The following is a 72,089-nucleotide window of genomic DNA, read 5'->3' as shown; positions in this document are numbered from 1 at the left end:
ATGAAGAAGCAACAGAAGAGCGCATGCAGCAGGTCCAGCAAACAGCATAATAGTGTGTCGCGGACTTCCACGAAGTACGGGAACAGTTGGAGGGGCTCTGTGCCAAGATCACTACACTAGCAAAGTGACTCGAGACGAGTCACGATGATTATGTTGGGGGCCTGTTGGGCATGGAATCCCCCCACAACAGGTTTTGGGGCTCAAACCCCAAGTTTTGGTCAAAGGTTCTGTAAGACTCTGCGAATTGCAGGTGCAGAGCGCGAAGTATAGGATGAGGCATAGGGTTGTCCGCGCTAAAATATTGTAACGAAATGTAAAGTCATGTCGGCCTACCCATGGTCCGCAGACCATGGGAATGTATAAATAAAGCAAAGATCTAAGTGTAAGGATAGTGATCATTGTGGGAGAAAAGAATAAGAATGGTTCGAGCTTAAAGGAAGAGTCTAAGTGTATTGGATCGGAGTGGTAGGAAGAGGCTCTGCAACTGAGTGCGCAGAGGCCTAGTAGAGTCTGCAGCTGAGTGTGCAGAGGCCTAATAAAGTCCGCAGCTAAGTGTGCAGGGCGATGTCAAGTCTGTAATTTGGATCGAAGATTAATAAAGAGAAGTTGATTCCTATTTTGGTGTATCTATTATACATTGTCATCTTTATATTTATATGGGTTTATTTTATCGTGCGCTCTGATAAGGTTGCTAAATATGTTGTAATAATCATTAATCTTATACACACAAGATAAGTAATTAGGTAATAACGGATTAACAACGAAGAACTTGGGTATTATACGGGTTGCGCCCTAGATAGGGCTGCGCGAAGGTAGCATCATAGGCGGCAAAGGCATAGCAAGCGCGCGTACCAACGTGCACGTAGGCCTAAACCGTAGACCTCCAAAAGCTCATCAGACATTCCCAGGGTGCGGAAGCATGGTTCTAGCACCCTCTCATACTACTTCGGGTGAGACCTCAGTCTGTGCTCTGCAGACTATTGTCAAAAGGGCCAGTAGTACTGGGATTTGTTTGGCTAAATCACCTCTGAACCTGGGTCAGGCCCATACAAGCCAACAATTTATAAATTATCAGTTTGAAATTCTTGTTCGCCAGTCATGTTCCCATGCTGTGGACTGGGAATTGATTGTTGCTGATTCTATCTATCATATAGACTCTTCATAATCTTTTCCTACTCCTACATTAGCCTTTCATTATCTGCCCATAACGGGCCATCTCATCCATCAATTCTTGCACAGTTTCCAAGATAGCAGTGTTGGTATTGCGCAGATATTCCCCCAACTATACCCATACCTCAAGATTGGCTTCTTGAAAGATGTCAGTCTTGTTCCTGTCACGGATCTGTGGGGTGTAATTCTAGTCCTCCTCATGCTGGTTGCTTTTCTTTCTTTCTCTCTCTCTGTGCACATCACAAATGTTGTCATTCATTTATTTTCCAGAGGTCTCAGCTTTGTAACCTTAGCGCTCTGATACTGCTTGTCACATCTTTAGACAAAATACTAGCGTTGATAATGTGAATAGTAATTTTTATTTTTATGAATGTACTAATCTACACTTAGGCAAATATATACCCATTACATTTAATGTAAATGATACACCTATCGCAATTGTATTACAGGACTGCACCAGTATGTTGGACCAAGCGTTCGACGTCCTCACATCCTTGCATGAGGACCCCAACATATAGTGCTTGGAAACGGAGGTGCGCGAACTGCAGCAACAGTATGACAATGTGAGGGGAAGGGCGCAAATAGTCATCCTCACCCAACGGCTGGCTATGATGCAGCACGCAAGCGCATTGAAGGAGTAGGTGGATGCTGCAAGACAGAAAGAGGCCCTTCTCAAAGCGTGCGTCCAGCCTTCGATTGATGAGGCCTTCACCATTACGGTCGAGATTGAGGGCAAGCTTGTGCAGATGCAAGGACTATATCCACTAAGATAGATAGCGGAGCCTCATGAAGAAGCAACAGAAGAGCACATGCAGCAGGTCCAGCAAACAGCGTAACAGTGTGTCGCGGACCTCCACGAAGTACGGCAACAGTTGGAGGGGCTTCGTGCCAAGATCACTACACTAGCAAAGTGACTCGAGACGAGTCACGATGATTATGTTGGGGGCCTGTTGGGCATGGAATCCCCCCACAACAGGTTTTGGGACTCAAACCCCAAGTTTTGGTCAAAGGTTCTGTAAGACTCTGCGAATTGCAGGCGCGGAGCGCGAAGTATAGGATGAGGCATAGGGTTGTCCGCGCTAAAATATTGTAACGAAATGTAAAGTCATGTCGGCCTACCCATGGTCCGCAGACCATGGGAATGTATAAATAAAGCGAAGATCTAAGTGTAAGGATAGTGATGATTGTGGGAGAAAAGAATAAGAATGGTTCGAGCTTAAAGGAAGAGTCTAAGTGTATTGGATCGGAGTGGTAGGAAGAGGCTCTGCAACTGAGTGCGCAGAGGCCTAGTAGAGTCTGCAGCTGAGTGTGCAGAGGCCTAATAGAGTCCGCAGCTGAGTGTGCAGGGCGGTGTCAAGTCTGTAATTTGGATCGAAGATTAATAAAGAGAAGTTGATTCCTATTTTGGTGTATCTATTGTACATTGTCATCTTTATATTTATATGGGTTTATTTTATCGTGCGCTTTGATAAGGTTGCTAAATATGCTGTAATAATCATTAATCTTATACACACAAGATATGTAATTAGGTAATAATGGATTAACAACGAAGAACTTGGGTATTATACGGGTTGCGCCCCAGATAGGGCTGCGCGAAAGTAGTGTCATAGGCGGCAAAGGCATAACAAGTGCGCGTACCAACGTGCACGTAGGCCTAAACCGTAGACCTCCAAAAGCTCATCAGACATTCCCAGGGTGAGGAAACATGGTTCTAGCACCCTCTCATACTACTTCGGGTGAGACCTCAGTCCGTGCTCTGCAGACTATTGTCGAAAGGGCCAGTAGTACTGGGATTTGTTTGGCTAAATCACCTCTGAACCTGGGTCAGGCCCATACAAGCCAACAATTTATAAATTCTCAGTTTGAAATTCTTGTTCGCTAGTCATGTTCCCATGCTGTGGACTGGGAATTGATTGTTGCTGATTCTGTCTATCATATAGACTCTTCATAATCTTTTCCTACTCCTACATTAGCCTTTCATTATCTGCCCATAACGGGCCATCTCATCCTTCAATTCTTGCACAGTTTCCAAGATAGCAGTGTTGGTATTGCGCAGATATTCCCCCAACTATACCCATACCTCAAGATTGGCTTCTTGAAAGATGTCAGTCTTGTTCCTGTCACGGATCTGTGGGGTGTAATTCTAGTCCTCCTCATGCTGGTTGCTTTTCTTTCTTTCTCTCTCTCTTTGCACATCACAAATGTTGTCATTCATTTATTTTCCAGAGGTCTCAGCTTTGTAACCTGAGCGCTCTGATATTGCTTGTCACATCTTTAGACAAAATACTAGCGTTGATAATGTGAATAGTAATTTTTATTTTTATGAATGTACTAATCTACACTTAGGCAAATATATACCCATTACATTTAATGTAAATGATACACCTATCACAATTGTATTGAAGGATTTTACACTATATATATATATATATATATATATATATATATATATATATATATATATATATATATATATATATATATATATATATATATATATATATATATATATATATATATATATTAAACTACATTGGTATATAATTTCCACTATACATTAATGCGATATTTCCTTATCCAAGTACATGGCTATTAATTTAAGTCCTAATATAGCGGACCTAGCTACCCATGAGTTGGCGGGAGCAGGGTTCTTGACTTTTCGTTTTTCTTTACAATTGTTGACTATACCTCGAGAGTATCCCCTCATCGACAATCCTCTAATACGATGCATGATCCAACGACGATGAGAGACTTACCTTTTTGGTTTGCTTGAGAGATGTTTTCTGACATTTGCATTACCTCTGGCAGAGTCTTCCAGCTTCGACCCATGGCTCAAGATTATTCACAAGTCCAACCTCATTCCTTTCTAATATGTTAGCTATTCCATTACACATTTTATCTCTACCATGATTATGTTTTCTTTTAATCTATCAGGCTCGGAGAGGAGGGTTTGATAGGTTCTGCATTGAAGGAGCAACCTTGCGGTGACAACCCTAACCAGGTACATGACTTCATATTTTAACCTTGAATTTCATAAATATATAGTTTTTTTGGCTTAAATATTACTAATCTATTCTTGTGTTTTGCTAGGTTTTGCTGGAGGCTTATTCCTGCTCGAATATGGATGCTTAAGAGCGAGGCTTCCTTCCAAACTCTAATTCTAGGGTCGCAAACATGTTCCTCTTCCAACCTCCAAGTAATGTGGAAACCGTATTTCTGAAACTCCTGGTTTATGGGTCTTTGGCCATCTCGCTATATTGCGCTACATGGGTTTAAGAGTACTTATGATAGTCGTTTTCCCCTTTTTACTGTAATAGTTTCATCAAGGCAGAATGGGGCTTCCATACCTGTCGTTTCAAATTTTGGGTGTGCGATTAAACTGAAATTTGTAAATTGTTTTTGATACAATAGTACCACACTGCTCTATTATCATTTTAAGGTTATGAATGTTTATATATGGAATCTTCCTTCTGATTTTAAGAACTCTGTCCTTAAAGATTTGTCTTCCTTCATAATTTAGAAACTCTGTTTTAAGATTTTATGCCAGGATTGATTGATATCTATCTGGTTATTTCCTCATAAGGTTGGTGCTTTTTCATAGTTCCATTTTTTTTAAATATATGCATGTTCGTTACAAGAATATAATGTTCAAATTTATAGTTTTCTTCCTGCTAACTTCTTCTTGAAAATTGAAATTCGACTTTTCCTATTCAATTGGTTTGATGTGTGTTACAGTCATTTTAGTATATTCGTCACAAGGAGAACTCAACCCTTGCCCCTAAGCTTGGTAATATTGCTTCATAACAATAACTTGCTTGTTGGGGTTTAGGACTTTTGGGTTCAGTTTTCCCTAAATTTTAGTTATCACTTGTTTTGCTTATGAGACAATTACATTCTTATTGTATTCTTAATCCCTCTCTAGTTCAAATATTTTAACGGACATGGTCGTCCCCTGAATTCAGTGTATCTTCCATTACTTGATTTTTCCTAGCAGCAAAGGGCCAAGCATAGAGTAACCTATTTGTTCGTTCAGTAATAGTTGTTGATAGTTCTGTTATACAATATTTTTCCGGATTTGTAATTCCTCGGGTTGTAGAGTCCCTAGACAGATTGGGAACAATTCTTGTTTATTTTGATTTCCCTTCTTTCTTGAGGGTTTTCCTATTATAACCCTAGAAGAAGAATTCCTCCCGAGAACTCTGTTTTCTCTAATTAACAGAACATACAAGTTATTCTTTAGGTCTTCCAGATTATGAATTCCTTTTGGTAAAGCATTTAGCCTTTACTAAACTGGTTCAATTAATCCCTTTTAATAGTATACCCATTTCTATTCCAAGATTACAATTAATTCAATAGCATAAATATTGAGTATTATAGAAATATTTTCGGAAAAATCTCATCAAATTTTATTTTTTTCGACACATTTCGAACCAATGAGTGTAGTTCATTGTCAAGACAAGTTGAAGAATCAGATCATGGCTATATGTTAAATAGGGATAGCAGATTTTCCAACAGCTAGGTTTGACTGGAAAATGACTATATTAGACTAGACTGGACAAACGGCTATAATTGACCATGAAACTGTTAGATTTGACTAATCAAATTATTTAATTATAATAATACTATTAGATAAATAGTTATTCAATGTATTAGTGTTTAATAATATATTTTATAATGTTCTGAATGTCATTAAATTCTAGAATGCTAAATACGAATATTATTTTAATACTTTTTGGTTGGTATTGTGTGTTATTTTAAGTAAAATGTTAACCATATTTTAGTTAAAAAATAAGAAATCTCGGGACTATAATAATGAGAAAAAGGTTAACATATATTAATAGATCTAGGGATTATAACTGTTAGTAATAGTATGGAATTTAATATTATTGTTAATAACTAAAATAATAATATTAAATATTATTAGATTATTATTATTATATTATAATAATAGTATTATTCTTATTATTAATGGTTTGGGTAACTTATTAATATAAATTTATTAGTTAAGCTATCTAAAGTGAACTTAAACTTACTATTTAAATCTAAATAAGTATCTTATAATAGATAATTTTAACCCATTCAATTAGTCATGACAAGGACTATCTCATAAATATAAGGAAAGGAAAATGGGGGAGATTTCCAAAGAGGACCAAAAACTCAAATACGAATTAAGGAGAAAGAAAACAGGTTAGTTAGAAGCTTCACTAATAATTAGGTGAAATTTTTTTTAAGAATACATTTATTCACCAGCATACATATTCTGTTTCAAGAATACCTTTAATCAACAACATACATACTTATGTTTCAAAAATACATTTAATCAACAACATACATACTATGTTTCAATAATACAATTAATCTTCAAGAAGTGATAAATACTTATCTAACTTTGGAAATTAATCACTATCGAATTTTTCCTCCCAACCTTGAGACTCACTTCTTGAGTCCCCCGAGCTATTGCTCACATGCAGTTAGACTAGCATTCCTTGTTACAACAATCTCGTTTTAACCAGACATAGCTTATAAACTCCGACATTTCGGTAGAGAAGTTTATTTGTATTACTTCTTTCTCTTCCTTTGTCTCAGGTACACATACTCTCTTGATCTTCCTTGAGAATATATCTCCTAAAAATTAGTTAAGAATAGGTAATAATTAGGGAAAACATTTACTTCATACACAATTAATCAAAATAATAAATATTTAAACTTAAATAATAATATCTTGTTTATTTAAGTGCATTAATTAAATATTTACAATCACTAGAGACATCACCTATTACTTTATTACTTTTAAAAATGAAACTAAATCCTATACCACATCAAATTTGAAGCCTAATTAGATGGCATGAATTAATCATGCAAAATGTGAAACTATGACATTGAAAATTATTGCACTTTGGGGTGAAATAAAAGGGAATGGATCTGGGCGAGCAAGGGCAACACATAGTAGCATGAAAATGACGCTGTGGCACGCTCCGGCATCCAAAGATCCAAAAACGGTCTCAATCCCAAAGATAGTATAAAAGTACGTGATGGGTGTTTTCACTCAAAAAGCTAAATTCCATCCCTACCTTTCTTCTCCCACAGTTTCTCTGGTGGTGGTGGATGGTCATTGCCGTCTACGCTTTAAAGAGAAAAAACGGTGAAGAGTCTTGGTCGGTACTCCCCACCTGCCAGTGTCGTTCTTTTAAAAGTCAATGGCGTGCTTCATGAAAAAAGATTGAGTTTTATTCTTATCCTTTTCATAAGATGTGAAAAATCAACATTATACAAATTAATTAATCAATCTATATAATGTATTTTTCAAGTTTACCATTGTAGGTATATATACTTTTACACGTATACATAATAAGTTTATTGAAAGGTAAATTTAATAAAATACTATATTAGTCTTAGGGCATATTAGGTATCCTATACAACCACAAATCATTAAGCAAAGAGAAGTTTAAATGATGATTGAATCAATCTTGTGTCACACAAGTACAAGACTGATCAAATTGTCAATTCATCTAGTTACAAGAAAACAATTACATTAATATATAATGTAAATCAAACTTAAGAATGTTTTTAATACAATATAACAAGACAATACAATATAACAAGACATTATCCACCTGAAGAGATCACTTTGTCATTTCATCTAGTTACAAAAAAACAATTACATTAATATATAATGTAAATCAAACTTAAGAATGTTTTTAATACAATATAACAAGACATTATCCACCTGAAGAGATCACTTTCTATCGAGTCAACCACATGAGCCTAACCCTAAGAGTGTCGAGAGAATTGAACCCATGACCTCTCAATAGGAAAAGTGCTTTAACAATGGGGACTCAACCAATTGAGCTAACCCTCAAATACAACAAACTAAGTATAAATTTCATAGTGAATACCTCACAAATTAATGTTTAAATGACTTCATGTTATAAAGAATGGAAATGTTCAAAAATAAATACATCATATTGACAATAAAAGATGTTATATTTAAATTAAATAAAAATAAAAAATATTTGAACATACATTGAATGAAGTTGAAAATATTTTACTATCATCAGATTTTTCTTTACTTGCAAGTCCAAACATCAAATTCCTACAATGTCTATAGACTAGTGTAAGTCTATATCCATGCCTTGGAAATCACATGATTAAACCAAAACATTAGATCTGTGCAATTTGTATAAATTCTTTAAAAATTGTGCACAACTTTAAATGTTTGATACATCCTTGACCTACATCTTAAACTCAACTATGAAAAATTCAGAAATAAATGCAAACAAACTTATCTATATTACATTGTTCTTCTCTTTGTTTTACCCCCCACTTGTAGAGTATGTTAACCTTGGGCACACTACGTTGTCACCTATTTTGGATTCCAAACATACATTGGAGTTTAATGCAAGAAGGAAAAATAAACAGAAATAATTTACTTTAATTTTTCAAAAATAATGCTTTAGTAACAACAAAAACTAAAGTGAATCTTTAAGTTTAAAGTGGCTTTTTATTTTGACTTGCAATGTGATAACAATTTCTATATTATTTAAAAACGATTTAAAATTATTTATGAGATTAGATCATTTCTTAATCAATTTATCAAAATTAAATTTTATAACTTTTTTACAAAAATAAAATTTAAAAAAAAGGTTAAGTTCATAGTTAGAGTGTATAGAGATTGAGTTCTACTTGACACAATGCATATTAATTGTAAGAATATGCTTAATGCTTTATAGATGTTTTTCAATATTGTATAGGTTTCAAAATATAGCATATAATTATATTGTCAGTAAATTTATAGAAAATTTACTAGCCATGGAGTAAACTCTAAAATATTTCTTAAGCTATCAAAAGGCAGAATGCAATGATTGTTTATGTGAGTACCATGGTATGCATCAACTATGTAGAGAAACTCTTAATTCCAAAATGTTATTTTTGGGGAGAGAAGAAAGTGATGTTTTTTTTTTTTTTGTAAGCTTCGGTAGGACCGACTCATATTCCACATTTACAACATTTTACAACCTCATATTCCACATTTACAACATTTTACAACCTCTCCGTAGGATTCGAACTCGGCTGGGCGGTGTGAAAGCCATCTGCCCCAGCCATTACATCATGCACGTCATGTGCGAGAAGAAAGTGATGTTAATATGTATATAGAGGAGGTACTAAGAGAGGCGATGTCTCCTATCAGTGTGAGATATAAGGAGACAGAAAGATATAAAAAAGAAAGAATATTATTTCAAAAAAAAAATTATATAAAATAAAATAATTTAACTGGAGAAATAAAGATAAAATAGATTTATTTATTTTTTGTTTATTTTTTAATTATATATTTATAATTAATTTTTTAATTCATTTTATTATATGAATTTGGAAATTCACAACTAAAATATATATTTAAAATGTTATATATATATATATATATATATATATATATATATATATATATATATATATATATATATATATAACGTATTTAAATAAAACGAGATACATAAAAAAATATACGTTGTTGCAATTAAATGAGACTATGTTTTTAGTTTGGATATTATAATATTTTTATATTGTTTTTAATTCAAAAGTTGTTGCAATTAAATGAGACTATGTTTTTAGTTTGGATATTATAATATTTTTATATTGTTTTTAATTCAAAAGTTGTTTCAATTAAATGAGACAATGTTTTTAGTTTGGATATCATAATATTTTATATTGTTTTTAATTCAGAATTTGTGCAAATAAAATATACACTAGTTGTTTCGAACTTACTTTTTAAATTATTTTTTTATTATAATTTTCATATTTTTTAAATTATTTTATTATTATATAATTTTGATATTTTTTATTTACAAAAATTAAATATAAATGAATAAATAGATATTTTTATAGTTTTGTTAATATTAAAAAACTATAAATAAAATTATTTGGATAAAAATAAATTAAAATTAGAATTTTTATATAATTTATTTTTTTATTAAAAATAAAATATTATTTTAAAAATTCTATAAAAATGTATTAAAAAACTGAACATGTGTTACACTTCTAAAGTAAAATAAATTAAATATCACAACATAAAATTACCATGCGAAGGTTAAGGGTTAAATGAATCTTTGTTTAAAATTAACGATTAACCTCGGAAATGTCTGCTAAGAATTAAATATTACTTTACGATAATAATATATAACGAAACCATGAACATCCGAGAAAACGCTTAAATATGATAATACATGACAAAATCATGGGCATATGTTGAACTGTATACAATATGTACAAGCATTACTCTTCAAATTCACCAAGGCGGATAAGAGGCCCTCGATGATATTTTATTCATGGTGTGGCAGTTAAGAGGCCTTCCGTTGTAGCATTTCTATGAAGAATGGCTTTTCCCACTTGGTCCGAACTCCGGCCAAGACAGCATTGAGAAAGAATGCAAAAGAGTACAGTAGAAGTCCCAAAGAATTCTAGCGAATTCTTCTTACTTAGAATATAACTGCCACCGGTCCATTTCACCCACAACAGTATTTGAACAGCACCATATGCCAATCTCCAATATTCATTCACATCTCCGTATAGGCACACTGACTCCAATAAGCGGGTCTGGAGGCACACTGACTCCAACATTATCACCAAAATAAATACTCTTTCCATCGAGTTGAAACATAGCCACCCAAGGGCGATACCACACAAGCCTGTTAGAAACAAGGGTATCATCACCCGGAATGCCAAAGTCACGGCCATCGAAATTAAAAATATCACAGACAGAAACATTTTATCCTTCCGGTTAGAGGATGGCCACATAATGACCAAAACAAGCAGGGCTGATACAACAGCAAAATATACAGAATCCTCGAGATTTGGAATGAATATCCAAGTAAAGAAAAAGATATAGAGTAAACGAAAAGCGATAGATGTAAGCCGAGTTAAAATAATGATAGAATCTATTCCCCAAACAATACCAACGGCTACTGTTATCGCTACGTGTACATGCTGTGAGGGGGTAATGGCAGTGACGGATACAAATAAAGTAAGAACAGCCCAAGCAATAGAGCAAATCAAGTTTACACAACAGATTATAAATGATAAGGTTTTAATGCCTAGAAGATCACCCCTAAAGGTTAGTACTTGGCAGACCAGTTGGAAATCAGACTTGACCACAGCTTTGGTTAGAAATGCATTCGCAGCGAATCCACTTCCTTTACTGTCCACCAGATAGTCTCTGACTGCCCTTCTCGCCACCAGAGAGCTAGAGAAGCCATCCACTCCGAACATAAAAGTCAGTAAAATGTTTATTACTACTTCAGTCAACCTTGGAATTATGAACGACACCATGTTGTATTCTACCATGTTGTCTTCTACGCTTTTGCTCCAAGTTGGACGTCCAGCCAAGTAGTCTTCCAAAGCTTCGGAAGCCATGACTCTGACTCCTCTGCTTTCGGCATCTTTAGACCTCAAAGATCTTACCAGTAGCTCTGTCCACTTATCACGTCGGGCATCATTCATCGGAATGCAGATGCAAATGTGCCCTTTTCCGTTGATAGACCGGGCACTGATATCGTCAAGAATTTCAGATACCACCTTTGACTCATTCACTCTCACTTTGTACCCTTCATCGTCCTGCACCAACGGCAACAGGCTGCCCCAGTTGCAGCCATGGCAGCCATTTGTGAGGCAGGTAAGACATGGCAGTAGGCAAAGGGAATTGGAGAGTCGTTTCAATGTCCCAGGCATCCGAACACTAAGCATGTTAGTTATCTCTTCAATTGTCCAGAATACAATGCAGTTGCAATAATTGCATCCACACATCTCTATAGTGACTTCTGGAGTAACTACATCACCATCATTTATTGCATCTTGTAATGGAAGGAATCGCAGTAAAATGGAGTCCGCAATAGGGGCATTGATTTTCATGAACTCTTTGATCGACATATTGGGTTTGCCGTTAGAGAGCATCACAACAGAAGCGTTCTGTACACTTCCATTTTCATTAGAAGCGCTAGGTCGACAACCTGCAGAGGCGGTCTCAATATTTTCTTCTCTAAAACAAGGTATGTGGATACCCACTCGATGTCGAAGCCGTCTGAACAACTCGACCATCTTCTGGATGACCAGTCGATTTCGAAGACGTCTGAATAATTCGACCATCTTCTGGATGCCAAGTCGATCTCGAAGCCGTTTGAATAAATCGACCATCTTTTTGATGCCCAGTGCATCTAGACGTCGTCCGAATGACTCGAACATCTTCCGGAGAGGAACTTTCTCTGCAGAAGCAGTTTGTTCTGTAATCAGTGCATTGCCATCTTCAATCCCATTTATGGTCTTGAGTTTGGCACTTACTAGAATGTCCAGGGCATCCCTGGCACCTATTTCTAGATCCAGCCTTCCTCTTATGAGACTTGTAACAAAAACAGCTAAATTGCCAAGGCATGTAATTCCTTGAACAGAAATATTAGCAAATCCACTCATACCTTCACTTATGTCCAATTATGCTAAAGCAAAAGATGATAACCATCCCAACCAGCAAACCAATCTTATAACAAAAACTTGCAGATTCTGAAGTAAACCCATTTTAAAATGCGGTTCAGAGAAAAAAAATCACCTCACTTGCGATCACCAAAACTTTAACCTCCACTCAATCTACGCCCAGTCTATGTTGTGCCCGCAGACATTTATATAGAAAAACATATTCAAACCATGCCATCCATGAAGTTTCGCTTTATCATCCTTAGACTTGCTTAGCAACTTCGTCATTTAGGTGTACAGCGTAGTAGGATCTTAACGCGGAGCAAATATAATGATGCTTCGGGGAAACCTCTTTTATTCCAAGGAACCAAACGATTCTTGTCGTGAAATAAAGAAATGAGGGATGATTTTACCTTAAGTATATCAAACCTCTATGTGATAAGCTCCAAAAACAATAAAATTAATATACCCACTATAAAATGAATATACTAACTATAACATGAAATATACAATTTTCTTTTTATAAATCATAATCATAATCATCTAACATATAAAATTTAAAATAAAATCAAATAGAAAATCTACCTAACCTCTCAATGGCATCTTTAATCATATGCTTATTTTTCTAACCTCTCAACGACATCTTTAATCATATGCCTATTTTTCTAACCTCTCAAGAGATGTTTGAAAATGACTGGGTGGCATGGTTCAACTAAAAAGTAAAGGAGCTATATAAGTTTTTTTGTGTTTAAATTTGATGATAAAATTTGAAGTGAAATTTTGATTTGTGTTATTTAAACTCGTTTTTTGACTGGATATATAGATTCAGCACCCTAAAAGCCCCAGGACATTTTAATTTTGCAAAGTTAACTATCAACCTTGTGATTTCAATAAATTCTTGCCAGATTATTTTAGAGAAATTAGACAAGAAAAACTTCTAAAAAATCTCTCTAAAAACAATTCTTATACACAAAGATAATAAATTACCCTGTTTTCACATGTCACAAAAATAATGTGAACCGACCAGTTCAGGAGTAGAGCATGAATTCCAGGAAAAGAGGAATATTATTTTACCACAATTACTAAGGCGGGGGTTTTCATCTTTGATTTTGCAGAACTGTGATATTGACAAACGAAGAATTGCGGAAGGATAAGAGTGTTCATTGAGCAACCTTTTTCCATGGAGAGACGTGCACCAACCCATCGCCAGACCCAATAATTGGTCAAGATGCAATAAAAGTTCATGGTAGGTAATGGGTTGTATCACTCAAAGAGCCAAATTCCATTCCATCCCTGCCTTTTTCTCGGACAGTTTCTGTGGTTGTGGATGGATATTACCGTACTCCACGTCTTAATTAGAAAAGTAATGAAGATTCTTGGCCGGAGAGTTTCTCTGTGGTTGTGGATGGATATTACCGGACTCCATGGTCAGTAATGGGTTGTATCACTCAAAGAGCCAAATTCCATTCCATCCCTGCCTTTTTCTCGGACAGTTTCTGTGATTGTGGATGGATATTACCGTACTCCACGTCTTAATTAGAAAAGTAATGAAGATTCTTGGCCGGAGAGTTTCTCTGTGGTTGTGGATGGATATTACCGGACTCCATGTCTTAATGAGAGTACGCTATCCACCAGCGACATTATTTTAGAAGTCAAAAACGTGCTTCACGAAAAAGATTGATGCGGTAAAAGGATTTATAGAAAACTAAGAAATAGGCTTTCTGGTTTAGGTTCGACTTTTACCGTGGCAATGGATAGCTTTATTTCTTAAATACTTATGGAATTAGTTTTTTTTTTTTTGTAAGCTAAGGTAAAATTCTATTAATAAAATTGAAAACTATGTACATATACATATTGCCACCCGCCCAACAGGGAAACCGGGTGAATTCCTAAAAATATATAACCGCCATCAAAAAGTAATAGAAGATCAGTGTCTCAAACCAGACGAAATACCCCGCTAATCTATCCAAAAACAGACTATGCAACACTAGAGATAGATCCATATTGTTCAACACTGCTACCATTATACTGCTATAAACTACTACTATCTGGAAAAAGCACAAAAAACTCCATGTAAAAACCTGTTAATGTCTTCAACTACTGTGGCTACGGATGCATGGCATCATTCCTCACTGCATTTTCATCATCTTCTGTCTTCACAGCTATTCCATTATCTTTCAACAGCTTTATGAGCTGATCCATTTTCCTGTCCTGCATTAGAAGGGTCATTTGTATATTTTTCAATTCTCTTTTGAACATTGGCATACCCTGTGCGAGCTCCACCATTTCTACTGCTACTTGCTCCAGGGCCTTAGCAAGTAAACGCTTCATTCCCCAATATACGTGCAGTGACTGCTTATAGAGGGACATCCGTCCTCTTGTATGTCCAGGGTCAGGTAAGAAGGTCTCCCAATCAGCCATCTCTGGATCAGATTGATCTTGCAGAGCCTCTTCTTCTAACTTATCTATTATCACTTCTGGAATTAGTTTATTCTTCTTAATCTTTTTAGTAAAAGTCTATAATTATCTTTTACAAATTAATTAATTAATATAGTTAAATTTTACTGTTGTACTTATATATATTATTAATTAATTAATTTACCTATTATAAATAATGTATAGTTTAATTTGACTATGTATATATATTATTTATTTGCATAACCGTATTACAAATATTAATGTAGTTAATATAATCTAACAACTCATTTGTATCCATAATTAATAAATATGTAACAATAAAAATAATAGCATAAAAAAACTATTACAATAAAAATATTATTATTATCATTACAAATAATAATAATGATTTATATATAATAATTAGTATTTAATATTATAAACCCAAGGGATAATAATAACAACCCCTTAGGTATATTAATCTAAGGATGCATATTTCTAGGGTATAATACTATTCATAGGTTTATAATATTAATCTTTTAGGTTCATTATAAATCATAGTCATCTAAGGGTTTAAATACGTTGGATTTATAATATTAGTCCCTAGGGTTTATAATACCTTGGGGTTTTAGTATTAATCCTTGGGTTTAAAATAATAGAGTAAACTAAAAGCGATAGAAGTAAGCCGAGTTAAAATAATGATAGAATCCATTCCCCAAGCAATACCAACGGCTACTATTATCGCTGTGAGCTCATGCTGTGAGGGGGTAATGGAAGTGACAGATACAATTACAATAAGAACAGCCCAAGCAATAGAACAAATCAAATTCACACAACAGATTATAAATGATAAGGTTTTAATGCCTAGAAGATCACCCCTAAAGGTTAGTACTGTTGAATATATAATTTCAACTGCAGCATTATTTTTCTTTGCGATGTGATCTTATCGCATATCGCATTATATGTGTTTTAAGGTTTTGTTTCTATGTCTGTCGATTGCGATTCTGCGATGTGATCTGATCGCAAATCGCAAATCGCACCAATATGTGTGTGCTCCATTTTTCTTCTTCTGCCAAATGCAATTGCGCGATGCAATCAAATCGCAAATCGCATGATGTACAGGCCTGCAGCAATTTACGTGAAGTGGGAGTTTTGTTGACCGCCGTTTTTGTCAGTAAAACAGTAAATGTAATTTACTGTGGGTTGGTAAACGTTGGTAAGATTTTAATTTTATTAGTTTTTTATTCTCGGGTGTAGTTTTTGTTTATGGCACAAGTAAAAAAGGTAATGTAATGTTTTTTTTGTGTGGTTGTTCATTAGTAAAAAAAGGTGGAGGCACGCAGAAGTGCATATGAAAAATTACACAGCAGTGTAAATGTAATTTTCTGTAATTAATGCACAGCAGTGCAGAGAAAGTTTTTTTTTGTTGTTGAATATAAAATGTGAAACGCAGCAGCGTGTGAATGTAATGAAAATTTTACACACAGTTAGTGTAATTTTGTGCAAGCTAAGACAGAGAAATTTTCTGGAGAGACAGATTTTTTTGTATGGAACTCGAACTTCTTGGTGAATCCCTCTGTTAAGAGGAAGAATCTTATGTAACAGCAATCTTTTAATGAATACAAGTTTTATGTGTGTGGGTAAAACTCTGAGTTCAGGAAACATTTTTTTGTTCCGTTGTGTTAAAGATCCTGTGTGTTAAAAATAGAGCATCAGTCTCTGTTCTATTTAGTTAATTTAGTTTTGGAATTTATCAGAAAATTCCCAACATTGGTATCAGAGCTTGTCCAGGCTCTTTGAAGGTGTCAAAGAAGCTGAAGGAAGGTTACTTGCTGAAGCAGCTTCTCGAGCAGAGTGAAGACTCAGTCAAAAAAATCCAAGGCATTTTTCAAGTTAGTTTTTTTTTTGTGTTACTGTTGAATAAACAGTCAGGTATTTGAAGCATAGTTAAGAGTGCAAGAATGGCTGGCTCCAGCATGAGCACTAGCATGGGTATCTTTAACATCCAGCTCCCACAGTTTAATGGAAAAAAATATGATTATTGGGCAATAACCATGAAAGCTTTGCTTGCCTCACAAGATTTATGGGAATCTGTTGAAGATGGCTTTGAAGAACCAGCAAATGAAGATGAGTTTAATAGGTTAACTCAGGCAGAAAAAGATCTATTGAAGAGCTATAAGAAGAAGGATTCTAAAGCGCTCGTATTTTTGTATCAAGTAGTGCATGAGAGTGTGTTTCCAAGGATAGCAGCAGCTAAGACATCCAAAGAAGCATGGAAAACTCTTAAGACAACCTATCAAGGCATGGAGAAAGTGAAGACAGCAAAACTACACTTGCTCAGGAGAGATTTTGAAATTTTTTGCATGAAGGAGTCAGATAATATTGACTCATTCTTCACACATGTGATTGGTCTGGTCACACAGATAAGGTCTCATGGAGATATTCTTGAAGAAAGGACGATTGTGGAGAAACTATTGAGGGTCCTACCCTCAAAGTTCGATGTGATTGTCACCACCATAGAAGAGTCGAAGGATCTCACAAACTTCACAGTTGATGAACTACATGCATCACTGATAGCACATGAGCAGAGATTGAGTAGAAATGAAAACTCATCTCTAGAACATGCCTTTAAGACCCAGATGTCCTTTGGAAGAGGAAGAAGTCAAGGCAGAGGAAACAAGAGAGGAAGAGGCAGAAGCCAAAACAGAGGTGGAAGAAACACTCAAGAAAATGCTCAAGGAAGAGGCAGTAATCCAAATCAGAACCAAGGCCAATGCGGCAGCAAAAAAAGTGGACAACATCATGCTCAAGGACAAAGGTATGAAAAACTCAATGTCCAATGTTATTATTGTAAAAAATATGGGCATTATGCAAATGAATGTAGGAAGAAGCAACATGATATGAATAATAGATCTAGTGCAAATTTCACTAGAGAAAATATCAGCCAAGATAATTTGTTGTTAGCTTGTAATATGGCTGAAACAAAGAGTGATGATATATGGTTTCTAGACTCCGGTTGCAGCAACCATATGACAGGAAACATAGCCCTGTTTTCTAAGTTAGATCAGAGTGTGAAGTCACAAGTCACACTTGGGACTAATAGTAAAGTTTCTGTTATGGGAAAAGGAGAAGTAAAAATATTTACAAGGAAAGGTGAAAATAAAACCATAGTAGATGTTTATTATGTTCCTGGAATGAAATGTAACCTCTTAAGTATTGGACAGCTTGTTCAAAAGGGTTACAATGTTTTCTTTGAGAATGATGTATGCACCATCATGGATAGAAAACCCAGCAAACGATGTATTGCTGAAGTGAAGATGACAAGGAACAGGATGTTCCCTCTCAGGATAAAAGCAGATTTAAAAGATGGAGTAGAAATAGCAGCAGTTACACAAGAGGCTTTCCAAAGCGAACCAAAAGATGAAAATTGGTTGTGGCACTTGAGATTTGGACATCTCAACTTTGGAGGTCTTAACTTGTTGAGTAGAAAAGGAATGGTAAGAGGATTACCATTGATAGAGAAACCGGACAGCCTTTGTGAAGGTTGTATCTTGGGAAAACAACACAGAGAAAGTTTTCCATCAGGGAAAAGCATAAGGGGAAAAGCACCCTTAGAGATTGTCCACTCAGGTTTATGTGGACCGATGCAAACTCCTTCACTTGCAGGCAGCCACTACATACTAACATTCATTGATGATTTTACTAGAAAAACTTGGGTTTATTTCTTGAAGAACAAAAGTGAAGTGTTTGAAAGATTTTGCAATTTCAAGGCACTTGTGAAAAACCAAAGCGGACTGCATATCAAAGTTCTGAGAATTGATAGAGGAGGTAAGTATATCTCCAAGGAATTTCTACGGTTTTGTAGAGAAAATGGAATCCATAAGCAGTTTACCACTAGGTACACTCCGTAGCAAAATGGTGTTGCCGAAAGGAAGAATAAAACAATCATGGATATGGCAAGGAGTATGTTAAAGGCAAAGCATTTGTCAAATGATTATTGGGCTGAAGCTATACACTGTGCAACGTACATTTTGAATAGATGCCCTACAAAAGTAGTGATGAACAGAGTGCCGGAAGAAGCTTGGAGTGGGAAAAAGTAAGGAGTCACCCACATGAAAGTTTCTGGATGTGTGGCCTATGCACACATTCCAGATCAGCTAAGGAAGAAGTTGGACAACAAAGGGGAGAAATGTATTTTCATTGGATACAGTGAGGAATCCAAGGCATACATGTTGTATAACCCATCCACCAAGAAGCTCATTGTGAGTAGAGATGTTCAGTTCATTAAGGAGGAAGTTTGGGATGGAAGCATAGAGAAGACAGTGAATGTTAAAAACTCTAAGTCTCATGATGAAAATGATGAGGAGATGACTAAAATACATCCCCAAATAGCAGCACCAACACAAGGACATCAAGGGACACCCTTGAGAAGAAATAAAAGTTCTTCTCCAAGCACACCACAAGGAGGAAATTCAAGTGCTTCTTCAAGCACTTACACACCAAATGAAAGAGGTAAGAAGTTTAGAAATTTAAATGACATTTATGAACAAGAGGCAGCAAATGAAGGTATGAATTCTTTGTTTGCATTATATTGTCATGTTGATGACCTTATTCATTTCGAAGATGCAATTAAGGATAGGAAATGGATAGAAGCTATGGATGAGGAGATCAATGTCATAGAAAGAAACAAGACATGGGATTTGGTTGAACTACCAAAAGGAAAAGAAGTCATTGGAGTTAAATGGCTTTACAAAACCAAGAGTAATGCCGAAGGCAAAATAGAGAGACACAAGGCAATATTGGTTGTCAAAGGATACAAGTAGCAGTATGGGAGATACTATGAGGAAACTATCGCACCGGTTGCTAGAATGGAAACCGTGAGAGTAGTGCTGTCCATAGCAGCACAAAACAAGTGGAAAGTTTACCAAATGGATGTGAAGTCAGCATTCCTAAATGGAGTGTTAATGGAAGAGGTTTACATTGAACAACCTCTAGGCTATGAAAAGAAAGGCCAAGAGCACAAAGTATGCAGATTGAGGAAAGCTCTTTATGGGCTGAAGCAAGCACCAAGAGGATGGTATAGTAGGATAGATTCCTATCTACTGGAAAATGGATTTGAAAAATGTGAGGGAGAACCCACTCTCTACATCAAAGAAAAGGATAGTAAAATACTAATTGTTGTGTTATATGTTGATGATGTTATTTTCATAGGTAATGATGATTATCTCATTGGAAATTTCAAAGCAGTCATGAAAGAAGAATTTGAAATCACTGACATGGGTTTGCTGAGATACTTCTTAGGAATAGAAGTAGAACAAAATAAAAATGGGATTTTTATCTCACAGGCAAAATATGTTAATGAATGTTGGAAAGATTTAATATGCAAGAGAGCAAGGCAGCAATCACTCCCACAGTGATGGGATTAAAACTCAGCAAAGAGGACAACAACAAGGATTTTGACCCTAGTTTGTACAAGAGCATAGTTGGCAGCCTTATGTATTTAACTGCAACTAGGCCAGATATAATGTTTGTTGTTAGTTTAATTTCCAGATTCATGGAGAGGCCAAAAGAAGCACATTGGCAGGCAACAAAAAGGATTCTGAGGTATGTTAAAGGTACTAAAAGGTTTGGCATTTCATATGCTGCTTCAAAATGTTTAGATTTAGTTGGATACAATGATATTGATTGGGCTGGAAGTGTAGATGATCAGAAAAGCACATCTGGTTATGTTTTTCACATGGGTTCAAGAGCCATTTCATGGGCTTCTAAAAAACAGCCTATTGTAGGATTGTCTACAGCAGAAGCAGAATATGTGGCAGCTGCAGCAACATGTCAAGCAGTTTGGATGAGAAGGATGTTAAGGAGCTTATGCCAAGAGCAACTAAAAGGAACTGTGATCTTTTGTGACAATAGCTCTGCTATTGCATTATCCAAGAATTCTGTGTTTCATAAGAGAACAAAACACATTGACACAAATTTTCACTACATCAGGGAATTGGTAAACAATGGAGAAATTGTCTTCCAACATTGCAGAACTCAGGAGCAAGTTGTGGATATTCTGACTAAACCATTGGGCCAAAAAAAAATTTAGTTTTTGAGGAAATGTCTGGGTATGACTGATAACCCAGCAGTTGAAATTAAAGGGGAGTATTGAAAAGGTAATTTCAACTGCAGCATTATTTTTCTTTGCGATGCGATCTTATCGCAAATCGCAAATCGCATATCACATTATATGTGTTTTAAGGTTTTGTTTCTATGTCTGCCGATTCCGATTCTAGGATGCGATTCGATCGCAAATCGCAAATTGCACCAATATGTGTGTGCTCCATTTTTCTTCTTTCGCCAAATGTGATTGCGCGATGCGATCAAATCGCAAATCGAAAATCGCATGATGTACAGGCCTGCAGCAATTTACGTGAAGTGGAAGTTTTGTTGATCGCCATTTTTGTCAGTAAAACAGTAAATGTAATTTACTGTGGGTTGGTAAACATTGGTAAGATTTTAATTTTATTAGTTTTTTATTCTTGGGTGTAGTTTTGGTTTATGGCACAAGTAAAAAAGGTAATGTAATGTTTTCTTTGTGTGGTTGTTCATTAGTAAAAAAAGGGGGGAGGCACGCAGAAGTGCATATGAAAAATTACACATCAGTGTAAATGTAATTTTCTGTAAGTAATGCACAGTAGTGCAGAGAAAGTTTTTTTTGTTGTTGAATATGAAATGTGAAACACAACAGCGTGTGAATGTAATGAAAATTTTACACACAGTAGTGTAATTTTGTGCAAGCTGAAACAGAGAAATTTTCTAGAGAGAGAGATTTTTTTGTATGGAACTGGAAGTTCTTGGTGAATCCCTCTGTTAAGAGGAAAAATATTTTGTAACAGAAATGTTTTAATGAATACAAGTTTTATGTGTGTGGGTAAAACTCTGTGTTCAGGAAACATTTTTTTGTTCCGTTGTGTTAAGATCCTATGTGTTAAAAACGCAGCATCAGTCTCTGTTCTGTTTAGTTAATTTAGTTTTCGAATTTATCAGAAAATTCCCAACATTGGTATCAGAGCTTGTCTAGGCTCTTTGAAGGTGTCAAAGAAGCTGAAGGAAGGTTACTTGCTGAAGCAGCTTCTCGAGCAGAGTGAAGACTCAGTCAAAAAAATCCAAGGCATTTTTCAAGTTAGTTTTTTTTTTTTTGGTTACTGTTGAATAAACAGTCAGGTATTTGAAGCATAGTTAAGAGTGCAAGAATGGCTGGCTCCAGTACCAGCACTAGCATGGGTATCTTTAACACCCAGCTCCCACAGTTTAATGGAAAAAACTATGATTATTGGGCAATAACCATGAAAGCTTTGCTTGCCTCACAAGATTTATGGGAATCTGTTGAAGATGGCTTTGAAGAACCAGTAAATGAAGATGAGTTTAATAGGTTAACTCAGGCAGAGAAAGATCTATTGAAGAGCTATAAGAAGAAGGATTCTAAAGAGCTCGTATTTTTGTATCAAGTAGTGCATGAGAGTGTGTTTCCAAGGATAGCAGCAGCTAAGAAATCCAAAGAAGCATGGCAAACTCTTAAGACATCTTATCAAGGCATGGAGAAAGTGAAGACAACAAAACTACACTTGCTGAGGAGAGATTTTGAAAATCTTTGCATGAAGGAGTCAGACAATATTGACTCATTCTTCACACATGTGATTGGTCTGGTCACACAGATAAGGTCTCATGGAGAGATTCTTGAAGAAAGGAGGATTGTGGAGAAACTATTGAGAGTCCTACCCTCAAAGTTTGATGTGATTGTCACCACCATAGAAGAGACAAAGGATCTCACAAACTTCACAGTTGATGAACTACATGCATCACTGATAACACATGAGCAGAGATTGAGTAGAAATGAAAACTCGTCTCTAGAATATGCCTTTAAGACCCAGATGTCCTTTGGAGGAGGAAGAGGTCAAGGGAGAGGAAACAAGAGAGGAAAAGGCAAAAGCCAAAACAGAGGTGGAAGAAAAAGTCAAGAAAATGCTCAAGGAAGAGGCAGCAATCCAAATCAGAACCAAGGCCAATGCAGCAGCCAACAAAGTGGACAACATCATGCTCAAGGACAAAGGTATGAAAAACCCAATGTCCAATGTTATTATTGTAAAAAATATGGGCATTATGCAAATGAATGTAGGAAGAAGCAGCATGATATGAATAATAGATCTAGTGCAAATTTCACTAGAGAAAATATCTGCCAAGATAATTTGTTGTTAGCTTGTAATATGGCTGAAACAAAGAGTGATGATATATGGTTTCTAGACTCCGGTTGCAGCAACCATATGACAGGAAACATAGCCCTGTTTTAAGTTAGATTAGAGTGTGAAGTCACAAGTCACACTTGGGACTGATAGTAAAGTTTCTGTTATGGGAAAAGGAGAAGTAAAAATATTTACAAGGAAAGGTGAAAAGAAAACCATAGTAGATGTTTATTATGTTCCTGGAATGAAATGTAACCTCTTAAGTATTAGACAGCTTGTTCAAAAGGGTTACAATGTTTTCTTTGAGAATGATGTATGCACCATCATGGATAGAAAACCCAGCAAACGATGTATTACCGAAGTGAAGATGACAAGGAACAGGATGTTCCCTCTCAAGATAAAAGCAGATTTAAAAGATGGAGTAGAAATAGCAGCAGTTACACAAGAGGCTTTCCAAAGCGAACCAAAAGATGAAAATTGGTTGTGGCACTTGAGATTTGGACATCTCAATTTTGGAGGTCTTAACTTGTTGAGTAGAAAAGGAATGGTAAGAGGATTGCCATTGATAGAGAAATCAGACAGCCTTTGTGAAGGTTGTATCTTGGGAAAACAACACAGAGAAAGTTTTCCATCAGGGAAAAGCATAAGGGGAAAAGCACCCTTAGAGATTGTCCACTCAGGTTTATGTGGACCGATGCAAACTCCTTCACTTGCAGGCAACCACTACATACTAGCATTCATTGATGATTTTACTAGAAAAACTTGGGTTTATTTCTTGAAGAACAAAAGTGAAGTGTTTGAAAGATTTTGCAATTTCAAGGCACTTGTGAAAAACCAAAGCGGGTTGCATATCAAAGTTCTGAGAATTGATAGAGGAGGTAAGTATATCTCCAAGGAATTTCTACGGTTTTGTAGAGAAAATGGAATCCATAAGCAGTTTACCACTAGGTACACTCCGCAGCAAAATGGTGTTGCCGAAAGGAAGAATAGAACAATCATGGATATGGCAAGGAGTATGTTAAAGGCAAAGCATTTTTCAAATGATTATTGGGCTGAAGCTATACACTGTGCAACGTACATTTTGAATAGATGCCCTACAAAAGCAGTGATGAACAGAGTGTCGGAAGAAGCTTGGAGTGGGAAAAAGCAAGGAGTCACCCACATGAAAGTTTTTGGATGTGTGGCCTATGCACACATTACAGATGAGCTAAGGAAGAAGTTGGACAACAAAGGGGAGAAATGTATTTTCATTGGATACAGTGAGGATCCAAGGCATACAAGTTGTATAACCCATCCACCAAGAAGCTCATTGTGAGTAGAGATATTCAGTTCATTAAGGAGGAAGCTTGCGATGGAAGCATAGAGAAGACAGTGAATGTTAAAAACTCTAAGTCTCGTGATGAAAATGATGAGGAGATGACTGAAATACATCCCCAAATAGAAGCACCAACACAAGGACATCAAGTGACACCCTTGAGAAGAAATAAAAGTTCTTCTCCAAGCACACCACAAGGAGGAAATTCAAGTGCTTCTTCAAGCACTTACACACCAAATGAAAGAGGTAAGAAGTTTAGAAATTTAAATGACATTTATGAACAAGAGGCAGCAAATGAAGGTATGAATTCTTTGTTTGCATTATATTGTCATGTTGATGACCTTATTCATTTCGAAGATGCAATTAAGGATAGGAAATGGATAGAAGCTATGGATGAGGAGATCAATGTCATAGAAAGAAACAAGACAGGGATTTGGTTGAACTACCAAAAGGAAAAGAAGTCATTGGAGTTAAATGGGTTTACAAAACCAAGAGTAATGCCAAAGGCAAAATAGAGAGACACAAGGCAAGACTGGTTGTCAAAGGATACAAGCAGCAATATGGGAGAGACTATGAGGAAACTTTCGCACCAGTTGCTAGAATGGAAACCGTGAGAGCAGTGCTGTCCATAGCAGCACAAAACAAGTGGAAAGTTTACCAAATGGATGTGAAGTCAGCATTCCTAAATGGAGTGTTAATGGAAGAGGTTTACATTGAACAACCTCTAGGCTATGAAAAGAAAGGCCAAGAGCACAAAGTATGCAGATTGAGGAAAGCTCTTTATGGGCTAAATCAAGCACCAAGAGCATGGTATAGTAGGATAGATTCCTATCTACTGGAAAATGGATTTGAAAAATGTGAGGGAGAACCCACTCTCTACATCAAAGAAAAGGATAGTAAAATACTAATTGTTGTGTTATATGTTGATGACGTTATTTTCATAGGTAATGATGATTATCTCATTGGAAATTTCAAAGCAGTCATGAAAGAATTTGAAATCATTGACATGGGTTTGCTGAGATACTTCTTAGGAATAGAAGTAGAACAAAATGAAAATGGGATTTTTATCTCACAGGCAAAATATGTTAATGAAGTGTTGGAAAGATTTAATATGCAGGAGAGCAAGGCAGCAATCACTCCCACAGTGATGGGATTAAAACTCAGCAAAGAGGACAGCAACAAGGATTTTGACCCTAGTTTTTACAAGAGCATAGTTGGCAGCCTCATGTATTTAATTGCAACTAGGCCGGATATAATGTTTGTTGTTAGTTTAATTTCCAGATTCATGGAGAGGCCAAAAGAAGCACATTGGCAGGCAGCAAAAAGGATTCTGAGGTATGTTAAAGGTACTAAAAGGTTTGGCATTTCACATATTGCTTCAGAATGTTTATATTTAGTTGGATACACTGATATTGATTGCGCTGGAAGTGTAGATGATCGGAAAAGCACATTCGGTTATGTTTTTCACATGGGTTCAAGAGCCATTTCATGGGCTTCTAAAAAACAACCTATTGTAGCATTGTCTACAGCAGAAGCAGAATATGTGGCAGCTGCAGCAGCATGTCAAGCAGTTTGGATGAGAAGGACGTTAAGGAGCTTATGCCAAGAGCAAGTAAAAGGAACTGTGATCTTTTGTGATAATAGCTCTGCTATTGCATTATCCAAGAATTCTGTGTTTCATAAGAGAAAAAAACACATTGACACAAAGTTTCACTACATCAGGGAATTGGTAAACAATGGAGAAATTGTCTTCCAACATTGTAGAAATCAGGAGCAAGTTGCGGATATTCTGACTAAACCATTGGGCCAAAAACAATTTGAGTTTTTGAGGAAATGTCTGGGTATGACTGATAACCCAGCGGTTGAAATTAAAGGGGAGTATTGAAAAGATAATTTCAACTGCAGATTATTTTTCTTTACGATGCGATCTTATCGCAAATCACATATCGCATTATATGTGTTTTAAGGTTTTGTTTCTATGTCTGCCGATTGCGATTCGATCGCAAATCGCAAATCGCACCAATATGTGTGTGCTCCATTTTTCTTCTTTCACCAAATGCGATTGCGCGATGCGATCAAATCGCAAATCGAAAATCGCATGATGTACAGGCCTGCAGCAATTTACGTGAAGTGGAAGTTTTGTTGACCGCCATTTTTGTCAGTAAAACAGTAAATGTAATTTCCTGTGGGTTGGTAAACGTTGGTAAGATTTTAATTTTATTAGTTTTTTATTCTCGGGTGTAGTTTTGGTTTATGGCACAAGTAAAAAAGGTAATGTAATGTTTTTTTTGTGTGGTTGTTCATTAGTAAGAAAAAGGGGGAGGCACGCAGAAGTGCATATGAAAAATTACACAACAGTGTAAATGTAATTTTTTGTATGTAATGCACAGCAGTGCAGAGAAAGTTTTTTTTTGTTGTTGAATATGAAATGTGAAACGCAGCAGTGTGTGAATGTAATGAAAATTTTACACACAGCAGTGTAATTTTGTGCAAGCTGAAATAGAGAAATTTTCTAGAGAGAGAGATTTTTTTGTATGGAACTAGAAGTTCTTGGTGAATCCCTCAGTTAAGAGGAAGAATCTTTTGTAACAACAATCTTTTAATAAATACAAGTTTTATGTGTGTGGGTAAAACTCTGTGTTCAAGAAACATCTTTTTGTTCCGTTGTGTTAAGATCCTATGTGTTAAAAACAGAGCATCAGTCTCTGTTATGTTTAGTTAATTTAGTTTTGGAATTTATCAGAAAATTCCCAACAAGTACTTGGGAGACCACTTGGAAATCAAACGTGACCACAGCTTTGGTTAGAAATGCATTCGCAGCGAATCCACTTCCTTTACTGTCCACCAGATAGTCTCTCACTGTCCTTTTCGCCACGAGAGAGCTAGAGAAGCCATCCACTCCGAACATAAAAGTCAGTGAAATGTTTATTAATACTTCAGTCAACCTTGGAATTATGAATGACACCATGTTGTATTCTACCATGTTGTCTTCTACGCTTTTGCTCCAAGTTGGGCGTCCAACCAAGTAGTCTTCCAAAGCTTTGGAAGCCATGACTCTGACTCCTATACTTTCGGCATCTTTAGACCTCAAATATCTTACTAGTAGCTCTGTCCACTTATCACGTCGGGCATCATTCATTGGAATGCAGATGCAAATGTGCCCTTTTCCGTTGATAGACCGGGCACTGATATCGTCAAGAATTTTAGATACCACCTTTGACTCATTCACTCTCACTTTGTACCCTTCATCGTCCTGCACCAACGGCAATAGGCTACCCCAGTTGCAGCCATGGCAGCCATTTGTGAGGCAGGTAAGACATGGCAGTAGGCAAAGGGAATTGGAGAGTCGTTTCAATGTCCCAGGCATCCGAAGACTAATCAGGTTAGTTATCTCTTCAATTGTCCAGAATACAATGCAGTTGCAATAATTTCATCCACACATCTCTATAGTGACTTCCAAAGTGACTACATCACCATCATTTATTACATCTTGTAATGGAAGGAATCGCAGTAAAATGGAGTCCGCAATAGGGGCATTGGTTTTCATGAACTCTTTGATGGACAAATTGGGTTTGCCGTTAGAGAGCATCACAACAGAAGCATTCTATACACTTCCATTTTCATTAGAAGCGCTAGGTCGACGACCTGCAGAGGTGGTCTCAATATCTTCTTCTCTAAAACAAGGTATGTGGATACCCACTCGATGTCGAAGCCATCTGAACAACTCGACCATCTTCTGGATGACCATTCGATTTCGAAGACGTTTGAATAACTCGACCATCTTCTGGATGCCAAGTCAATGTCGACGCTATTTGAATAAATTGACCATCTTCTTGATGTCCTAGACGTCGTCCGAATGACTCGAACATCTTCTGGAGAGGAACTTTCTCTGGAGAAGTAGTTTGTTCTGTAATCAGTCCATTGCCATCTTCAATCCCATTTATGGTCTTAAGTTTGGCACTTATCTCTAGATCCAGCCTTCCTCTTATGAGACTTGTAACAAAAACAGCTAAATTACCAAGGCATGTAATTCCTTGAACAGAAATATTAACAAATCCATTCATACCTTCACTTATGTCCAATTGTGCTAAAGCAAAAGATGATAACCATCCCAACTAGCGAACCAATTTTATAACAAAAACTTGCAGATTCTGAAGTAAACCCATTTCAAAATGCAGTTCGGAGAAAAAAATCACTTGACTTGCGATCACCAAAACTTTAACCTCCACTCAATCTACGCCCAGTCTATGTTGTGCCTGCAGACATTTATATAGAAAGACATATTGAAACTATGCCATCCATGAAGTTTCGCTTTATCATCCTTAGAATTGCTTAGCAACTTCGTCATTTAGGTGTATAGCGTAGTAGGATCTTAACGCAAAGCAAATATAATGATGCTTCGGGGAAACCTCTTTTATTTCAAGGAACCAAATGATTCTTGTCGTGAAATAAAGAAATGAGGGATGATTTTACCTAAGTATATCAAACCTTTATGTGATAAGCTCCAAAAACAATAAAATGAAGATACCAACTATAACATGAAATATAAAATTTTCTTTTTATAAATCATAATCATCTAACATATAAAATTAAAAATAAAATCAAATAGAAAATCTACCTAACCTCTCAACGGCATCTTTAATCATATGCCTATTTTTCTAACCTCTCAACGACATCTTTAATCATATGCCTATAAGAGAAGCCTCTGCGTTGAAGCACAAGAGATGTTTGAAAATGACTGGGTGGTATGGTTCAATGAAAAAGTAAATGAGTTATATAAGTTTTTTAGTGCTTGAATCTGATGGCAAAATTTGAAGTGAAATCTTGATTTGTGTTATTTAAACTCGTTTTTTGATTGGATATATGGATTCAACACCCTAAAAACTTAGGACACTTTAATTTTGCAAAGTTATCTATCAATCTTGTGATTTCAATAAATTCTTGCGGAATTATTTTAGAGAAATTAGACCCGAAGAAACTTCCAAAAAAATCTTACTAAAAACAACTCCTTTACACAAAAATGATAAATTAACCTGTTTTCAGATGCCGCATAAATAATGTCAACCTACCAGTTCAGGGGTAGAGCATGAATTCCCGGAAAAGAGGAATATTATTTAAGGCATATGAAAAGGGGGTTTTCATCTTTGATTTTGCAGAACTGTCATATTGACAAACGAAGAATTGCTGAAGGATAACAGTGCTCATTGAGCATCCTTTTTCCATGGAGAGACGTGCACCAAGCCATCGCCAGACCCAATAATTGGTCGAGATGAAATAAAAGTTCATGGTGGGTAATGAAATAAAAGTTCAAAGAGCCAAATTCCATTCCATCCGTCTTTTTCTCGGATAGTTTCTGTGCTTCATGAAAAAGATTGATGCGGTAAAACTAAGAAATACACTTTGTGGTTTAGGTTCGAATTTTACCGTGGCAATGGATAGCTTTATTTCTTAAATACTTTTGAAATTAGTTTATTGTTCTTAATCTTTTTTAGTAAAAATCTAGAATTATCTTTTACAAATTAATTAATCAATATAGTTAAATTTGACTGTTGTATGTATATATATTATTAATTTATTTATTTACTTATTATAAATAATGTATAGTTTAATTTGACTATTATATGTATATATATTATTAATTTGCATAACTATATTACAAATATTAATGTAGTTAATATAGTCCAACAATTCATTTGTATCTATAATTAATAAATATGTAACAATAAAAATAATAGCACAAAAAACTATTACAATAAAAATATTACTATTATCATTACAAATAATAATAATGATTTCTATATAATAATTATTATTTAATATTATAAACCCAAGGGATAATAATATCAATCCCTTAGGTATATTAATCTAAGGATGCATATTTCTAGGGTATAATACTATTCATAGGTTTATAATATTAATCTTTTAGGTTCATTATAAATCATAGTCATTTAAGGGTTTATATACCTTGGATTTATAATATTAGTCCCTAGGGTTTATAATACCTTGGGGTTTTAGTATTAATCCTTGGGTTTAAAATATCAATCCCTTGGGTTTAATACTAAAACCATAAGGGATTATAAACCCAAGGCAATAATACAAACCCAAGAGAATAATAAACCCAGGAGATTACTACTAAAACCCCAAGGGATTATGAATCCAAGGGAATAATATTAAACCCAAGGGATTAATATTATAAAACCAAGATATATAAACCCCAAAATAAATATTATAAACCCTAAAATAAGCATGGATGGTTTTCATATCGAGACAATCTTCACAATGCGACATTGGACCATGGTTGACCATGGTTGATCTTCATATTGAGACAATGTTTGTCACAATGTGACCATAATTGACCATGGTTAATTTTCGTATTGACCATGATTAGCCATGGTTGACCATGGTTGATTTTCATATTGACTGTGATTAACCATGGCTGACCATGAATGACCATGATTGACTATGGTCGACCATGATTGATTTTCATATTGAGACAATCTTTGTCACAATGCGATGTTGAACCATGCTCAACCTGGTTGAATCCTTAGATTAATAAATCCAAGTGTTTGATATTATAAACCTAAAAGAATAATAAACCCAAGGGATTAATACTAAAACCCCAAGGGATTACGAACCCAAGGGAATAATATTAAACCCAAGGGATATATATTATAAACCCAAGGTATATAAATCCTAGGATAAATATTATAAACCCTAAAATAAACATGGTTGACCATGGATGATTTTCATATTGAAATAATCAATGTCACAATGTGACATTGGACCATGCTTAAGCGTGATTTATTTTTATATCGAGACAATCTTTGTCACAATGCGACATTGAACCATGGTTGACCATGGTTGACCATGGTTGGTTTTCATATTGAGGCAATGCTTGTCACAATACAACGTCGGACCATGGTTGACCATGATTGATATTATAAACCCAAGGGATTAATACTAAAAACCCAAGGGATTATAAAAACCCAAGGAAACAATATTAAACCCTAGGAATATGGAACCTTACATTAATAAACCAAAGAAAATAATAAACTCGAAGAAAATAATAAACCTAATAAAATATGGTATAGTTTAATTTGACTGTTGCATGTATGTATATATGTTATAAATTAATCAATATGCCTATTATGAATAATGTAGAGTTTAATTTAACCATTGTATGAATATATACTTTTACATGGATATATGTAAGTGTAAAAATATAGTGATCTTTTCATAGAATGATTTAATAGTTGGTACAATAGAATGTTACCCTCTTTGTGGCTCCCACATGAAGATAATAAGATAAAGAATAAGCTCTCCACCTTTGGAACTCTATATAACTTATTAATTATTAGATATAAAATAAAAAAATATACCCATAGTTTATAATTTAATTATACTTTTAGTAAAATCAGTTTGCTATATTTTATGGTTTAGATTATATATTTAAATACAAAAATAAATTTATTACTCTAAAATACCTATCAACATATCAAAATCAAAGAACGTTTAATAGAAATAAAAATGAAAACTCAAAGAGCGTTCAATAGAAATAGAAATGCATGGAGTGGATGGTCTTTAGTCTTTGAATTCATTAAAGTGAATTTTCCTCGTGTTGTAGCGGCTACAACACTCCTCCAAAAGTTTGTCTTAGCTTTGTTTTGGATCCTCCCTACCAACCTATTACAGATCTATTTGGGCAAATCACTCCTGACGATCAGATCAAGACAAATAGGGCTCATCAAACCCTAGTTTCAATTGCTACATACCCTATACAAGTCATCATATTGAATGTTCTCATCCATGAAAGTTTCCTAGTTTGAAACCATACTGAAATGCCTCTTTGGGACACCAACGCAGCCTTGGTCAGGGGAAATGCTCTGCACAATAGGTAGGCCTATTCAGGCCTGCGTTGTAGATCACTTAGGCCCACTTTAGCCTACGCTGGGCGAGGATGAACGAAATTGACATAGGATTCTAGGAATATTCCTTTATTCTAGAGCATTCTAGAATGATGCCCAACTCTTATTTCATCCTATGAGCTCAATTTTGGATAGGCTCTGGATCATCCAACCCTCTATCCTCTCATCCCTTTCTCCATGGAAACTAACTATCCAATTATGGAAAACCATTTAATGCCCTATTTATGACAAAACCACTTGCATTTCCCTATAAATTGACCACTCATCATAGTGGTCTCGAGGCTATAACTTGGATATTATAGAGAAATATTGTTGGTTTGAGACTTGAAATCATTGTCAAGTAATGTTATGCTGCTGGATTGATGTGTTATTAGTGTGATGAGGGTTTGGACTAAGCTGGATGAGTGACATGGGATCGAACCACATTGGGTGTAACTCTCCTTCTATCAATCAATAAAGTTGTTTGTTCCTTTTCCAATACTTTTGTCTATACATATGATGAATGTATGTTCAAATGTTGTCGATTCCATTTGTTTACAGTAGATAGATCATATGCTTTGATTGTTGTCGTCTTCTGTTTATGTTGACAAGTACCAATTGAGCAAATTTAGTTTGAGCGGGAGCGACGAGAGCAATTCAAAGGAGATCAAATGAAGCAAAGGATCACAAGTAGGTTCCTTTATCTTATTTGTCTATTGTAGGAAAAGGTTAAACATCTTTAATTTTGTTGTTCTATGTGTAGCTACCCACTTAGGGAAGATGTACTTATCCATAGGTATAAATTCTGTATAACAAATTGGCGACCATACTGGGGAACAACCATCATTCTTGGTAGTTTACCCTTATCATATTACATCCTAGTATACTTTACATGACTTCATTGATCCCTTTTCAGTCATTTTGAATTTTTTTTGGTCAAAAAAGTGTGCTTAAATGTCTGCTCATTGTGCTCTCTATCATCAACGCAGTGTTGTTTTTGACATAGTGTGCTGCAAAGCATCCTTAGCTTAGAGATAGTGCTCTATGATGCACTGTCTCCCACTCAGTGCTGCGATGATCCCTATCAAGCCAAAAACCCCATCTTTTTCTTGATTTTTCCAAAGTTGCTTCTGATGTTGTTTGTTGAAAGATCAATGTTTTCTATGGCTTTGAAATCAGTTTGCATTTCCTTTCCTAGCCCTACTTTGACCTTGATTGTTTAGTGTTTCTTAAGAGATTTATTTACCATTATCAATTCATTGTCAAAGTTAGCTTACATTGATTAGTCTTTACTTTTCTGAAAATAATTGTCGTAAAGTCTTCATTTCTTTGAAAAAGAAACTATTGTAAAGTCTTCGTTTCTTGTGAAAAGAATTGATTGATCATTTGTGCATTTAGTTTCTTTATGTTCATCTAAGCATTAAACGAATGAAAAGAAAAACATGCATAATGCATTTAGAAGTTTGTGTGTTCTTGTAGGAATGGTATAGGAAAATTTGGATTAGATGTGTTCTATTCTCTTTGTTTAAAGATTCTGATTGCTCTATCCCTTTTAGTTATGGTTTTCATTGTTTAATTCAAATGAAAAGAATGTTTCTTATCATAGTTGCATTCTAGGAGTTTCAAAAACATCACACGGTGAACCTGAAAGGCAAACTTTTAAACAAGATCAACTAAAATTTATCTGAATTAACCTAATGGAGCATTGTAACTTAACGCATAACATTTAGAGGTCTAGGCTAGAGACGTGTTCTAGCATCGTTAAACATAGCAGCTGTCGCTAATGGTCTGTGATACATTTTGATTGTGATACCTCATTCCATGTACGTAAGTATATCATAGCTTGTTAACGTACTTTCAGGTATATCGAGCGGTGTTATAGTACAAAAAGTATAAAGGAATGCTCTCACCGTGCGGTTTCACATTAGACAATGCTAACACAGATTGGGCCTCCACGTACTTCTGGGTATATTTGGGAGGACTAAATTAGGTTGATATCCATCCATAGGTAACCGATTCGGCCGCCTTGTGTACTGTGATACATCGAAAACAACATTCGGGGAGATTACCTACATGTATGTTAAGTCCTTGGCTTCTCTGAGGCAATATATTGTAGTTCACAGTTACTTGGTAATCCTTTTGCCTAGATTACCCTCTTTTTGTTTATTTCTTTTTGTAATAAAATCAATCAGAAATTGTGGAGGAAAATCAACCTTTACCCTGTCATTCGCATAGGATAGTGATTAAACCGACTTTACCTCCTGAAGCTACACCTAGTCGAAAAAGGTAGTCTTGTTTCACTGAGTCTAGTACATCACAAACATTTGGTTCTTCATTTGATTTACCAGAGTCACCTATACAGGTACGTACTGGGATTCCAGTTACTCCTACTATTGCTGGTTTATCTGCTACTGAAGTGGAACCTTTACAATTACCTGAGGACACTAAAATTGAACTTAGTGAAACAGTAACTAAAGTTGTCCAACAAGAAGTTGATCCTCAACCCAAATTTGTTCAACAATAAATTACTTCTGAACTTGAATCTCTTCAACCGGAAGTTGATCCTGAACCTATCATAGTTCAAACAAAAGTTACTTTTGAACCAGAAGTTGTTCAAGAAATTCATCCTGAACCCATTGTTCTTTTACCAAAACACTTGGATCCTGAAGTTGAACAATCATAAGTTGTTCCTGTACCGAAAGATGATTGACCGGTTTAACCTCAAACATTTGTAATTGTTGAGACTTATCCTTTGCCGCATAATCAAACACCGGAAATTTATTACAGACCTGACGGTGGAATCCTTCCACCCGGTTTAATTGCTATTGAAGAGGAATCTGAAGAAGAAACTTCACCCAGAACTCCAACTCATTTTGGACCAAGGCTTTATCTTTATCCTTCTTATCCTCAGTTAACTTCTCCTTTTGATCTTGTTTACTTTCAAACTCCCATGGATTCATAAGGACATTTATTGGTGTTGGCTTGTTGGGGCCTGACCCAAGTTCGGAGTTAAATAGCTAAACAAATCCCTGTACTACTTTCCCTTTCAGCAACAATCTGCAGAGCACGAACTGGGGTCTCACCCGAAGTAGTATTGGGGGGTGTTGGAACAAGGTTTCCATACCCTTGTGATGTCTGAGAGGTTTGAGTGGGTCAAACCGTTAATCCCTTTATGCAGGTTACTTCATGCAGTTCCCTGTCCCTCGCGCCCTGATATACTTACCTTCACGCAGCCCTAACCAGGGGTTGTGGGGCCTCCACGCTGCTAGAGTAGTGCTCTGCACTATTTACTTATCTTCCTACACCAGTTAGTTATCTTCGTGTAATGGGATTCCTTATGTTATATTTATTTATACAGCACATTCATATGAGTTCGCGTAGCATATAAACAGTACACTTGCAATTTATATCCATTAATACATAAAACAGGAAAAGATAGACAAAAATATGGTAAAACTTATATTTATTAATTCTTCCCACAGTTACAGACTCAACCTGCCTTGTGCACTCAGTTGCAGGGGTCTGCGCACTCAGCTGTGGACTACTAGGCCTCTGCGCACTCAAATTCAGAGCCTTCTCCTACTTTACAACCCAAATTCACACTTTACACTTTGACTCAATCTCTTAAACTCATCATGCTTCTACTCTATTTCTTCCATTGATGTTTTCTACACTTAGAGCCTCGCTCTATTTATACAATCTCATAGTCCACAGACCATGGGTAGGTCTATCAAGCCAACATTACATTAGAAGAACAAGGGCAGACAACCCTGTGACTCTATTATGACTTCGCGCTCCGCGCCCACAAATCGCAAAGCCTTTACAAAGGACTTGGTCAAAACTTGGGCTTTAAGCCCCAAAACATGCCTTGGGGGGATTCCATGCCCAACAGGCCCCCAACACAAACATCGTGACTCACCCTTCAGTCACCATGTCGGTGGAAAGATCTTCATGTGGAGTCCCTCCAACTCTGCTCAAACCAGTTCAAGGTCGGCAGCGCACTGAGCGGCTGCCTGCTGAATCTCCTGCATCCCCTGTTCCAAGACCGCGGTGTCGAAATTTCTTCCTTGCATCCATTCCTGCGTCCCTTGCATTTGTGTGATATTGCCTTCAATTGTTGCGGTAATGGTGAAGGCATATTCTATCCAAGGCTGAACACATGCCTTCAGAATTGCTTCTGGGTGTTGTGCAACATCCACTTTCTCTTTCAGCGCTTTAGCGTGTTGCATTTCATGCGAGCCTCTAAGTTAGGTCCACCATCTACGCGGTCCCTTTGGCATCGTCGTACTGCTGCTGGAGCTCACGCACTTCTGTCTCTAAGCGCTGGATGTTAGGGTCCTCCTATAGATTTATGAGGACCTCAAAATACTCCTCCAACATTCTGATGCAGTCCCTTACTGCACTGTTGATCTCTTCTAGCCCTGATGTAATAGTGTTGGCACGTTGTTCTCTTACTTCCAAAGGGGTGGACGGTTGCGCCTTCAACTACAACTCCGCTATCTGAAGGTTCAGCTCCACCTAAACCTTAGTCATTTCTTCCCGTGCCTTGCACACCCCTGCTGCTAGTCAGTGGATGTGCACCTCTGCTGGTGCGTCTACTAGGATGTCCAACTCAGGGACCATCTGACATGCTTCTTCCAGTACCTGTACCATTTGCTTGTTCTACGACACCACTTCGTCACGTTGCAAGCTCAACTACTCCATGTTGATCTTTTGCTCGCTTAGTACTTGCAATGCGCGGCTCTCCCTAGCCCGTAGTTCTATAGTAATCCCATCCTGCAAAACATATAGTGTCTCCCGTGGGAGCGCAGCCATGTTGATTCTGATACCTTTAAGTGTGCTAACCGTAGGCCTATCAGCCTCATTTGTGGTGACCAGTGCCCCTTCAGGCAGCACGATGATTTTTGTTGTCCGGGCACGCAACATCTGCTTTGTTGCAATTGTCCCTACTGCGAGGCTGGTCAAGAGGGTACCAGCCTGAGGAGTGCCCACCTGAAACTCCTGTAGCTGCACTCTGAGGACCCCCAACATAATCTGGTTCTCTTGCGTGAAGTTCTAGAGGGCCTTGGAGGTGACATCCCACACCGTCTCACTGATGTCATGCAGATCACCCTCAGTAAGGGTGATCGGGTCAATAGACAACTTTGATGCCTTGACCTTCTTGCACGACCCCGTCCGCTCACTTGGGTGCTGGCACTTTAGTTGTGTTGACGCGTTTTGTGGGTCCACATTGCCCTCCTCTTCCTTTTTTTCTTGGCCATGCGAAGGCGACTTCTGCTCCTTGCGTGCTGTTGGAAATATTGAGAGGGGGGATGAATCAATATTTCTTAAAAAAAATTTTTTAGTTGTTCTAGTGATTGCCAAAAGCATATATAGATATCTATCTGTATACACAGAACACAGAAATCAACAGCGGGAATTAATTCTTTTATTAAAACTCAAGACAGTGCAATGAATAAATACAATATAAGTATATATCTGATTGTGAATATTTTCCAAGCTCCAACTTGGACTTTAGTGAGGCTCCAACCTCCAAAGCACCAACTCTGTTTTGCAGTGGTTCTACACTTAGGAGCACCTACCCCCAATGAATTCAATCTTGTTCAGCTCTGAGGCTCCAACCTCTTGGGCTCCAACCCAACCTTGGTATAAACTAGTATGCTACTACACTCTATTCAATTGAGGTTCTCTCACTCCTACTCTCCTGCCTCTGCTACTTCTGCTGCCTCTACAGCCTCCACTGCTTCTGCTGCCTCTTCTGCCTCTTCTGCTTCTGCTACCTCACACTTTGGTTCTTCACCACAACAACAGCTGCCAACAGTTCTCTATTTTTACTGTTTTATACATTCCCATGCCTCTGTCCATTTGTTTCCACTTACACCGCCTCTTAGGCTTCCTCCTCGGTCGCTGTGGCTTCCTTTGCACTGTGCAGGTTCACTGAATTTTTGGGGATACGTAGATTCATTATACTGGTCCAAGCGATCCACAGAGAACACATCCTCCCAGTTTATTGTAACAATGCTCCTTTTGGCAATGATTGCGGCATACACAGAGTTATTTCAATTAAACGGAGATGTTTTGTCCTGATCGCAATCACAATTGCCATGATTCTCCCCTTTTTCACTGACGTTCAGCCTTCTGAACCATTGGAATAGCCATCGTAAGCCTTTCGGCTTAAAACACCCCGTGCAAGCCAGACATTCCATTACACAGAGAATATGAGAAAAAACAGTCAAACAGACTAAAAGGCAGACTTTAGGAAATATAACAATCGCACCTATTCCTGTATTAGGTCCGTGCTTAAATCACAATCGGCGATTCGTGACTCTTGGGGGTCCTTTATATATCAGACCCATGACTCCGTCGATGGCCAACGACCGATCCTCCACTGCTCCGATGGACTGGATGCGATATGGTATTAAACCATAGTTAATATGCCCATTGGGTCCACAGCCTATCGCAGTCGGTGCTTCCAATGTGGCAAGGCTTTACGGCTTGCGATATGTGACGGATGCGATCATAGATTAAGTCATATTTGTAATGTGCGGTGGGTCCGCATGGATATGCATTGCAGTCAGGAGTTGCCCCTGGTGGAGGTCCAATGCGATATTTCTATCGGTGATTGCAATGGAGCGCTTGACATATTGTAGCTCCCACTTTCGAAGTGCCGATGCGATACTCGCTATCAGCAATTGAAAGTCACACAGGGTCAGGGCTTGATGTTAACATAGACCAATCATAGCGATGCAATGTGCTGGACCCGATACAACTCAACACTCCCATGTATAGAGTTTCAAGTCTGCAATCCATCTCCGATAGTGTATCTGCCCTAGAGCCAAGTCTCCCGCCTCCGATAGTGTTAAGCCTATGTATATGGGCTTTCTATCCACCGATAGTGTTAAAGCATGCATACATGGGTTTTATAGGCCCGACAATATAAATGTATATATATATATATATATAAAAGGTTCTGTGTCTCCGATAGTGTAAAAACACATATGTATGATATATGCTCCTCCGCCTGTATCTTCATGCATATAATTCTTTTGTGGCTCGATAGCTTCCGATAATATAAATGCACCCACTGCTCCTCTGATGGCTCTGTTTGCTTCCTTATAGCTCTGCTTGTTCCTCTGTTGCTGCAATGGTTGTCTGCGTCCTCTATTCTACTCCTCTTGGCTCCTTTTGCTCCTCGAATATTGCCATATTGACATCAATGACAATCTGTGTCCAAAAATCTCCCCCTTTGTTATTGATGGCAATATTCTTCTGCTCTCCCCCTTTGACATCAATGGCAAAGGAATGCATATGGACTCCCCCTGTCAAACTGCTCCCCCTCTCCTGCTACATCTTTATGAATGAACTTGAGTGATGATAAAGAAATAACCCCCATCTTTTGACGCAGATGTTTGAATGCTCCTCGAGGAAGAGGTTTTGTGAAAATATCAGCTATCTGCTCCTTAGTACTGATATATTCCAAGACAATGTTTTGTTCAGCTACTTTCTCATGGAGGAAATGATACTTGATTGGTATGTGTTTGGTTCTTGAGTGCATCACTGGATTTTTGCTGAGACTGATAGCACTTGTGTTGTCACAATAGATGGTAATCGGTTGTTCTATACATAAGTCGACATCTTTTAGAGCTTCCTTCATCCTTAGTATCTGAGTACAACAGTATTCTGCAGAAATATACTCGACTTCAGCTGTGGATAATGATATGGATGAATATTTTTTGCTGAGCCAAGATACTAAACATTCTCCTAGGAAGAATGCATCTCCACTAGTACTTTTCTGATCATCTATACTTCCAGCCCAATCAGCATCGGTGTATGTAGTGATAGTCAGTGTTGAGCTCTTTGGGTAACAAAGACTGAAATCAGAAGTTCCTTTATGGTATATGAGAATTCTTTTTATAGCTAATAAGTGGGATTTTTTGGGAGCAGATTGAAATCTTCCCACCATTCCTACTGCCTGCATTATGTCTGGTCTTGTAGCCGTTAATTATAGAAGGGCTCCAATAATTGCCCTGTAATGAGTTGCATCTACTAGAGGGGAGTCATCATCTTTACTCAATTTGCAATTTGTGGTCATAGGTGTGCTCATGGGTGCACAGTCCTCCATTCCATATTTTTTGAGCATGTATTTTAGATATTTGGTTTGAGATATACACAATCCTGCTCTGGTTTGAGATACTTGAAGTCCAAGGAAGTGGTACAACTCTCCTATCATTGACATCTCAAACGCTTTTAACATGCTTTGAGAAAATTCATGGCTCATTTCATCATTATTACTAGAAAAAATCAGATCATCGACATAAACAAGAGCAACTAGTAACTTACCTTCATCTATCTTTATGTATAGATTACTTCCAACCACTCCCTTGTTGAAGCCTTGTTGTTGTAGGTAGTGAACCAATCTTTCATACCAAGCTCTAGGAGCTTGTTTCAACCCATATAAATCTTTTCTCAACTTACAAACTAAGTCCTTTCCTACTGTTAGATCAAAACCTTCTGGCTACTCCATGTAGACTTCCTCCTTGAGTTCCCCATTTAGAAATGTTGATTTCACGTCCATTTGATAGATTTTGAATCCTTTTGAGCAAGAAAATTCCAAGAACATCCTGATAGCTTCCATACGGGCCACTGGTGCAAATGTCTCTTCAAAGTCAATTCCTTCATTTTGTGAATAGCCTTTGTAGGCAAGTCTTGCCTTGTTTCTGATAACCTGTCCTTCCTCATTCATTTTATTTTTGAACACCCATTTGGTTCCTATTATGTTTTTGTCCTTTCGATGAGGTACTATCTCCCATGTCTTGTTCTTATCAATTTGGGACATTTCTTCTTCCATGGCTTTTACCCAATGAGGATCCTTACTTGCTTCTGCAAATGTTTCTGGTTCTATCATAGATAGGAGGGCAAAGACTTTTCTCTTGGGTGTGATTTTTATCCTTCTTCCGGTCTACACACCTTCATCTCTATCGCCAATGATTTGCTCTTCTGGGTGATGTATTTGGACATACTTCATCTTTGAAGGGGTATTAGGTGGTTCTATTTCTTCTTCTTCTTCTTCTTCTTATTCTTCCTCATCTATTTCTTCTTCTTTAGGTTCTTCTTCTTCAATGACAAAGTCATATTCATGTTCTTCAATTTCCTTTTGTGTAAGATATTAATCAACCTTTACATCAATTCTTTCCACTATTTTATTTAGTCAATAATTGTAGAACTTGTAAGCCTTGTTCCTTGTAGAGTATCCAAGAAATATCCCTTCATCAACCCGAGAATCAAAATTTCCGGGTAAGCCATCATTTATTTTTATGAAGCACTTGCTTCCAAAGATGTTGAAGTACTTCACCGAAGTAGGTCTTCCTTTCCATAGCTCATAAGGATTTTTTTCACAATTTGGTCTTAATTGAGTTTGATTCAATGTATAGATAGTTGTTCCTACTGCTTCTCTTCGGAATCTAGGCTGTAAGTCTGCTGCTAATAGAATTGTTCTTGCCATTTCTTGGACTGTTCAATTTCTTCTTTCAACTACCCCATTTTGCTGAGGTGTTCTAGCAGCAGAGAATTCCCTTTTAATTCCATGAATATTACAGAAGTCACTAAATTCGTTTGATGTGAATTCTCCCCCTCGGTCTGTTCTGAGGCACTTAATTTTTTAATCTTTTTCTTTTTCTACAAGGGCTTTTAGATTCTTAAAACACTCAAAAGTTTCAGATTTAAACTTTATAAAATATATCCACATCATTCTAGTATAATCATCAACAAATAACACAAAGTACCTTTCTCCTTGGAGTCCCTGATTTCTAGTTGGCCCACACACATCAGCATGGATGATCTCCAAGGGCTTCGATGTAGAGAGCTCCTTTGTCTTGTGGCTGGTTCTAGTCTGCTTTCCATGTTGACATGGACCACATACTCCTTGATTTGGTTTGAACAGCCTTGGGATGTCTCGTACAGCTTTGATCTTGTTGATATTGATCAGATTTTCGAAGCTTGTATGTCCAAGTCGCTTGTGCCATAGCCAACTCTCATTTGTCTGACTCAAGTAGAATTTATTTTCTTGAATCTTTTTCAAAATGTAAATGTTGTCTGATGTTCTCACCCCTTTTTCCACAAGTTCCCATGAGGGAGAGTTCCTTATTTCATAGTCTTTGGTGCTGAAAACAACCCTATGTCCTTGATCACAGGTTTGGCTGACACTCAGGAGGTTGTGTTTGATTCCGTCAACTAGCAGAGCATCTTGAGCTTTTCCTTTTCCATTGATCAGAGTCATTGTTCCTTTCCTTGTAATTCTGCTAGATCCGCTTCCAAAGGACACATTCCCTTCCTTTTTGCTCAATAAGACAAACTTTCTTCTGTCTCCTGTCATGTGTTGGAGCACCACTATCCAAAAACGAATGGTTTCCATTATTTTGAGCATATAGAGCCAGGCCGCATTTATCCATGCTAGAGTTCTTGCTACTCGTCTTTTTTCCTTTGAGTGGGCAATCTTGTTCATAATGTCCATTATTGTAGCAGAAAGAGAAAATCAGATCAAATTTAGTCAAGGGATCAAATGAATTGAAGGTTTTGATTTGTCCCTACCTTTTGGGGGCATATGAGTTGATTATTCAGTCCTTTAGCTTTGCTTTTCACTTCTGTGAGCCATACAATGTCTGGCTTGATGACCGAAGTTTTTACAGTGAAAGCAGTGTCCAAGAAATATGGTTTTGTACCTATTGAAGCAACCACGGTTTGAGTCAATTTCCTTCCTGGGAATTACTCCTCCCTCGTTCTTTGGATTTGTGATGGGCCCTTGGTGGAGTACAGGTTTGTATTTGTTGTAGTGTCCATGATTCGACTCCACATTCTTCTTTGGAGTAATTCTCTCTTCATTCTTGGGATCTGGGATGCACTTTTGATAACATACTTTTTCATCTTTTGGATTGCAGGAAAGTGCATCGGCATAGCTTTTCACACTATTCTTAGTGCTTGAGGATTCTCCTTTGAAACCTATTCTAGACTTGTCATGTTGAGGTTTTTGATTTTTCAGAATAGTCTCAAGTATTTGAGAGCTTTTATAGCCCTTTTTAATTTGCTCCAACTCCTTTCTTAGAGACACTATTTCGGCCTCACGTTCTTCACAAGTCTCTTCTTTTTCTTTAAGCTTTGCTTCCAAGAGATCTTCTCTCCTTCTTATTTCCTCTTTTTCCACTTTGAGAGAAATGATTTTGTTCCGTAGTTTCTCATTTTCTTCCATGGCTCTTATTAACAGTTCCTCTACATTTCCTTCCAGCCTTGAGTCATCATCATCTGCGAGTGCCATGAATAATGTTTCTTGGCTTTCATCATGATCACTTTCCTCATCTGATTTCTTTTTGATGACCATAAACTCATCCTCATCAGACTCATCTTGCTTGGAGAAGAAGTTTTTCTTATTGAACCCTTTCTTTTTGTGTGCCATTATTTTAGAATTTCCTTCATCATCACTGTCATGTTTATGAGGACATCTTGCTGCATAATGACCTATTTTACCACATTTAAAATAGATAAGAGGATACTTACCTTTAAGCTTAGATCCTCTCTTCAGCTTTCATACAAATTGAGCCAATTCGGATTCCACATCTGACTCATCACTACAATCATTCATTTCTTTCCCCTTCTTTGACTTTGAGGCCTTGAATGTTGCATCTTTGGAGCTTGGGTCACCTTTCCTCATTTCATTGGTAGTGAGAATTCCATGAAGTTCATCCATTTTGAGGGTATCTAGATCCTTTGCTTCTTCTATAGCGCTTATTTTGGAGTCAAATCTGTCTGGAAGAGACCTTAATACCTTTTGAACAATGGTAATTTCTTCAACTTTTTCATCCAATCCTTTGAGGGAATTTACCACTTCAGCTACTCGGAGGAGGTATGCTACAATATCTTCTTCATATTCCATCCTCAAACTTTCAAATTGTCTTCTGTGAGTTTGAAGCTTTGCCTTTTTGACTTTTGAGTCTCCATCATACAAGCCAACTAGCTTCTCCCACATTTCTTTGGTAGAGGTGCAGTGCATGACTTTTGTAAACTCAGAATCAGTGATTCCACTAGTGATGGAGTTCAAGGCCTTTGCATTTGTGATGTAGGATTTCCTCTCGTCTGGGTCTGTTGGAAGAGTGGAAGTCATTTGGTATTCATTTTGAACAAAATGCCAGACTTCAGGTCCAAGGGACATTAAGTAGTAGGTCATTCTTCTCTTCCAGAAACCAAAGTTAGTGCCATCGAACAAAGGAGGTCTTCCTGATGCTTCGTGATTTCTCATCATGGTTGTGGATCCTTATTCAAGCTGTTAGGATAGTATGAAGAAGCCAGCTCTGATACCAATTGTTGGAAATACTGAGAGGGGGGTGAATCAGTATTTCTTATTTTTTATTTTTTAATTGTTCTAGTGATTTCCAAAAGCATATATAGATATGTATATGTATACATAGAACACAGAAATCAACAGCTGGAATTAATGCTTTTATTAAAACTCAAGACAGTGCAATGAAATAAATACAATATAAGTATATATTTGATTGTGAATAGTTGCCAAGATCCAACTTGGACTTCAGTAAGGCTCCAACCTCCAGAGCACCAACTATGTTTTGCAGTGGTTCTGCACTTAGGACCACCTACCCCCAATGACTTCAATCTTGTTTAGTTCTGAGGCTCCAACCTCTTGGGCTCCAACCCAACCTTGGTATAAACGGGTATGCTGCTACACTCTATTTAGCTCAGGTTCTCTCACTCCTACTCTCCTGCCTCTACTACTTATGCTACCTCTACAGCCTCTGTTGCTTCTGTTGCCTCTTCTACCTCTTTTGCTTCTGTTACCTCACACTATGGTTCTTCACCACAACAACATCGACCAATAGTTCTCTGTTTTTACTATTTTATGCATTCCCATGCCTCTGTCCATTCATTTCTGCTTACACTGCCTCTTAGGCTTCCTCCTCGGTCGCTGCGGCTTCCTTTGCGTTATGCAGGTTCATTGACTTTCTGGGGATACATAGATTCATTAGAATGGTCCAAACGATTCACGGAGAACACATCCTCCTGGTTTACCGTAACAGTGCTCCTTTTGGCAATGATTGCGGCATACACAGAGTTTTTTCAATTAAATGGAGATGTTTTGTCCTGATCACAATCATAATTGCCATGATTCTCCCCTTTTTCACTGATGTTCAACCTTCTGAACCGTCGAAACAACCATCATAAGGCTTTCAGCTTAAAACACCCCACGCAAGCCAGACATTCCATTACACATAGAATATGAGAAAAAACAATCAAACAGATTAAAATGCGGACTTCAGGAAATATTACAATCGCACTTATTCCTGTACTGAGTCCACGCTTAAATCGCAATTGGCGATTCGTGACTCCCGAGGGTCCTTTATATATCGGACCCATGACTCCTCCAGTGGCCAACGGCCGATCCTCCACTGCTCTGATGGACTGGATGCGATATGGTATTAAACCATAGTTAATATACTCGTCGGGTCCACAGCCTGTCCCAGTCAGTGCTACCAATGTGGCAAGGCTTTATGGTTTGCGATATGCAATGGATGTGATCATAGATTAAGTCATATTTGTAATGTGTGGCGGGTCTGCGTGGATTTGCATCACAGTCGGGAGTTGCCCTTGGCCGAGGTCCGATGCGATATCGCTATCGGTGATTGCAATGGACCGCTTGACATATTGTAGCTCCCACTTTCGAAGTGTCAATGAGATACTCACTATCGGCGATTGAAAGTCGCACAGGGTCAGGGCTCGACGTTAACGTAGACCCCTCATAGTGATGTGATGTGCAGGACCTGATACAACTCAACACTCCCATGTATAGAGTTTCAAGGCCGCAATCCGCCTCCGATAGTGTATTTTCCCTACAGCCAAGTCTTCCACCTCTGATAGTGTTAAGCCTATGTATATGGGTTTTCTATCTGCTGATAGTGTTAAAGCATGCATACATGGGTTTTACGGGCCCGATAATATAAATGTATATGTGTGTATATATACATATATATATATATATATATATATATATATATATATATATATATATATATATATATATATATATATATATATATATATATATATATATATATATATATATATAAGGTTCTATGCCTCCAATAGTGTAAAAAAACATATATATGATATATGCTCCTCCTCCTGTATCTTCATGCATATAATTCTTTTGTTTCCCGATAGCTCCCGATAATATAAATGCACCCATTGCTCCTCTAATGGCTCTGTCTGCTTCCTTATAGCTCTACTTGTTACTCTGTTGTTGCGATGGTTGTCTGCATCCTCTGTTTTGCTCCTCGAATATTGCCATATTGACATCAATGATAATCTGTGTCCAACACGCGCCTTCTCAGCTGCTTCCTATGTTGTTGCTGCTGTTATAGTCTTTTTCTATTATGCTACTATCTATGTAGCGTCCCCTCCTCCTGCACTTTTGTTGTTGTTGTTTCTTGCCTTCTCTTTTCTGCCAACTGCACCATGCGCAGTTTGGCCTCCTCTTTCTTCTTCTTTTCCGCGATGTCTGGGGTGAGCCACTCCACAGCCATGTCTCTAGTACATTTAAAATTACATCGTCTGTGGCTACGAAGGGTAGCTCGCTCCATTTCTTAGCCGGGTCCTTACGCACTCTGCTGTATATGCTGTGGAGGTCTGCTTTAAGCTCTACAAAACATTGCAGGCTGTTGTAGACAGTGGGTGATAATCGCGGCTTGCAATTAATCCCCATTCTCATGTTCATTTCCATGAACACCCATAATATCTTACTATCGCGAATCTCGTTTATGTCCTTTATGGCCCAGAGCGAAGCATACTTCACCATCTCCGACAGATCCCTGTCAATTATGGGGACTGACTGTCCTTCGACAATTCCCCTACCACGAGCACTATGGACAGCAAATTCCATGCATAGTGGAATGTTTTTCCTTGTTCCTGGGGCTCATGGAAATTTTCCAAGAACTCCTTATAGAGGAACTCAAACCATTTAAAATGGACCCCCTCCACACACTGCTCATCATGTGCCACCACAGGCATTGGTGCCTCATCCGCATGACACTTGTGCATAACTTTACTCTCTAGTATTTTGGTCGCCAATTTAATTTCTTTGTTGTTGATGCTAGATATGGCATAGCCCCTTTTCTTCCTTCCCAATTTGTATGACGGCCAAGTCACTTCTCTTCCCCTCTGAGATGTCTACGGGGTCCCCTCCTTTGCAGGGAAGCCGGGTAAAGCGATGAATTAAGTGGTCCATGATGGGGATGGGCTCCTCCAACCATAAACACCCACCATGCACCAGGCAAAGCAGCTGCCTGATGATGGAAATTGTTATTGGGGTGCGGTAGAAATGAGGCACCCAAAGCAGGTTTAGTAACCCTGCTTTTTCCACTCCGCGCAACCACTTTCACGACTTCAATTCGATAACCCCCTCCGCGATTTTCTACTTGGGCTTCATGAGCTATGTAGTCTCTAGGTGAGGGAACTTCTCCTGGTCAGTGAGATCCCAATCTTCAAATTTCAATCTAGGCACCCGTCCCAGGTGCATGCCCTAAAAAATGATGTCTTCTGAGAGGAGTGGGGTCTGGAGAGAGCTGATATTCTCATCGAGATCCTTGGGCACTTTTTCCTTCCCCTTCTGTGGGGGGATATAGGCGGGCAGCTTTGTTGGAGGGTGCACAGGCTCAGTTTCTACCACCATGCCTTTGTCCTTGTCCTCTTCAATGATAAGGTCCTCCAGGTCTTCCTCCTCCTCATCCGTTTCCAAGTTAACGACTTTCCCTTTCTCCTACATCGTTAACCTGATGTGCAGCAGGTTTCGCGGGGACACACATACAAGAACCATCGGCTATTTTTCTTTCTTTGGCCTCGGCATGCGCGGTGATTTATGGATTTCTGCCACAATCTCGGTGCCTTCAGGGACATCACCCACAATCAGGGCCTGCGTGGCCTCCTCAGTGGTCATCTCTGCAATTTCCATAACTTCCTCAGATGCTGCCATCTTGTCCGTCCAAAAATCTGTCACTCGCGTAATCAGGGGCTCAATCAATGCTTTGCACAGGTCAAACAGGGCTCTGCTCAGAATATGCAGGGTACACAATAGCTCAATTCACAAATGACCAAGTGTTGTTTGCTGGGCATCCCTTTGTAATTTATAACACCTTTTGAATTTGAATTCGACCGTTACCCCCAAATCTGGTTCATTAATGCTCCCTTGGCGGCATATTTTCCCAAATCTTGCCCATAAAGTGTGCCTTAAATGCCTGCCGCCCACTCCATTTGGCCTCAAGTCGAGCATCACATCATGAATAGTGACTCCAACAGTCACTTTCCAACCAACACGCATGGCAGCGCAACCCCCCTTGCACAGTCACGGACCTTGTGACTCTTTGCTTCTACGCGCAGCTCCAACATCGTGCAACCCCTGGGCAGAGTAGTTTATAGTCCCGCGCCTCCTTTCAACTGCCTGGAGTGCTAAGACTGTACCTCCTATGGTTAGTCAGGTGGTCGCGCCACCTATATAGGGTTTCATTTGGTCATCCATCACTTTTCCTGGAACATACCCACTTTGTATCGTTACTGGCTGTGTCATGCATCTTATCATCTGTAGTGCGCCACCATGGTCGATCCATTTAGTAATATGTGGTCCAATACAAGGCATCAAGCTGATCAATTCGGGGCGATAGTCCCCAAATTTATCAACGTGATTGTGTGCACCCTGCTTTATCACCCTGGTCTCTTTATCGAGAAAATCCTTCTCGATCCCGTCCTCCAGCTTCTTGACTTCTGCTTCCACCAGAGCGCTTTACTCCCTTAATTGCACCCTAACATTCATAATTTCTTGGAGCCTAAGGTCACCCTATTGGATTTCCCCATCAGGTCCCAAGTGTTATGCTTCATTCAGCTACACTACCCCTTCTTTCAAGGTTCCACAAACTGTCGTATCTGTCAGTGCTGTTATATGCGGACTAGGCATTTTATGCTCCATGGGAATTACAACATTCGATTCATACTTCAGCCTTGTAGGTGCTTGCGCCATCAATTTCTTGCACGTGGTCCTAGAAGCACATAGAACCGCTGGTACGCACAAGTCCCGATCAGTCTGCTACGCATTGTGTATCTTGTTCGGTGCTTTACATACTTCGTTAAAGGCTTTTACGTGGATAACCTTCTACGCACTTGGCCTTTCCATACTTTGTGGTTCCAACAGAAGGGGTTGTTCGCACCATTGCCTTTCCCGTACATGCTTACTGACTGTGTCTTCTAAAGCGAAGATTGTGTGCATCTGCGCAGGTTTCATACCATGTGCCTGTATCCATTTGGATAGGTGAGCACGTGGACCATTTCGTCTGGCAATCTTTTTTGTTAATCATATATGAGGCTTCCCAAATCATATGCACATTGTTCTCCTACATTCGCGCCAGTCCCCCAAGCTTCCTTGGTGCATACCCCACCACCTCGTGGGCGTAGCGCACAGTACCCATTTAAAAGCTTCGAAACATTGTTTCCGACACTTCTCTTTCAAATCTGTTTAGGAAGTCATCCACCTCACTTAATCCTTCATATGTAGGCAGATCCCTTACCTTCATCAATATGCAGCGTAGCGATCTTGTCATCATGTTACAGTTAAGTGTGGTTACCTCGTGTAACCAGTTCTACATTGTTCTATCTCTTTGTCAGAATCCGAGGTGTAGGAGCTTTCACGCTCCCATGAGATTCATCCATCTGCAGCTAGATTCACCTAGTCTTGTTCTCGTGCGGTTATCTTGTAGATGCAGTCCAAATCGTCATCGTTGTCGTAGTTGCGCACTGGCTCCGTGTTGTGTGATCCTTCTGCAGGGTCCAAAGGTACAACTACGCACAGAGACGTTTTCTCAAAAATCATCTTGCGCGTCTTCAGAGTTATGACCCCACTCATGTCAGTGGTCCAATCTATTCCTAATAACACGAGGTAAGGATTGTTGTCATCAACAATCTCTATTACTTCGAAATCGGCTAGTGCACTTGCTCCTTCGATATCCACTATGATTCCCTGCAATCTCCCCATAGGTAGGATCTTTTGCTAGTTCGCCATTCATAGTTGGATAGGAGACCATTGCAGTGTAGGCCTTCCCATGTGCTCCCATGTTTGCTTTGGTAGAATGTTCTCGTCTGATCCTAGGTCCAGAATCACTTGGTCCATCTCATATTCTCCAATCTGCATGGTCAATCTCATTTCCCTTCCCGTTCGCGTTGTGTGCTTTCTGAGCTTCCAGACTACACACGGTTCTCCTACCGCGGTCCCACCATATCTATTTATGAGTTCTTGTAGCCCCTTTACAGCCTTGCTATCACGCAGCAGCTTCATGCATGTTTCCAGGAACGTTGTGAGCATCGATGGGTCCATTTCCAGCTACGATTTGTCTTTACTTCCTGAAGTGGAGGCATCAACGAATCTCTTCTTGGCTTCCATGAAGGTTTCCTTAGCGTGCTCCAAATCAAACTCTGGTTCCTTCGTTGGAGCCTTGCAAACCCAAGTACTTTCTTTAGGCTACTTGCCTTTGTCATCCCCTATCGTAATTCCACTTCGGAGGACAATATTCACATTAGGGTCTTCCTCGCGCGGCTCAGACCTCATCATTTGCAAGTTCTGAGTCAGGGGAGGTTGGAGTGCTCCTTTATCACGTAGCCTCACTATCAGTGTGGGACAATCCTCCATCTCATGATCAAGCAATGTACAATACAAGCATGATGGCCTCATTGTATTTGTACAATCGCGGGCATAATGTCCTGGCCCTCTGCAATTGTAACATATCAGCTATCCGCGACCTCTTCCAGGCCCTCCTCCACCTCAGCCTCGTCCGTGCCCCTAAAATCTAGTTCGCACCATCCCTGCGTTCTGGTCAAGGGGCCGCATTTCGACCTGAACTCTGTAGGTAAGAGTTCGATCCGTCATCAGCTCATAACTTCTACAGGTGCGATCATCATGCCCCACTAATCTACAAAAATTACAGAACAACGGTTGTGAATTCTATGTGTACTTCTATAATAAATGGCAATTAACTTTAGCATGCTTTCCTCCTATATGACAAAATGCGCACCATAATGCAAGCATCATGCTCGGTATTTCTTGTGCCTCTGGTCTCAATGGCATTGGTCATCCTCCCACGAGGTAATTCGCAAACACCGAGCAATGGTCCTTGTCATGTCCCTGACCCTTGCACTTTATGCACCATACCGCGTTGCACACTTCTGGGCAAGTTGTTCTATCTTGCTTCAGACTCTACATATCAAGGCACAAGTTCTTCAACTACTCGTGAATCTGCTGAACTCCCAGGTTGGGATCCTGCATCAGGGTCTCATGTAGTCTCATTGTGACCTCCAAGGCCTTGGCCTGAGTTGTTATCCTTTGTTGTGATAGCGCGTTCCTTAGATGCGGCGTTAATGATGCTACAAACAATTTGTAGTGTTGTCCATTCATCAACATCATGTTAGCTTCACGAATTGTGCACTTTAGTCTCTGATCCAGCTCCCAAGGGGTCGTGCCTCGTAGCATTGTGATTTCCTTAAACCTAATGATCGATTGCGCCTCTGACTTCGGTTTGCTAAATTCTTTGTTTAGGGTAGCTTGGACATTTGCAATCCCCGAATTTGAATTTTCATTGGAATGCTTAATGTACCAAGTCAGTGTGCGATCCTGCAGAGTGCTGACCAATGTTGCCTTCTTTATATTTTCATCCGTGACTCCCTGTGCTTCCCATACAACCTTTATCATGAACCAAAACTGGTCTGGATCTTCATTTCCTATTCCCTTGAACACTGGAAACTTTATCGTGCTTGCCATATTGACTCGCGGTGGTGGTGAAGGTGGTATGGGAAAAGATGGAGGTGAAGACGGTGAAACTGGCAGTGGTGTGGGTGTGGGTGGTATGCACGGAATCCTCTGCCTTATCAAATTGATCACACTTCTTGGTGAGACCTTCATGAGCTCTCCCTCATCCCCTCACAGAGGTGAAATCAAGGGGCTAGTTTCTAGTTCTGCACTACCTTCGTTTCTATAGATTCTCCCACTTCGCGTAGCCCCAAACATCAATCTATTCGCATAACCTGCTTTTCACACAGTAGCATTTTAATCCAAGTGTTCAAAGACTTAACGTAATTACCTCGCGGCCTTTTGAGGAAGTGTTGCTCTGCCTTGCTATAGCTGACTGAAGTATCTACCGAAAACTCAGTGATGAATCCTCCTATAATTCGATCGAGCCAATGATCAACAGCGTGTGCGATCTTATCCTTCGATGCTTCCAATCTGTGCACCAATTATGGAGTCAACACAATAGATCTATCGAGCTTGCACCTTCCTTGGCTATCTGCCAGCTTCGCGATCCACTCGTATAGCTCAGTAGGGAAGGATGTGAAGAAAATTTTGTGGATATCTATGTATAAGTAGTAGTCTAACCATTCTTCTTTTGATAGTCACAGATTCCTATTCTCCTGCGCCGCAAACTCGTGAATCTTCCTATCCAACCAATCCTCAATTCCTTTCTTATTTGGATTGTAGTGATACTGTTGGGTTGTGTTATATTCTTTTGACGACTAGACCACGTAGTTAACCGGGGGGTTGGGGGGGGGGGGGGGGGGCGGGGGTGTGGAGCACCCCCTTCGTTGCACCGATTGCATAGTGAGGGTGTCACAGGGGGTTTGAGGGGTGCAGGTAACCCCCCTCTATGGGGTCCAGGGTAGTGCCCTAGAAAATTTTGTTTTTTGGACCCTATATTAGGTTTGGTAGACCTACCTATGGTTTTGTGCATGATTTTCGCACATCGTTTTAGACGCGATGGTTTTTGGTCCATGGTTTTGAACACGATGGTTTTCGGTCCATGGTATTGGATGCTTCGACATGCATAAATACATATTGTAACAATGAAAGGAACATAATGAAAAATCAAGTTGGTAGTCCTGGTTTTGGGATCCAGGGGAAAATTTCTGTGTATATGTGTTATGCTCTCGCATTGTTTGTTTTTTGTGTTTTAGAATTCGTATGCAGGTAATTTCTGTATAGGGTTAAAACCTACAGATATGACATCAGACATCTCTATGTAGATCCAGTCCTGACAACGAAACCATTTGTTGGCTTGTTGGGGCCTGACCCAGGTTCGGAGCTAAATATCCAAACAAATCCATGTACTACTGGCCCTTTCAGCAACAGTCCACGAAGCAGAGACTGAGGTCTCACTCGAAGTAGTATTGGGGGGTGTTGGAACCAAGTTTCCGCACTCTTGAGATGTCTGAGAGGTTTGAGTGGGTTCAATTGTTAATCCCTTCGTGCACTTCCCTGTCCCTCGCGCCCTGATATATTTACCTTCACGCAGCCCTAAGCAGGGGTTGTGTGGCCTTCACATTGCTGGAGCAACGCTCTTCATTATTTACTTATCTTCCTACACTAGTTAATTATATTCATGTAATTGGATTCCTTATGTTATATTTATTATACAACACATTCAAATGCGTTTGTGCAACAAATAAACAGTACACTTGTAATTTATACCCAATAATACATAAAATAGGAAAAGATACAGAGAAATATGGTAAAACTTCTCTTTATTAATTCATCCCATGGTTACAAACTCTACCTACCTTGTGCACTCAACTGCAGGGGTCCGCGCGCTCAATTGTGGACTATTAGGCCTCTTCGCACTCAGCTGCAGAGCCTTCTCTTACTCTACGACCCAAAGACACACTTTACACTTCGACTCAATCTCTTAAACTCATCATGATTCTACTTTATTTCTTCCATTGATTTTTTCCACACTTAGAGCCTCACTCTATTTATACAATCCCATGGTCCGTGGACCATGGGTAGGTCTACCAAGCCAAAATTTGTTGGCTTATAGGGGCCTAACCCAGGTTTTAGAAGTGTATTAGCCAAACAAATCTCACATTACTGGCCCTTTCAGCAATAATATGCAGAGCGCGGACGAAGGTCTCACCCGAGGTAGTATGGGAGGGTGCTGGAACTAGGTTTCTGCACCCTTGGGATGTCTCTGGATGTGGTCTAGAGGGGTCACGATCCGTATGCGGCCTCACGCCCCTCTGTATTGCTATTGGTCTTTCACGTAGATTCGCGCAGACGCACTTTCTTATTAATAATATTATTACAGATCTGAACTTTTTATTACAGTCTTTAAGTAAACATTTAAACTTAAAACCCCATGCGCGTAATTATAATAGATAATGCATAAATTCAGAACATAAGCAGTAAACAGATCCTCAAGAAAACACACAGTGATTTAGAAATTATTATCTTTATTGATCTTCTCCTCAGTACAACCAGATCCACCCTGTGCACTCAGCTGCACGAGTCCGCGCACACAGCTGCGGACTCTACCAAGCCTCTGCGCACACAACTGCAGAGCCTCTATCTATCTACCAACACCCTTGACTTTGACTCACACATGCTCCTAGACTTCTTTCTTCATAAACCCCTTACATTCTAGATCAAAAAAACTTACTTAAAAAACTGACTTGTAACCATAGAGCCTTGCTCTATTTATACATTTCCATGGTCCGCAGACCATGGGCAGGCCGACTCATTTTACATTATTTTTGGGCAGACAACCCTTTGAATTGACTCATTACACTTCGCGCTCCACGCATCTCGTGGAGTCTTCACCATACTTTTACCCCAAAATTGCGGGATTTGAGCCCCAAAACCATTACGCGGGGCCTTCGCTACCCAACAGGCCCCCAACACAATCATCGTGACTCGTCCCGAGTCACTCAGCTAGTGCGACAATCTTCACGCGGAGGTCAGTCAACAACTTCTGTGCTTTTCTTGTACTTGTAGCAAACTCTTCCGCCATCCTCTGTACCTGTTCTACGCGAGCCACCGACACATCAGTATCTGTTTCAGCTACTTTGCCGGGTGCATATTCTGCTTGCATGTGTGCCACCTTGCGCTCAATGGTGGTGGAAACCACAAATGCCTCATCAAGCCATGGCTGGAGACGTTCTTTAATCACTGCTTCCTTCTATCGAGCAACGTCAGCTTGTATCTTCAAGGCCTGGGCCTCCCTCATCTTGGCCAAGCGCTGCGTAATAGCAACTGTCTGCGTAGTCCCTCTGACATTATCATAGGCTTGTTGGAGCTCCCTTGCCTCTATTTCCAATCGTTGTAAGGTTGGATCTTCATGGAGTGAATTGAGCGTAATATGCAACTGATCAAACAAGTCAGCGCACTCCTTCATGGCACGTGTGATCGTTTCCCACCTGGATTGAATGATGCCTCCATGCTTCTTGGTGACCTCTGGTGGTGTCAAAGGCTGTACTTGCAGTTTCAGCTCTGCAATCCATAAGTTGAGGGCCAACTAAACCCTCGCGGCTTCTTCCTTTGCTTCGTGAAACCCACTAGCCAACTTGTGGATTTTTATGCCGACAGGTAACTCGACTGCAATTTACAGCTCAGGGGCACGAGCACATGCTTCTCCTATAACTTGTTCCAATTATTGATTTTGTGCTATGACTTCATCTCGTTGGACGCTCAATTGTTCTATATTAATGCGTTGCTCACTGAGTACCTGTACCGCACGTCCTTCCCTGGCGTGGAGGTCCCTAATTGTGCTTTCCTGGAGCTAGTACAAGCTTTCGTGAGGGAGGGCAGCCAAATTTAATCGAAGTCCCTCAAGCCGGCCCACCACAGCTCTGTCTTCCACATTTTCTATTGTCACTTCTCCTACCGGAAGTGGGATAGTGTTAGCCAATTTGGCCTGTAGCAACTACTCAGTGGTTGACAGACTCGAAGCTCCACGGGTAGCAATGGTTCCTGGTTGCAAGACCCACATCCCGAGTTCCTGCAGTTGCACACGGAGCGCCCCCAACACAGTCTGTTGCTCCAACATGGCTTCGTCAAGCGCCTCCCTGGTGACTTCACGAATGGTATCCCCTATGTCACAGAGATCACCCTCGGTCAATGTAATAAGTTCCGCGTCCCATTTAGATGTCTTGGCCTTCTTTCGCTGCTTCGTTCGTTCTATCAGCCCTAGTCATTTTAAGGGCAACCCCGTGGTGGTTAGCGTTGTTCCCTCCATTTGTTGTTGTAGCCCCTTTCGGACTGCTTCCATCCTTTATTGTTGTATCCCCTCCTGCTAGTGCCTTGCTTGTCGAAGTCTGCTCCACCTCTCGGGTCACTCGTACTTCCGCAGTGTGTTGTTCGTTCTGCTTTTGCTGTGCTGCACACTTAGCTTCAGCCTTCTATTTTTGGATAGCAGCCTCATCGTGCCCCACCGCATCTGGTCTGTGCCATTCTGGTGGCTAGGTATCCAATACTTCATAGATATCTTCGTCAATTGCAATAAAAGGAAGTGTGGTCCACGTCTGTTTGGGGTCCTTGCATGCCCGAATGTAGACAAAGTGCTTATCGGCCTTAAATTCGGCTACGTTCTTTACACTGTCATATACCTCGGTGGACAAACGGGGTTGCTGGTTGATCCATTGGAGGATGTTCGCGTCCATGAGTATCCAAAAATCTTGATGTCCCGTATTCTGGTGACATCCTTGGTCGCCCAGAGTGACGCATATTTGGTGGCTTCTGGCCAATCCTAGTCTGAGGGAAACTGGCAGTCTTCTGCTAATTCACTAATAACCAGCACGATGGACAACAGTAGCCACGCATAGTGGAAGGTCTTGCCCTCCTCTTAGACCTCCCTACAATTGGTCAGGAATTCATCACAAAGGAACTGCACCTAATTGAACCGTTCCACTGCTGCGCATTACTCAGCTAGGCCGACGACTATCGCTAGAACCTCATTGCCGCGACATTTCCGCATCACTTTCCCTGCCAAAAACTGGGTAGAAACACGTACCGATTTGTCTGGAATACTGTCAATAGCATATCCTTGCTGCCCTTTCTCCAGCTTGTATTTCCTTTTGAGGGTTTCTGTCATCGTCACATCGCCACTCTTATCAACGATTTCCATGGGGTCTCTTCCTTCACAAGGAAGCTACGAGATCCTATGAATGAGTTGTGCCATGATGTGGACGTGTTTGTCTATCCATAAGTATCCATCGTGTACTAGACATAGTAGTTGTCTGATGACCAATATTGTAATAGGGGGCCGAAGAAAGTGGGGAATGGACAGAAGACAGAGCAACCCGGCTTCCTCCACCTTTCGCAGCCATTCCTTTGGCTGAAGTATCGTAACCGTCCCTTCCACGTTTTGCTCCATCAATTCGATAATCGCAAAATGGGGAAACTTTTTTGTGTCTACAAGGTCCCAATCTTCAAATTTCATCGTCGAGATGTGGCTAGTCACCGTGCATTCAAGTGGAACCCCTTTTGGAAGAGACAGGGTAATGAGTATGCTGTTCACGACATCCACATCATTAGGGATCTTGGCCTTCCCTTTCCTGGGAGGCACATACTTAGGGCGTCTTATTGGTTGGGGGTCTTCTTCCCTTTTTTCGCTAGGTTCGACTTCTTCGATATAGGTCAGAGGATCCTCTACCTCTTCATCGCTCTCAATTGTAATGGTTTTTCCTTCTTCTTCCATCATTAATTTATTGAATCGTGGAATTCGCAGGGACGTCTGGACTGGTCCTGCTACGCATCCTGGAGGATTTAGGAACTTCGGCTACCTGCGGCGTAGGATTCTGTGTAATGTCCTTGGTGGTGGCCATCGACCTGAGTAATGACTCGCAATTCCTTCGGAAGTTCTTGAAACCACGGACTTTCATTCATGAGTTTTTTATTCATCGTGCTCTTCTCGGTTTGAACCCACGACTTTCTATTCTTCGAATGCTCAAGCTTTGTTTTGTGACACTTCACTCGTTTTTTATATACTATTTCGAATTCAAATTTGGTCTTTTTCCCTCCTTGCGGCTCATTAATGCGATTTTGGCGGTTACCCTTATGTCTTAATTTCCCGTCACCCGCTCCTTGATGTCTTAAATGGGACATCTTATCATGAAAAGTAACTGCAACGGTCACTTGCCATCCACCCCATGCAACAGCATAACCCCTGGTACGTGGGTGCGTAGTATGCTTTCTACTGGCCCTGTGCGCCACGGACGAATCGCGTAACCTTCTTGCAGATTGTTTTATAGTCCCACGCCCTCTTTCAACTGCGTGGAGCACTAAGACTGGGTCTCCTACAGATAGTCAGGTGGTCGCACCCCTCGTGCGAGCCTTCCTCTTCCCTACTAGCCCGGGTTGCAGGCACCCTTCGCGTTCCGTTGAGTCTGGTAGCGCATTGCGGTCTATGCTCCCTTTTTCCCTAGGGTGTAGTCGCAACCATGATAACAGGGTCACAGCTTGTTCTAGTAGCATAGGGGGCCGACCAGGTCCGGTCCCCTGAGTGTCTCTTTCGCGTGGCCCGTTTGTGTGACTCCTAATTTTATTTTTTCAATTTATTCATCCAGCCTCGCACTTTTCCTCCTTAGCCTGGCCCCCACTTCCTCTAGCTCGCAAAGTCTCATGTTGATGCGCAAAATGGCTTTCCATAACTGTCGGATCCCTTCATCCAAGTCTTCTTGCTCAGATCGAATTGCAGGGGTAATGGCCTGTCCGACCATGGATAGAGTTCCCTTGGCACCTTCTGCTTTGTTTACGGTCTTGTCAGCCCAGTGTACCCTTGTGACGCACAAATTCACTTGGGTTGATGGTTGCACAGCATACAACTGTGCCCTCAGTCGTAGATGGGTGGCTTCCCTGCTCCACCGTGGTTGCCCTAGCTGTGGTCGCCATGCACATCCTCCAATCCATACCTGGAACCGCCTTCTACCTCCGCACTCCTTCCTCCTCAACTTCCTCTGTGCACACCACCCTGGTGCGTGTGGCACACTATGCCACCTCTGCTCTATGATTGAAGTGCCAGGGTTGACAAACTGCTCCTCATTTGTGGTGCTGTTATCTACTGGTCGTTGTCTTACTTCAGTGGTTACGCATCGCAATGATCTAATCATAATATTACAGTTGAGTGTTGTGACTTCATGCAAATGGTTCTGCCATCTTTCAATCTCCTCATCTGAATCTGATGTGCAGGAACTATCGCGCTCCCATGAGAGTCTTTCGTCCGCTGAGGGATTCACTCGATCCTAGTCTTGCGCTTTTATTTGGTAGATGCAGTCTAGTTCATCGTCACTGTCCTCGTCGTGCACTAGTTTGGTGTCGCGCACTCCTTCAGTTGGGTCCAGTGGAACTATGACACGGAGTGACTTTTTCTCGAATGTCATTTTCGATCTTTTTAAGTTGATGACCCCATTCATGTCTGTGGCCCAATCTATCCCTAGTAATGCAGGGTATGGATTACTATCATCAACAATTTCTTTTACCTCAAAGTCGGTCTGCGTACTTACTCCTTCAAGGTCCACTGTCACCCCTTGCAGTCATCCCATCGGTAAGATCTTTTGCTGGTTGGCCATTCGTAGTTGAATAGGAGACCACTGTAGTGCGGGCCTACCCATGCATTCCCACGTTTTCTTAGGTAACACATTTGCGTCTGACCCTAGATCCAGAATGACTTGGTCCATCTCGTACTCACCGATTTGTGCCATCTTTCGCATCTCCCGCCCGGTGTGCAGGGCATGTTTCCCCAGTTTCCGGACTATGCGCGGTTCCCCTAACCCCGTGCACCTAGTGATCAACTCTTGCAGTCCTTTAACCACTCTATTGTCGCGTAGCAACTTCATACATGTCTCTAAAAAGGTGGTAAGCATAGAGGGATCCATTCCTGGCTCAATTGGATCCCTATTTCCTGCAGTAGAGACTTACGTGAAGCTCTTCTGAGCCTATTTAGACGTCCCTTTCACCTGTTCTATCCCCAAGTCAGGTTCCCTTGTAGAAGAATCACAACCCTTCCCATCGTCTCCAGGTTGTTTCCTCGCATCTCCTCCTGTGGTTGTGTCACTCCTTAGTACCATGTTTACGTTGGGGTCCTCTTCGCGTGGTTCTGACCTCATCATTTGGACATTTTGAGTCGGAGTGGGCTACAATACCCGCTTTTTGTTCATCTGGGCAATAAGCGTCGGACAGTCTACCATTTCATGGTCAAAATGCTCACAGTATGGACAAGATATCCTCATTGGATTAGTATAGTCATGAGCATAGTGCCCGACCCTTCGTAGTTATAATAGATTAGTTGTCCGCGCCCTCGCCTAGGCCCCATTCCTTTGCCTTTTTTGTGTCCTTGAAATCCCCCGCGTGGTCCTATGGCTGGGTTGAAACCTCATGCTTCAGTCTGCACTCGATAGGTTGGGATCCTTTCCATAATTAAATCGTAACTTCGACACGTTCGCTCGTCGTGACCCACCGATCTACAAAAGTTGCAATACAACTACTGCGGGCTTTGGGTATACTTCTGCAACAGGTGGCAGTTGTCTGTTGCGTGCTTTCCCCTTACTTGACAAATCGCGCACCAAAGCGCGGGTGCCGCACTTGGGCATGCTTGTACCTCCAGCTTTAATGGCATTGGGCCCCCTCCTGCCAGATAGTTCACAAAGACGGGGCAGTGGTCCTTGTCATGTCCTTGAATTTTGCATTTAATGCACCCTACCTCTGTACGCGCCTCCAGTCGGGGCACCCTTTCCTGCTTCAAGCTTTTCATTTCTAAGCACAGGTTTTGTAGTTGTGCGTGGATTTGCTGAACTCCCAACTCGGGATCCTGTATTGGAGTTTCATGCAACCTCATTGTTGTCTCTAATGCTTCGGATTGGGTTGAGATCTTTTGCTGTGATAGCGCCATCCTTAGATGTGGTGTCAGAGATGCCACAAACCACGCACAGTGTTGCGCATCTATCAGCGTCATGATAGCTTCATGGATTGTACTTTTCAATCTATGATCCAGATCCCACGGAGTTTCACCAAGTAACATTGCGATCTCCTTGAACCCAATGATCAACTGCGTCTCTGATTTTGGCCAACTAAATTCTTTGTTCAATGCCTCCTAGATCGCCGCTATTCCCGCATTCGGGTGATCGCTCAAGTACTTTATATACCACGTCAACGCGCGATCCTGCAGTGCGCTAACTAGAGTAGCCTTTTTGATGTTATCATCTGTTACGCCTTGGGCTTCCCATACAACCTCCACCACAAACCAAAACTGAACTGGTTCCTCATTTCCTACGCCTCTAAATACTGGCAACTTGACTGCACTCGCCATCCCAACCTTCGGTGGTGGCAGAGGTGGAGTCGGTGAAGATGGATTTGATGTAGGTGAAGTAGGTGATGGCGTGGACGGTGGTGGTATAAGTGGAATGCATTGCTTAATCAACCGGAATGCGGTTCTCGGAGAGAACCCTACGAGTTCTTCCTTACTTTCTCGTGAAATAGAAATCAGAGGGTTGTTCTCTAATCCTTCGGTTCCTCGGTAGCCTTTTCCACTTCGCGTTACGCCAGACATTAATGAATGCGCATAATCCATTTTTCACATAACAACATTTTAATCCAAGTATTCAGCGATTTTATGTACCTACCCCATGGTCCTTGGAGAAAGCGCCTTTCTACTTCACTATAACTCATAGTTGTGTCTATTGCAAACTCAGTGACAAACCCTCCTATTATCCGATCCAACCAACGATCTACTACACGTGTGATTTTATCTTCAGATGCTTCTAGCCTGCGCATTCACTCTAGAGTCCACACAACGGGTTGATCTAGTCTACACCTTCCCACACTGTCACCTAGCCATGCAATCCACTCATACAAATCTGTCGAGAATGACACGAAGAATATCTTGTGGATCTCTGTGTATATGTAACGATCTAGCCACCTTTGCTCTGATATCCGTGGATTTCTATTTTCCTGAACCACGAACTTGTGAAGCTTCTAATCCAACCAATTTTCAAGTTCTTTTTTGGTAGGGTTCCAGTGTCCCGACATGAGACATCCCTTAGGAAGATCCCGATCCCAGCAACATAACCATTTGTTGGCTTATAGGGTCCTGACTCAGGTTTTAGAAGTGTATTAGAATAACAAATCCTGCACTACCGACCCTTTCGGCAACAGCTTGCGGAGCGCGGACTGAGGTCTCACCCGAGGTAGTATGGGAGGGTGCTGGAACTAGGTTTCCACACCCTTGGGATGTCTGGATGTGGTATGGAGGGGTTGCAACCCATATGCAGCCTCACGCCACTCTGTATTTCTATCGATCTTTCACGTAGATCTGCACAGACGCACTTTCTTATTAATAAAATTATTGCAGATCTGAGCTTTCTATTACAATATTTAAGCAAACATTTAAACTTAAAACCCCGTGCACGTAATTATAATAGATAATGCATAAATTCAAAACATAAGCACTAAACAGATCCATAAGAAAACACACAGTGATTCAGAAATTCTTATCTTTATTGATCTTCTCCTCAGTACAACTAGATCCACCCTGCGCACTCAGCTGCAGGGGTCCGTGCACACAGCTGCGGACTCTACCAAGCCTCTACACACACAACTACAGAGCCTCTATCTATCTACCAACACCCTTGACTTTGACTCACAGACACTCCAGACTTATTTCTTCATAAACCCCTTACATTCCAGATAAAAAAAAATTACTTAAAAAACTGACTTCTAACCATAGAGCCTTGCTCTATTTATACATTTCCATGGTCCACGGACCATGGACAGGCCGACTCATTTTACATTATTTTTGGGTGGACAACCCTTTGACTTGACTCATTACACTTCGTGCTCTATGCATCTCGCAGAGTCTTTACCATTCTTTTACCCCAAAATTGCGGGCTTTGAGCCCCAAAACCGTTATGCGGGGCCTTCGCTACCCAACAAAATTACATTATAAGAACAAGGGCAGACAACCCTGTGACTCTATTATGACTTCTCGCTCGCCTCCCACAAATCACGGAGCCTTTACAAAGGACTTGGTCAAAACTTGGGCTTTAAGCCCCAAAACATGCCTTGGGGGGATTCCATGCCCAACAATTGGGTCATTTGACTATGGCTGAAACAACATCCCAGACTGTATCATCTATTACAGCTATGATAGAATCCACTGTTGCTACTTCTTCGATGTTTACCACAACACCTGAGTCACATTTGTATGGTGGTCCGTCCATCCCACTAGGTTACAAATCATTATCTGGAACTCACTCTGATGTTTCTTCTAGTCCATGGTCTTCACCCTTGTCATCCACAGGAATTTTACCTGGTTCTTCACTTACGGATACTAAACGGTTTGATCCATCAAGTCAATATCAAGTTGGTCCACCTAGTTACCATCTAATGTATCCACTTTACATTGGATTAGCTCCATATGGAGAAAAATATGCCCAATCTACTTATCCTCCATTTTCTGGGTGGCCATCATATGGCAGTATACCATCATCTTTAGGTCCAACTTATAATGGAATGATTGTTTGTTAATGGCAGCTTAGAATGCCCGTTCAACCAAGGCTTGTTTATCCATCACAACCAATGCAACCTATTTCATCCATACCTACTACGACTGTTGTTACGAATTTACCACAGTCGCAAACTCAGTTGATTGAATCTCAACCTTTGCAAGCTGGTCCTTCAACTTCTTACCCTCAAGTTTCAGGTCTACAAACTCAATCTTATCAAGCCATTTTACAACAACCGTTTGTGTTGGGAATCCAACAACCTTAGGCTAGTTTACTATTTACTGGGATGACTCAGAATTATACTTGTCTAATTTATTCACAACCTGGTCAAACTTATATTGGTGGGCAACAACTGTTGCATCAACAACTGTGGCAGCCACAATATCAACAATAGAAATTCCAACAGTACCAGACTTATCCTTGACTTGGTCAACAAGCCTATGTTGGGTTTGATCAACAACAAGCTTACCCAACTCCCAGTCAACAAGGCTATGTTGGGTTTGGACAACAACAAATTTATCCTGGTTCCCAACAACCACCTTATACTGGATATGCTCAACAAACCTATCCCTATCAAGGTTACCAACAACATATTCCTTATGCTAGTATGCAAAGGCTTATGGACCAAGCAATTCCATCTTACCCTGGTTATGCTCAACCCGACCTAAACCAACAATTACCTTTTGTCGCAACACTTGAATTACCAGATTTAAATTGGCTTACCAATGATCCCATTCTTTATGCACCTTAGTAGACAGTGATTCCACACAAATTGCCTTCTGATATTCCTAAGTTCAATGGAAACCCTCGCGAAGATCTATCCAATCATGTTATGACTTTTCATTTATGGTGTTCATCCAACTCCTTAAATGATGATTCAGTAAGACTACGTCTTTTCCAGCGAACACTCATTGGTCCAATTGCAAAGTGGTATATTGAATTACCACGAGCCTCATTTGACAACTTCACAGACTTAGCCACTACATTTTTAACCCAATTTTAGCTACCCATCATATATGAAACTGGAACGGAACTTTTGACCAACTTTAAACAGACCACTACTACTCACATTTCTAATCATAATCATGAGTGGTTTCAGCGTCATCAAATGGTCAAAACTTTTATTCTTGATCAGCTTTTAGGTGAGTGGTTTATTAAATCCTTGTTGCCATCTATCATAGAGGATGTGGCTAAAGGAGGAGTTGTTACCAAAGAGCAAGTAATTGCTCGTGCCCAATACTTAGACTTGATTTACACCCAGTCTTGCATGCTCTATGATAAGATTCCAAATGCACCTAGACCATCTTTTACTGTTCCACCACCTCCATCCAGTAAGGACTCTCATGCCGGTGATGGTGTGATAGGTTCTTCAAGCACTCAAATAGAAAGTAGACCATCTATTCAAACACTTGCTATTTCAAATCAAACTTCTAATACACCTGATAATACACTTGCTTCTGAAATAAATTTCGTCTCATTTGACAAAGGTAAAAATGAAAATAAACCTAGAAGTAAGAAAAAGGGAAAAACCAAAAAGAAACAAAATTCTCCCCCTAAAGAGAAATCATTTGATTCCTCTTATTCGACTAGGAAACCTCTCTACCCATGTTTAATTTGTAATGATGAGCACTTTACACGAGACTAACCTCACCGCTTTGAAGTCTCAAAACTTCTTAAGACTTCTAGTACATTCGTTGTGTTGACAGACCCTTTTCCAAACCTAGAGACTCATTTGGTTGGTGCAGATCATGCTTCCACTTCACAAGTGCTTATGCTATCTGCCACTAAGCCTAAGAATAATTTTTTGGTGACTACACGAAGTAAAGATTATGGTAATCCATCATCATCATCGAATAACCAGGCTATAGATCAACCAAATAATTTGACTTCGACTTCATCTGATTCCATTCCACCACCCATTGCACTAGAGTTAACAATAAAACCGCCTAAGGGAATTGTTCATAATTCTACATTCAACCCTCGAGGTCGACTAGCAAAAAATTATAACATAGTAGAAGATTTAGCTCAGTCACCTTCTGCTATGTCGACGCTTGAGGTGCTTCAAAATTGTCCCTCCCAAAAGCATGCTTTATTGTCAGCAATTGGTGGAATTGATCCAATGGATTCCAATCTCGTGGTTTTTAACCATGCGGGTTATACGCCACAATTACCAGCACAGTTAGTATTCTTGATCCAAGTAAATGCTTTGAATAAACTCATTCACCGAACCATTGTTGATGAGGGTGCATCTACTTGTATCATGTCAATGAATTGCTGGAAAACACTTGGCTCACTGCCTTTGTCACGATCACCTATGACGTTAAAAGCTTTTGATGGTCACATTTATACACCTTGTGGAATTTTAAGTAACCTACATATAGAACTAGGGGATAAAACTATAATTGTTGAAGTTTAGGTTGTTGACAGACTACTTGACTACAATATTTTACTAGGAAGAATGTGGGTTTATGCTACAGCTGTTGTGGTTTCGACATACTTTTGTATGATCGCTTTCCCTCATAAAGGTGGAATCATAGTAATTGATCAACTCCCCTTCTTTGCCTCTAGTTCATAGGAAACTGGAAGCATTTCATTAGTTCACGGACCTCCGCTATCTCTTCAGAACATTGGAGTAGGTCTCTTCAAAGATTCTTCCCTAATGGGCACCTTTTCACTACCATCACCATCACAAATGGCGGAAGTTGCAAAAGTTGAGACCTGTAACATGATATCTTCCACTTCATCTGACTCATGGAAGATTTCCAATAATTTTGAAGTTGATATGCGTAATGAAACCATGCCGCTAAGCCCAATTGAGCTCGCATAGCAATCAATCTTTTTGGCTTGCACGGAAAATCCAAATCCATCATCACCAATTGTATGGGTTGATCGTTCATTAGAATATGGTACTTCCTCTAATCCTTTTTCACGTACATTTTCTACTAATGAAGGAATCATCCAATCAATGATGATAGAAGAAGAACCATGGGTAGATTATCATCATCAATCCCATCTTCCAGATCACATAGAAGATATTCCAAATGAACTAAATCACCCTTCAATCGTTGATTTCCTTTCGAATTCTGTATTTATAGACACAGTTGATTCCGAACGAAACTTATCAAATATCGAAGAAACCATTTCTATCGATATTTCGACCAAACTTGGAATTCTAGAAAACATCCATGTTGGCAAATCTTGTTCTCCATTGGAACTTGAAACTTATCGTGCTCTTTTTTGTGAATTTCATGATATATTTGCTTGGTCATATGAGGAAATGCTTGGTATTGATTCTAGTATAGTTGAACACGACATTAGAATGTATCCTGATGTCAAGCTGGTATGACAATGCCTCCGTCCGGTTCATCTGAAGAAGGTTGCTGCCATAAAAGTAGAAATTGAAAAACTTTTGCGTGCTAGTTTCATATACCCCGTTCCTCTTACCGATTAGGTTTCCAATATTGTTCCTATCATGAAGAAACAAGGAACAATACGAGTGTGTGTTGATTATAGGGATGTTAATCATGCTTGTCCAAAAGGCCACTATCCCACTCCCTTTATCGACCAAATAATTGATGAATGTGACGGATGTGAAATATTTTCATTTATGGATGGATTTTCTAGCTATAATCAAATCAATATCTGCCTATAAGACCAATATAAAACTGCCTTTATTTGTCCCTGGGGCACATTCGCATATAGGAAACTCCCTTTTGGTTTGAATAATGTTGGGGCAACTTTTCAGATGGAAATGAGTTATGACTTCCACGACATCAAACACATTGTTGAACCCTATCTAGATGATTTACCTTCTCATTCACGAAAACGGGCTGATCAACCGCAACATTTGAGAGCCATCTTTTTACGGTGTTGACACTACAAAATTTGACTCAATCCACATAAATATGTGTTTTGTGTTGGTTCTGGTCGTTTGCTTGGTCTCTTAGCGTCTAAAGAAGGAATTTGACTCAACCCCTTTAAGGTTAAGGAAATTCTTGATCTACCTCCACCTTCCAACTTACTTGAGTTACAGAGACTCCAAGGGAAGGCTAACTTTCTAAGGAGATTCATTCCCAACTATGCCGAAATGACTAAAGGATTCACATGTCTTTTGAAAAAGGGAATTCCCTTCCATTGGGACCAGGTTTCGCAAGCTTCATTTGATGCTCTCAAAGATACCCTGATCGGAGCATCACTAATGTATTCCCCTAATTATCAAAACGACTATTTCTTGTATCTCGCCGCTGCAGATACAACCATTGCTATGGTTTTAGTCCAAGAACAAGATGGGATTGAAGATCTGATCTATTATTTGAGTCGTAATCTCAATGATATGAAAGTTAAGTATTCTTACTTTGAGAAGCTAGCTTTGTCTACCGTTCAAGTTGGACAAAGATTTCACCATTATATCCTACTCTGAAAGACCATTATCATTTCGGTTTGCAACCCTATGACATACATCTTGTCACGTCAATTGCTGGGGGGGAATATTCAAAATGGATCATCATTTTTCAGAAATTTGATTTGGAATTCATCAAATCCAATTCAAAGAAATCTCTAGTTTTTGTCGAGCTTCTTTGCAACCTTCCCTCTACCGCCATCGACTCAACAACGGAACCATCAATTCTAGATGAGTCTCTGTTTCTGATCTCATCATCTGACCCATGGTATGGAGATATAATCATCTAGCTCCAAACCCAAACTTTTTGGCTCGATACCTCTCGCTTGTAACAACGACATATTCGATATCAAGCCAAAGGTTACCTGATCATTAGTGACACCCTTTACTGTCGCGGTATCAATACGATTTTACGGAGGTGCCTCACAAATGAGGAAGCCGAGAAATTTCTAAATGATTTCCATTCTAGTGGTTGTGGTGGACATTTATGTGGTTATGCTACCACACAGAAGATTCTCCGTGTTGGTTACTTCTTTCCTACCATATTTAATGATTTCATTACTTCTGTCAGAAGTTGTCATTCATGCCAGATTTTTTACCATAAAACTTGTTAGAAAATTATATATTACAGAGAAATGGAACACATAGAATATTTCATAAATATAAACACAAAAAATGCATAAAACTAGAGAGACATAGATATACATGGTTCACCCAGTTTTGTCTACGTCCACCGCGAACATCTAGTCCTTCCTTTTTATTATCCAGCAAAATGAAGAGACACAACCTTCAGTAGATCCGCTATAATATCCTCTATTTTCTCTCATAGTCTCACCTCTTTGTTTCTCGCTCGGAGAATACACATCTGTTACCCTGCCTCAATATAATGCCCTCATACAAAGAGAGGGGTTTCCTTCTAGGACAAAAAACCCTAAACTAAACATAAGTTCTACCGTCAGATCATCCGCCTAATGAACGGCCCAGATTGACTAGAAATTACTATACTTTTACAAGGCAATTTTACATCTGTTTTTAGCTTCGGGGGCACTGCCCCCTAAACCCCCGCCGGGGGACCGCTGGTCCTCGAATCCCCCAGCTAGGGGGGATCGGCCCCCCCCGAACCCCCGCGGGGGGAACAAGTACCCCCCACACGCGATGTACAATCTTCTTGGGGTGTGCATCAGGTTGAAACAATGACCTCTAAATAATCATGCTCCACACCCAACAATCTCCCACTTGGAGAATGATTGTAGCAAGTCCACCGCTGCTTCATTTGTTGGACAATGACTCCTCTTTGGACTTGGTTATTTCTCATCTTCATCGTCATCCTCGAAGACCAATTGAAACTGAGCATATTCTCAGTTTCTCCTTGGTTACAACTTTTGTTAGCATATCTGTAGGATTATTGCTAGTGTGTATCTTTTCTAGCTTCAACTCTTCATCTTCCAACACTGATCGTATGAAATGGTACTTGAGCTGTATGTGTTTAGTCTTGGAATGAAATGCTAAGTTATTTACAAGATGAATGGCACTTTGGCTATCACTGTATAACGTGTCCATATCATGCTTCTTACCCAATTCACCCATAAACCTTTGTAACCAAAACATTTCTTTACTAGCCTTTGTAGCAACAACATACTCTGCTTCTGTTGTTGAAAGTGCAACAACACTTTGGATTTTTGAAACCCAACTGACAGCTATGCCACCTACAGTAAATACATATCATGTAGTACTCCTCCTATTATCTCTGTCACCTGCCATATCTGCATCAACATATCCCTGTAGAGAAATGTTTGAACCACCAAAGCATAATGCTTGATTTGTGGTACCTTTCAAATATCTGAGAATCCATTTCACTGCCATCCTATGTTCCTTTCCTGGATTTTTCATGTATCTGCTTACAACTCCCACTGCATGTGCAATATTAGGCCTTGTGTAGACCATTGCATACATTAAGCTTCCAACTACTGATGCATATGGAACTTTAGACATATAATCCATGTATTCTTGGATCTTTGGGCACATTTCCTTACTAAGTTTGAAATGGCTAGAAAAAGGTGTACTAACTAGTTTTGCATTGTGCATATTAAATCTTTTCAACACCTTTTGTATGTACTCATTCTGAGATAATGTTATTTTGCAATTTCTCTTGTCTCTAGTTATTCTCATACCAAGTATTTGTTTTGCAGCTCCCAAATCCTTCATTGCAAATGGATTCAAAGCCAATTTTCTTTTGAGCACGTTTATTTCCTGCATGTTAGACCCTGTAGCAAGCATGTCATCCACATACAATAACAATATAATATAGCTACCATCATTTTTCTTTTTCAGATAAACACAATGATCATAGTGACATCTAGTATAACCTTGCTCAGACATAAACTTGTCAAATTTTAGATACCACTGCCTTGGAGCCTGTTTTAAGCCATACAAGCTCTTCTTCAACCTGCACACTAGTTTCTAATTCCCTTTCACCTCATATCCTTATGGCTGATGCATATATATCTCTTCTTCCAAATCCCCATGGAGAAAGGTTGTCTTTACATCTAACTGCTCAAGATGCAAAGCTTCAACTGCTACTAGACTTAAAATAGTTCTAATTGAAGTCATTTTAACAAGAGGAGAAAATATTTCATCAAAATCAATACCTTTCTTCTGTGCAAACCCCTTCACCACAAGTCTAGCTTTATACCTTTGTTTTCCTCCATCTTCTTCCTTCAACCTATAAACCCATTTATTCTTCAATGTAGTTTTTCTTGCAGGCAACCTGACTAAGTCCCAAGTCTGGTTATGCATTAAGGAGACCATCTATTCTTCCATGGCTAGCTCCCACTTCTTCCTGCTTTCAACCTACGTTACTTCTTCACAACATTCAGGTTCAATAGAATCAGTCAATAGTAAATAATATAATGAAGGAGAGTATTGTTCAGGGAGTATACTTATCCTGGTAGATCTTCTAACACCACTTCCAGGTGTTTGGGGTTCCTGTTGCTGTTGTGGTGGTTGTTTTTGTTGTAGTTGTTGATTATTATTATTTTCAGGCACCATTATTTTTTCAGTGATCTCATCAAGAACTATGTATTCCTTGTTTTCTTTTTCCTATTTCTTTTCTTGCAATTGATTCTTATACAAGACCTTTTCATTGAAAATTACATCTCTACTCCTAATGATTTTGTGATTTTCATAATCATATAAGCGATAACCAAAATTATTAACACCATATCCAATAAAGGTACATTTCTTTGATTTTTCCTCAAGCTTTGTTCTATTTTCTTTATTAATATGGACAAAGGCCTCACAGCCAAAAGGCTTTAAAAAAGAGTAGTTTACCTTTTTACCTGTCCATGCTTCCTCTAGAACACCACCCTCCAAGGAACTTGAAGGCCCTCTGTTTATTAGATAAACAACAATATCTACAACATTTTCCCAAAATTGTAAAGGTAATCCTGCATGCAATCTCATGCACCTTGCATGCTCCATGATTGTTCTGTTCATCCTTTCTGACACACCATTTTCTCGTGGTGTTCTTGGAACTATCTTCTCTATGTGAATTCCATGCTCTGAACAATACCTATCAAACTCTTTACTGCAATATTCACCTCCATTGTCTGATCTGAGACACTTCAATATCTTTCCTGTCTCAATCTCAACCAAAGCTTTCCATTACTTGAAAGTATCAAATACATCAGATTTATTCTTAATACAATAAATCCAAGTTTTTCTAGTTGCATCATCAATAAAAGTAACATAATAATGAGAGCCACAGGGAGATGATACCTAAGCAGGTCCCCATACATCTGTATGCACAAGCTCTATTTTTTCACTCTTCTTTTCTTTCCCAACTCTAAGAAATCTGACTCTCTTTTGTTTTCCAT

This window comes from Pinus tabuliformis, chromosome 7, assembly GCF_031772625.1.
Source record: "Pinus tabuliformis cultivar Carrire ecotype Pingquan chromosome 7, CPIR1, whole genome shotgun sequence".
Lineage (NCBI taxonomy): Eukaryota > Viridiplantae > Streptophyta > Pinopsida > Pinales > Pinaceae > Pinus > Pinus tabuliformis.
This window is presented reverse-complemented; position numbering follows the sequence as displayed.